At 42.8% G+C, this 72,089-nt stretch overlaps 2 protein-coding genes and 1 pseudogene across 6 annotated transcripts; 1 reads left to right on the top strand and 2 right to left on the bottom strand.

Moving 5' to 3' along the window:
- Positions 1 to 546: 546 nt before the first annotated feature.
- Positions 547 to 1,833, top strand: LOC311126848 (myoblast determination protein 1 homolog 1; the record flags this gene model as incomplete). Its single annotated transcript, XM_084200830.1, has 3 exons — positions 547 to 1,062; positions 1,217 to 1,295; positions 1,598 to 1,833. The coding sequence occupies 3 exons, from the start codon at positions 547 to 549 to the stop codon at positions 1,831 to 1,833; spliced, it is 831 nt and encodes a 276-aa protein (XP_084056956.1).
- Positions 1,834 to 3,503: 1,670 nt separating this feature from the next.
- Positions 3,504 to 24,759, bottom strand: LOC311126839 (troponin T, fast skeletal muscle isoforms-like; annotated as a pseudogene). Its single transcript has 14 exons — positions 24,582 to 24,759; positions 21,005 to 21,043; positions 20,648 to 20,661; positions 18,375 to 18,482; positions 13,709 to 13,729; positions 13,004 to 13,022; positions 12,581 to 12,620; positions 12,307 to 12,423; positions 11,760 to 11,837; positions 11,536 to 11,649; positions 10,443 to 10,555; positions 10,118 to 10,208; positions 6,728 to 6,768; positions 3,504 to 3,540 (listed from the first exon to the last, which is right to left on the bottom strand). The product of its transcript is annotated as a troponin T, fast skeletal muscle isoforms-like (transcript).
- Positions 24,760 to 33,821: 9,062 nt separating this feature from the next.
- Positions 33,822 to 71,681, bottom strand: LOC311126846 (uncharacterized protein). Of its 4 annotated transcripts, XM_084200825.1 has the most exons (13): positions 71,529 to 71,681; positions 63,584 to 63,893; positions 63,214 to 63,344; positions 61,163 to 61,373; positions 60,746 to 60,886; positions 57,128 to 57,169; positions 53,974 to 54,017; positions 50,143 to 50,224; positions 46,902 to 47,042; positions 46,382 to 46,477; positions 44,838 to 44,921; positions 44,511 to 44,616; positions 33,822 to 34,211 (listed from the first exon to the last, which is right to left on the bottom strand). In XM_084200825.1, exons 1-13 carry the CDS (start codon positions 71,663 to 71,665, stop codon positions 34,186 to 34,188), a joined length of 1,551 nt encoding a protein of 516 aa, XP_084056951.1. In that variant the 5' UTR covers positions 71,666 to 71,681; the 3' UTR covers positions 33,822 to 34,185. The 4 variants fall into 4 exon arrangements, with proteins under 4 accessions (XP_084056951.1, XP_084056953.1, XP_084056952.1 ...); XM_084200827.1 differs by lacking the exon at positions 57,128 to 57,169; XM_084200826.1 differs by lacking the exons at positions 63,214 to 63,344; positions 63,584 to 63,893; positions 71,529 to 71,681 and adding an exon at positions 61,892 to 62,497.
- Positions 71,682 to 72,089: the final 408 nt, after the last annotated feature.

Genomic DNA, 72,089 nt, shown 5'->3' with positions numbered 1-72,089 from the left:
TCACATATTAACTGTACACTATTTCACAATGATTAGGCTACGTTCGACATTTATCAACTAGGCTACTTCATCCAAAATAAAACCATGTCTATTTCATAATGTCTTGCACATAATAACTATATTCCTATCAGAAATCACAACAGAATAAAAAATATACACGTTGATTTTAAATTGTTTTTTAAAATGTTTTAACAAACCGTTTTTCTTGATCTTTCTGACAGGCATTTCCGACACTCCCTTCAGGCCTTCGCTCATTGGTAATCTCAGATAACGGTCCGGGTAAAGACACGCCCACTGGAGCATCAGGTCTCCTTATATACAAGCCAGAGCCGTGGTTATCAACAAGCCGCCAAGGGCAACCTCAGACTTCAGCTGCTGAAACGCCCTTTACATTACCCGCTGCGCATTACCGTGGAACACGCTTGTGCGGAGTGCTTGGATAAAAAAAGTGCGCACTACAAATATTAGTAAATAGAAGACAGCTTCCGTGATCTCCGTCTAATCTCTAGTGATTTTGGCAGAACAGAACAGAACAGAAGAGTTACCATGGAGTTGCCGGATATCCCTTTCCCTATCAGCTCTCCAGATGACTTCTACGACGACCCTTGCTTCAACACCAGCGACATGCAGTTCTTTGAGGACCTGGACCCGAGGCTCGTTCATCTGGGTCTCCTCAAGCCTGACGAACACCATCACAAAGAGGACGAGCACATCCGGGCACCGAGCGGGCACCACCAGGCCGGCAGGTGCCTCCTGTGGGCCTGCAAAGCCTGTAAGAGGAAGACCACCAATGCTGATCGCAGGAAAGCGGCTACCATGCGGGAAAGAAGGCGACTGAGTAAGGTGAACGACGCCTTCGAGACACTGAAGAGATGTACGTCCACTAACCCCAACCAGAGGCTGCCCAAAGTGGATATCCTGCGGAATGCCATCAGCTATATTGAATCTCTCCAAGGCCTGCTTCGTGGGGCCGGACAGGAGGACAACTATTACCCGGTGATGGATCACTATAGCGGGGACTCGGATGCATCCAGTCCCCGCTCCAACTGCTCAGACGGAATGGTAAGAAACTGAACTGTCAAGAATTACGCAAGAATTACGCACGAGTAATTAATTACTCATTAATATTTTGATCAAAATATGCGTTTGAATGTAATGTTTTGGTTGACACTTAACTGTTTTCAGTTTACTTATCGGTGTCATTGCTCTCTTTTAGATGGATTTTAATGGCCCACCTTGTCCACCAAGACGGAGAAACAAGTATGATAGCACCTACTTCAACGAAATACCAAATGGTAAGTGTTATTTCCAAGTAATCAACACTCATAAACAGCTTGACAGCTACTGATTAGGATGAACAATTTGTCATTATTCCGGAGTCTAAAATGGAAAACAACTACACGGTAAATTTGGAGTATATTTGGCCAAGTAAATAAAACCATTACATTATTAATAAACTACATTTTCGTTTTGCTATGATGTGGTCACTTTATATGACTTAATTCGATTAGATTTTATTGTCATAATGTTCAAACTAATAGTAAAACCCGACGCTTGTAATAAAAACCTCATATTAATTCTCATATTTTATTTCCAGATTCCAGAAACAAGAAAAACTCTGTTATTTCCAGTTTGGACTGCCTGTCAAGCATCGTGGAGCGCATCACCACGGATACCTCTGCCTGTCCCGCTGTTCAGGACGGTTCCGAGGGTAGCAGCCCCTGTTCTCCCGGGGATGGTTCCATAGCGAGTGAGACCGGAGCTCCCATCCCGTCCCCGATCAACTGCGTCCCCGCCTTGCGTGACCCAAACACCGTCTACCGGGTGTTGTGAAGTCGGGTCGGTGGACTGTATACAGTAATTGTACATTGCTCAAAACACAACTTTATTCCTTATGAGGAGAGAAAATGCCAAAGACTTGCCAAAGGTCGTTACAAGGCTACACACCAAAGAAGTTCCCATGCCGGCTTTGAAAGACAGTGTCCAATTTCTTAAAGAACCCTTGGTCTACATTGGATAATGTGTGTGTGTGTGTGTGAATGTGTGTGTGTGAATGTATTTATACTGTAGTAGGCCTATGCTATTCTAAGATAGTACAAGTCTGAATTCATATAAACGGGATACCATTCTATTTGTGATCAATATAATTTCATTGAGGGATTATGTGTAATATGATCATTTCCAGTTGGCAAGGCGGAAACGCCTGAGATAAATGAATCCGGAAGATGAGGACCATTTTGTATATGTGTAAATAAGAGCTGCTTTGCAAAAAAAAAAAAAAAAAAAAAAAAAAACGAACCACACACAGAAAGTGTATGTAATCATATTTAATGTTGCTCTTGGATTGACGTGTCAGACGTTTAACTTTATATTTATAATATCAAGAACGGAGTGAATCACATTTGAATAAATACATATTTATATATAGATTGCATTTTCTATCATTGATTTGCATGAACTATTTTACGAAATTACATCCCACTGTGCATGTAATATATTAGGCTTACTATTTCTAAAATCATTGATTTAACTTCATAATCATAGGCGACATCCTTTTGATACCGAAATAACAGTATTTGAACATCACATTATCAGTTATATTATCCATATTGTTCAAGAAGAAAATAACGCATTGATCAGCAGCAGGTAGCCCGGCTGTTAAGAGTGTTGGACCAGTAACTGAAAGATCGCTGGTTCAAACTCCGACATTGCAAAGAGACAAGGAGAAAAAGTCGCTCTGGATAAGAGCTTCTGATAAATTATTTAAATGTAAAATTCGTTTTTATCGAATGCATGATGAATTATTGCAGGGTTGTTACTAACATTTATTTCGTCTTTGACATGTTTCGCTGATAGGTCTATCGAATAAGCCTACTTAAAAAAGCCATTAGTATTTTTACCATGTCAGGGGTAATTACATCTAGGTTTACGCTTTTACAAATAGCCATCTAGGTTTACGCTTACAAATTCTCATAGAGAAACGATCAATAGGCAACATATAGATTTAGGATATCTGGAATTATAGAAAAATATATATTATTTCAAAATAAAATATAGAAATCATGGAAGACTTGTAAACCCACCTGAGGTAGGCTACTTCACTTCACAAGAGTAGGCCCAGCCAAACTATAACGCGCCAAGCTAAAGTAAATAAGATGTATTTTATTGTGCTGCGAACAGTTAACACACAACAGCAACAGACACACATGAAGCGTCACACTTTTTTTATTTACAAAAAAAAAAAAAGATCACGATGAGAACCTAACAGCAGTCCGGTGTGAGAGGACAGGACATGAGAAGAATGCGACTATGACAACATCATTCACATAATACGAAAGCAGACAGTAGGACATCCAGTGCAGCTTGTCGGTTCCATGCCGTTGGGTCTACCAGGGTTCTGGATGGCTGTGGCGGGCAGAGGCAGAGTCAGTTGTCCCTGCCGGTACAAGATGCGGGCAGCATGGCGGACGCACGCCGGTGCTGAGGCCTCTCCGGCGGGCAGTTTACTTTCTGCGGCGGGCTGCGGCTCCCTTCTTGCTGCTGCAATGCGCCAACAGTGCAAACACACGTCAGGGGTCCTGTTCTGTTATGTAGGTAATGCCCTCTAGTGTCAAGCATTGGCTTTAAACAGCACCCAATGCCATAGTCCCCTTGGTGAACCATTGTTAGTATTTATTATTTATTTCCATGTTTAGGCGAACATACCACGTGTAAATTAGAACATCCAGATAGACAATGGGCCAACATTAATTCTGAGGTCACATTATTACTACTGTGAGAGTAAATCATATTGAAAATAAGCCTATCATACAAGGAAAAATAAGTTATATTTGATTTGATTATTTGATCAAAATGTTGGACTACCTTTAAACTATCCTAGCTAGAGTGGCATGTTCAGTATGCTTTTGTAAAACACACTGGATGTCATGTTCAGTATGCTATCGTAAAACACATCGTAAAACACACTGGATGTCATTTTGACCAATGTTAAATTTAGTTTTAGTCACACATTTAGATTTAGTTGCCTGACCATGCTGCATTACAATGTCAAGCCATGCCATACTTACCTCTGAGTTATATCAGATGGCAAACTATAGCTATTTAATGTATCCCATTGAGACAAACGAGGTCAGAGAGAGATTAATATACAGTAATACTGTAAGTAGCCTATTTGTCATCCTTGAAGAATGAAAGTTCTCCACAAATGACTCATCCACACAGACTCAGACAGACAGACAGACAGACAGACGGCAAAGAAATTGAGGCAATAAATTAATGTGGGCTACAATGTTTAGTAGGCCAATGTTAAGTGCAATTAGTTCTCTTTTGATTCATCTTGAAGAATACTTGGGCCAATAAAAGAGCAAGTGGTGAAACTGTCAAGGCTTCACTTGTACTTCCAGTAGCTGGGTATGATGTGGTGAAAGTACTTCCTATTGACATATTATCCTGTTGATCCTCACTTCCTATTGACATATTATCCTGTTGATCCTCACTTCCTATTGACATATTATACTGTTGAGCCTCACTTCCTATTGACATATTATCCTGTTGAGCCTCACTTCCTATTGACATATTATCCTGTTGAGCCTCACTTCCTATTGACATATTATCTGTTGAGCCTCACTTCCTATTGACATATTATCCTGTTGAGCCTCACTTCCTATTGACATATTATCCTGTTGAGTCTCACTTCCTATTGACATATTATCCTGTTGATCCTCACTTCCTATTGACATATTATACTGTTGAGCCTCACTTCCTATTGACATATTATCTGTTGAGCCTCACTTCCTATTGACATATTATACTGTTGATCCTCACTTCCTATTGACATATTATCCTGTTGATCCTCACTTCCTATTGACATATTATACTGTTGAGCCTCACTTCCTATTGACATATTATCTGTTGAGCCTCACTTCCTATTGACATATTATCCTGTTGATCCTCACTTCCTATTGACATATTATACTGTTGAGCCTCACTTCCTATTGACATATTATCTGTTGAGCCTCACTTCCTATTGACATATTATCTGTTGAGCCTCACTTCCTATTGACATATTATCTGTTGAGTCTCACTTCCTATTGACATATTATCTGTTGAGCCTCACTTCCTATTGACATATTATCTGTTGAGCGTCACTTCCTATTGACATATTATACTGTTGAGCCTCACTTCCTATTGACATATTAAACTGTTGAGCCTCACTTCCTATTGACATATAATGCTGTTGAGCCTCACTTCATATTGACATATTATCTGTTGAGCCTCACTTCCTATTGACATATTATCTGTTGAGCCTCACTTCCTATTGACATATAATGCTGTTGAGCCTCACTTCCTATTGACATATTATCTGTTGAGCCTCACTTCCTATTGACATATTATCTGTTGAGCCTCACTTCCTATTGACATATTATCTGTTGAGCCTCACTTCCTATTGACATATAATGCTGTTGAGCCTCACTTCCTATTGCCATATAATGCTGTTGAGCCTCACTTCCTATTGACATATTATCTGTTGAGCCTCACTTCCTATTGACATATAATGCTGTTGAGCCTCACTTCCTATTGACATATTATCTGTTGAGCCTCACTTCCTATTGCCATATAATGCTGTTGAGCCTCACTTCCTATTGACATATTATCTGTTGAGCCTCACTTCCTATTGACATATTATCTGTTGAGCCTCACTTCCTATTGACATATAATGCTGTTGAGCCTCACTTCCTATTGACATATTATACTGTTGATCCTCACTTCCTATTGACATATTATACTGTTGAGCCTCACTTCCTATTGACATATTATACTGTTGATCCTCACTTCCTATTGACATATTATCTGTTGAGCCTCACTTCCTATTGACATATTATACTGTTGAGCCTCACTTCCTATTGACATATTATACTGTTGAGCCTCACTTCCTATTGACATATTATACTGTTGAGCCTCACTTCCTATTGACATGTAATCTGTTGAGACTCACTTCCTATTGACATATTATACTGTTGAGCCTCACTTCCTTTGCCTCTGAAGCAGCCCTTACAGTACACAGACAACAACAACGCAAAGCATGTGGACCAGAGCCATACTGTATAGAACTATGATTCTGATGTGGACCTTACAGTACTTCTCTCTGTTGCAACACATGATGATGATAATGTGATGGAACCGCCATAGGGAAACGTTGTTAAATACCTCTCCTCTGGTATGGTCGAGGTAAGTCACTCATTATTGGCTAGTATTGTAAGCAACGTCACTTCAGTGTTTTGCAATGGCCTACCTTTTTGCAAAAACAAAATGTCCGCCTTGTAAACCCTGTTCTAAGGACATTTTGTGTGCTTCTTAGTGGAACAGCCATGCCTTAGTGTTGCAGACGTGAGCCTTATGTGTTGACCAACACAACTATTTGTCAAGCTCTCTTCTAACTCAGACCAGAATTAAGATGTTATGACAATGCATTTCATTATTCGTTATATAGGAAATGCATCAGATCAGATTATCATGCTGTCTGTCTCTGAGGAGTAGTTTTGTCCCAAACGGCGCCCTATTCCCTATCGGCACCCTATTCCCTATGTAGTGCACTACTTTTGACCAGAACCCTATGGGCCCTTGTCAAAAGTAGTGCACTATATAGGGAATGGGGTGCCGTTTTGGGACGCGACCACCAATGACTGGGAGAGGAAGGAATGCTGAGGGAGTGGAAGGCAGTACTTACTGTTTCTGCAGCTCATCAATACGATTTCTGAGAGAGATGACCTGAAAACAACACACGAGCGTGTTTAAACCAATCAGAAGCAGTTACCAGGGGGGGCCGTTACATTTGACCCCTGACCTCTGGATCATTAGTGACACCTTTAAAGAGACAGCAGCAGTCCTGTTGCAACGACCTGTTGGGCTGAGGTGGGCAACCAAGAGCACTCTAACACACGTGTACCCACTACAGCACTAATGAATACTAGTGACTGGATCGGCTCAGTCAATGTCTTCACAGGTGTTGTAGTTGATCTGATGTCATTAAACCACAGGAGGCTTCTGAGGGGAGGACGACTCAAAATAATAATGGCCGGAACGGAGCGAATGGAATGGCATCAAACACATGGAAACCATGGAAACCATTTCACTCCAGCAGTTACCACGAGCCCGTCCTCCCCAATTAAGGTGCCACCAACCTCCTGTGCATTAAATATGAAGTCATACGTTGAATACAGGGGCCCTAAGGGGCAAAGTAGCTTTTAAAAAATGTAGTGACAGCCAAACTTGTAGCTTTCTTTTTGTATTGTTCCTGATCTCTTTCTGTCCATACAGGTTGTCAGCGTTGTGTGTTCTGCCTCTTGGTGCTCCAGCTCAATGGGAGTACAAGGCAAACGGGACAGTACAAGGCAAACGGGACAGTACAAGGCAAACGGGACAGTACAAGGCAAACGGGACAGTACAAGGCAAACGGGACAACACAAGGCAAACGGGACAGTACAAGGCAAACGGGACAACAGAGAACACAAGAAAGGCAGTGGAGGAGGTCAGTGGCGAGGCTGCATCTCCACACAGCCTCAGCAGGAAGCTCTTACTCTCTGTGGGACGAAGAGAGGACCGACTGGAAGAGACCCTCAGACTGACACAGCAACACCCACTTATCTTCAGGCAGCAGCAAGCCACCCTGATCTGAAGCAGAGGGGTACTACAATTTCTAAGCAGCACCTGTTTCATTGACTTCAGGTCCCAATCTGAAATGACACCCTAGTCGTATATAGGGCACCACATTTGGCCTTTTGGCTCTTGCTAAAAGCGGTGCACTGTACATTTGAAGGGAGTAAGGTGCCATTTTGGAGACACCAACTCATTCATTTTCACCTCACCCTCTGACTATTAACCTTTGACCTGTCCCCTTTCACCTGAGGGCAGACACTGCTGCCCCCCGTTGGGGTTTTGTTTTCCACTGTCCTTCTAAAGCATCCAGAGCCTGCAGACCCAGGACCTGTCTGTTGCAGACCCAGGACCTGTCTTTAGACCCTGCGCTCTTTAAGCCCTGGCTGCGGCTCTGTGGCTGCGACTGACCCAGGGCCTGTCCTTGGAGCATGTCTTTATTTACTACCCAATCGACTTAGCTCCTCCCCTCTCATACATAGTGTTGACCTGGAGGACATCAGAGCAGAAGGGGTTAAACCCCTTTGTCTCTCTATCTGGTGAATCTACCTACCACTGATGTAACTTTAAGGGCCGGTTTACCAGACACAGATTAAGCCTAGTCCTAGTCTAAAAAGCAAGATATGTTGAGAATCTCCAGTTACATGTGTCCGGGAAACTGACCCTAAATTAGCCTGATCGTCTTAGTAATAACTAGTTTTTTGCCTGAAACATGGTTTTCAACCGTCAGGTACTTCTTTACAGAATGAGAGGAAACGTTTACCCTCTGATTATAAATCAGTGGTCGATCAAAATAACTAAGAGCACAATAGCACAGATTTTTACACAAAAAGGGGCGGGAATATGCTTTGGTGAGTGCTCCTCTGTAGCTCCATTGGTAGAGCATGGCGCTTGTAACGCCAGGGTAGTGGGTTCGATCCCCGGGACCACCCATACGTAAAAATGTATGCGCACATGACTGTAAGTCGCTTTGGATAAAAGCGTCTGCTAAATGGCGTATTATTGTTATTGTTTCAAATGCTGATTGCTACTTTAATTTATATTTACTTCATGAATTGACTAAATTCAAAATTGAATTGACCCCGATCCATTTAGATTATAATTATTATAATTATTATAACAATAACCCAGCATTCTCCTGCCCAATGTTCCGGCACTGAGCAAATTTCAGGTCTGCTGAGCGCAAACCTGTGCAACTTCCAGGGCGCGTTTACTGTGAGCACTGAGGCTGTACCCGCTTTAAGTTACAATTTTAACAGTGGTCAAGTAGGCTACTGTGGCTATTTGATCATAATGTAGGCCTACCAGAGTGGCCTACCATCAAAAACAATAGAGAAAGTAGGTTCCATAACATTTTAACATGGAACTAGCTGTTCTATCATTTAACCTACAGTAGCAGCCAATGTGTGGTGTTCAACGTAGACCTACATTCCATGCAGTGGCGTGTATTCATGGACGCCAAGGGAAGCTAGGCTTCCCCCAAATTAAAAAACAAACAAACAAATGAAACATAAACTAATTTATCTTTCATCTCTCTGTGTTTCATAATTTTCCTTCAATTCGAAATGTTGAAGTTGAAATGGTGCTTGAATAGTGGAGGCAGCTCCCGTTTTCTTTGCAACTTGCGGTAACTCTCTGTGGTTCAAAATCAATAGTTTAGAGGTCCGAAAATGTCGGAAACATTACCTTGCTTGACCATGCGGTAGGTCATGTAACTGTCTGTTACTGTACATGCAATATGCGTCGTGGACTTCTGCAGGACAGAGGTTGCTATCTGGTTTTGTGATGAAACAAAGGTGTGGTTGAATTTATTCTGCCACTGTCTTCTTATTGTCTCGGCCTTTAGGCCTATATATCAGGGTCGCAAGGCACATGAACTAATAGCAAACAACGCAATTATCACAACACATACAGTACAACACATACAGTGTAGGTTGTAATAGGGCCATTCAGAAATGGTTTGTCGAGATCGGTGTGGAAGAACTTGACTGGCCCGCACAGAGCCCTGACATCAACCCCATCGAACACCTTTGGGATGAATTGGAACGCCGACTGCGAGCCAGGCCTAATCGCCCAACATCAGTGTCCGACCTCACTAATTATCTTTTGGCTGAATGGAAGCAAGTCCCCGCAGCAATGTTCCAACATCTAGTGGAAAGCCTTCCCAGAAGAGAGGAGGCTGTTATAGCAGCAAAGGGGGGACCAACTCCATATTAATGCCCATGATTTTGGAATGAGATGTTGGACGAGCAGGTGTCCACATACTTTTGGTATTGTAGTCTATGTAGCTACTACAGATTGCCCCTTTAAATTCTGTGGGGGGAAAAAAATCTAAAACATGTTGTTGTTGGACTTGATTGAAAAGTGAATTGACTCCAACCCTAATGTATAACAATGGTAATTTCGCATAGTATCTCTGTGGAAGAAGCGCATCGGATGTAAATGTAAAAATGCAAGCCCTCACCTCATACTTCTGCCTCTTGAGTTTCTCAATGTGTTCATACTTTTCAGACTCCAGTTGGTGCATCCATTCCCACAGATCCTTAGCCTTCTCCCTGCAAAGGGGCAAATGGTGAAGAGCAAAACATTAAGGAGGTTTGGTTAAAAACGGCACATTTCTGTGATATGAAAATGACAATCGGCAAATAAAGTATTCTCATAGTCGAGTGATGTCTCCAAGGAACCTCCTGGCTGCTCTACATCTATGCCAAACTGTTCAGGTTCACGCCCCCCTCCTTACTAACACAGAAACAAATATATCCACACTCCCACCGAAACGGATATCTTACTTCAGCTTGTCCTCGTTCAGATGGTCGATGTTGAGAGGCTTGCGTCTCTCCGCCAGGATCTTCTTCTTCTTCTCTCTCTCAGTCTGCTTCTTACCTCCTCTCTTAGTGTCAGCCTGGGGGGTGACAGAGCAACAGCAACAGGTTCAGAGACACAAATAGTCATTATATGAAATGTGAAAGTTGTACTGTATCAGTAGTGTTCTACATACAAAAGATAGCCTGGCTACCCATCCAGAAAGAGCCTGGCTACCCATCCAGAAAGATAGCCTGGCTACCCATCCAAAAAGATAGCCTGGCTACCCATCCAGAAAGATAGCCTGGTTACCCATCCACATCACTCAGGCCCAACTCCACCCCCACTACTACATAGGAAAGATAGCCTGGCTACCCATCTACATCACTCAGGCCCAACGCCGCCCCCACTACTACATAGGAAAGATAGCCTGGCTACCCATTCACATCACTCAGGCCCAACTCCACGCCCACTAATGTTTCTTCTCCATGATGAGTCTGGATTGGCTTTCCTCCCCGACTCTTTGAGAAAGCGAACACGTTCTGACCGTTCTGATTGGTCCCGGAAACCGATGGGTTGGGCCAGAGCCGGCCTACACGAATCATGAATCACGTAATTTTGACGTCAGCACAAACGACTTCTAGGATGGCAGGTTCAGACAGATGTATGGAGCGATCGATAGAACAACGGAATTCAATTCAGGATGAGTCGTCAGGCAATGGGAAATAGGGGGCCAACAGGAAATAGATCGCCATTTCAGATTTCGCCCAAGATCTGTGTTGAGCAAGAGGTTCAGAGCTACAGCTTGTAATAACACGATCTGTAACTTTAATCATGTGATGTCTTTCTGTCATATTTTCAAATACTGTTACGTTGTTATATGATGCGTGTCATTTCATGGAACCAACCAGGACTAAAGCAACCGCTAAAAACCTTAAAAAGTGTTTCCAGAAGAGCAGGTTGGCTGTGATGCAGATAGGTCCATGTTTTGCAAAGTAGTGTGCTCTGTATGTATGGAACAAGGTGGATTTTGAGAGGCGCTGGATCTGTGTTTAGCATAGTGTGTGGCGGTCACCTTACCTTCTGCAGTGAGCTGCTATAGCTGGAGCCCATGTTGGACAGAGCTGACTTCTTCTTAGCATCGTCATCAGCCTTCCTCTTTTGATCCATCTCCTCCTTCTTCAGCCTCTCCTCCTGTACAGGCAACCAGGACACCCACGTTTAAACCCCATGTTGGTAAAAAAACAACAACTAAATGACATGTTGAGTGTCCTGTGTTTGCTTGGGGAGTATAGGCTACAGACCTCACGTCTGGCCTGGCGTTCCTTGTCCTTCTCAGTGCGTACCCTCTGGATCTCGGCCCTCTCCGACCTACGTTTCTCCTGAGAGGGGAGGACAAACCACATACACAGGTCTGCCACCAGAAGGCATGGTTTACTGTAACCTTGTTGCTTGGGCTAAGGGATAGGTTGTTTACAGGTCTGCCACCAGAAGGCATGGTTTACTGTAACCTTGCTGCTTGGGCTAAGGGATAGGTTGTTTAGAGGTCTGCCACCAGAAAACATGGTTTACTGTATTAGTTTGGGCTCCATTCCTCAAGTCAAATATAGTTTCTACTCCTGTATTACACCTGGTTCTACCAGGTTTGGGGTCAATTCCATTTCAATTCCAGTCAATTCAGAAACCAGAAACCAAATTCCAACTCAAATTCCAAATGTTCCTCATTGAAGAGAATTGTAATTGTAATTGCAGAGTACTTCCTGAATTGTCTGCAATTTAAATGGAGTTGACCCCAACCCTGGTATTTACACCTATATTGACAGCAGTAAATGCCAGGTAATAATAGCTCACAATTCTGGACTTGAGGGCAATAAGCTCCTCCTCCTCCTTCTTCCTGTTCTCAAAGTGGACGTCGATCAGCCCCTGCAGCTCAACCAGGTCTTTGTTCTGACGCTTCTTATGGAGGTCCTGTTAGAACCACAACGTTAGAGAAAGATTATCTCCAGTTTAGTATCACTGTACCATACCTAAACTGCTGCTTTCTTGGCCAGGGATCACTTGAAAAAAAAAAGATGTTTTAGTTCAAGAAACAGAATTAAGGAGAAACGATTTAAAGTGCACTTACGTCAAAGTCCACCTTCTCGCCATCAGGGACCTTAGGGACTCTATGGAATGTCAAAAGATGCCACGTAAGTAGTGTCTAACGCTTTAGGACAACACAGCAATATTTACTGGGTTCTGGCGCTGCCACTATTGGTTATGTCCCTATAAAACATTTAGCATACAAGCTACAGGGTTACAAACACATGGACGCCAGGGTTACGGACTTCCGGGTCAATTCCATTTTCAATTCAGCCAATTCCCCAAGTAAACTGAAATTCCAAGCAATTTCAATTCGTTCAATTCCTCCTTCCCTTGCTTTTCAATTAGGACAATTGGAATTGGAATTTCAGTTTACTTCCTGAATTGACTGAATTGACCCCCGACCCTGATGGACACACATACACAGCTTGAACTGGTTGGTTTGACATGAATGTTGGATACTCACTTGAACTTGGGCTTCTCCTCTGTACAGTAAGAACATCGTAAAGGGGGAAGAATATATCACAGCGTTAGAGATATCACATACAGCAGATAGACAGTGACAAGGGATCTCAAGCAACAGCCCGAAATGGGGGGGCTCAGTTAATCAAGGGGACATATCCGTGTCGGACACACTTCGTGTTACGTCTTTGGGCTGCAGTTTCAGGCTACTTTTAACTTATAAAATAATAACACATTATTATTATTATTGTAGGAAAGTAAACCGTTTGTAGGTCTTACTTTCAAATGCACAATGTTAATTTGGTATGTGTTAGTGAAATAAAGTTGTCTAAACGTATAATAACAGACATGTACAGTATAAAAGTGATTATAAGGATAAGTAGGACAAGAGCAATATCTTACTATTTACTGTGTAGAATCTCTATGCTATTTATGAGTTCAATTATTTTCTAAAACCTAGAGAGAAAATTGCAACTAACTACTGCATTAGACTCTTTCTACAATCCAAGACTGAATTCTGTACTTGGATGATACATGTTAATTCTATTCCAAAAGTCATGTTGGTGGTAGAAATGTATATTAATAAGTCAGAAATTACAATGAATCGTCAATAAGTACCGAAACATCATTGTGATTAGATTTTCGGCTTGACCTTCACACTCAAACAGGTAGAAAAACACAAGCAAAGCAACAGAGAAGTACAAACTACCATCTTGTTCTCCCTCCTCCGCTGGTTTGGCAGAATGTCGTGCAGGAAGAGAAGCAGACAGAGCAGACATGAACGTAGGAGTCACTGCAGCGTTTCATATCCCTTCACCCCCTTTCTCACGCTGTCACAACAAGTCTGTTTACTGACACTTCTGACATAGGCCACTCAGGCTGTAGTTTCGCGTGAATAGACTATTCACGCGAGATTTGGTTCTTGGTTCCGATATTTACTCAGGCCTTGACTTTCATTAATTTGTTGGGAGTATGGCGGGGGGGAAAGATATTTTAACAGGAGAAAATATTTGGGCAGTATTTTGCTGCTGGAGCACATGGCCACATGGACAGCGTCTCTTTCTCCAGTCTTGAGAGATACCACAAACCTCCTGAACTGAGAGAGGAGACTGACACAGTGCAGTCTGTCCAATCAGAAGTACACATACAATTTAAAGAACTTTAATACACATACCTTCCTCTTCATAGGCCTCTGCATGCAGCAAGCGTCCAAAGCGAGAGCAGAATAGATATCAGGATCAGTGATATATACTGTACATAAGCTGTCGGTGCCTGCTGGGGTTGGAAAATTCTGGAAACTTCCGGAAATCTTCCAATGGGATTTCTTTAAAAAACCTGGAAACTTTGTGAAAGTTTCCAGAAGTTTGCAACCCTGGTGCCTGCTAGCACATTCACTGCACATTCAGTTTACTACGCACAGCTTTGCAGAGCATTCATTCACCCAAATTGAGGTGTTTATGGACAGTGCAATACATCATAAATTAGAGTAAATGTGGCAAGAAGTACAGTTCAAGAAAACAGGTGAATATGAATATTGATTATAATAATATATAATTGATATACAGTATAACATTAAATAACACCCCAATGTGAGAGCTAAAAAGTTCTTAACGGTCATCAACGTTCTACACAATTCCTTTATCATTCCTTTATAGTCTTGTAAAATAAGCTTTTCATACAAGATCTCAAAAGGGGCAAAGAAAGATCCTTTACATGAAGAAACGTCATCCTTCATCCACGCCATTATGGTAATGACAAGCCCAGTACAATGAGCATTATGGAGTGGGGGACTACTTCCTGAACATCATCTCTGTCATGGTGAAATGAGGATGATTTAGGAAGAGCAACAGAGCTGGATGAAAAGAAGACCTTAATCCACATAAAGTCATCAGGTTATTTTGGAGCAGGATTGAAAGATAATAATCAGGTTACTTTGGAGCAGGATTAAAATATAATAATCAGGTTACTTTGGAGCAGGATTAAAATATAATAATCAGGTTACTTTGGAGCAGGATTAAAATATAATAATCAGGTTACTTTGGAGCAGGATTAAAATATAATAATCAGGTTACTTTGGAGCAGGATTAAAATATAATAATCAGGTTACTTTGGAGCAGGATTAAATATAATAATCAGTTATAATCAGATAGCAGCTCCCAGTGAGGTGATACAGTAACTATGGAAGAGAGCAGCTCCCAGTGAGGTGATACAGTAACTATGGAAGAGAGCAGCTCCCAGTGAGGTGATACAGTAACTATGGAAGAGAGCAGCTCCCAGTGAGGTGATACAGTAACTATGGAAGAGAGCAGCTCCCAGTGAGGTGATACAGTAACTATGGAAGAGAGCAGCTCCCAGTGAGGGGATACAGTAACTATGGAAGAGAGCAGCTCCCAGTGAGGTGATACAGTAACTATGGAAGATAGCAGCTCCCAGTGAGGTGATACAGTAACTATGGAAGAGAGCAGCTCCCAGTGAGGTGATACAGTAGCTATGGAAGATAGCAGCTCCCAGTGAGGTGATACAGTAACTATGGAAGAGAGCAGCTCCCAGTGAGGTGATACAGTAACTATGGAAGATAGCAGCTCCCAGTGAGGTGATACATTAACTATGGAAGAGAGCAGCTCCCAGTGAGGTGATACAGTAACTATGGAAGACAGCAGCTCCCGGTGAGGTGATACAGTAACTATGGAAGAGAGCAGCTCCCAGTGAGGTGATACAGTAACTATGGAAGAGAGCAGCTCCCAGTGAGGGGATACAGTAACTATGGAAGATAGCAGCTCCCAGTGAGGTGATACAGTAACTATGGAAGAGAGCAGCTCCCAGTGAGGTGATACAGTAACTATGGAAGATAGCAGCTCCCAGTGAGGTGATACAGTAACTATGGAAGAGAGCAGCTCCCAGTGAGGTGATACAGTAACTATGGAAGATAGCAGCTCCCAGTGAGGTGATACAGTAACTATGGAAGATAGCAGCTCCCAGTGAGGTGATACAGTAACTATGGAAGAGAGCAGCTCCCAGTGAGGTGATACAGTAACTATGGAAGAGAGCAGCTCCCCGTGAGGTGATACAGTAACTATGGAAGAGAGCAGCTCCCAGTGAGGTGATACACTAACTATGGAAGAGAGCAGCTCCCAGTGAGGTGATACAGTAACTATGGAAGAGAGCAGCTCCCAGTGAGGTGATACACTAACTATGGAAGATAGCAGTCATTGGTTTAGCTTTAGTTACGAGCACCCTTACTAGCTTAGTAGAATATACTCATGTAGGACTATAGCATCTATTAGTCTACTAGCACAATGCATCTGCAGCATCTAACGTCACATTCCCCATTGTCCTCTAGCCCCCTACCACCGTCTAGGTACAGGTCAGATCTCCACGTGCAGAGGGGCTAGGGCCTAGGGGTGGATGTGGGATGGATCATGATCAGTGATATTAAAGAAGCATTTTGAGAGGAAGCAGCGAAAGCCACTCAGTAAGTAAGAGGGGTGCTTTGAGAAAGTACATGAACAGGTACTGTAGCTATAACTAATACACATACTAGACTATGGATATACAGTACTAATATACATACTAGACTATGGATATACAGTACTAATATACATACTAGACTATGCATATACAGTACTAATATACATACTAGACTATGCATATACAGTACTAATATACATACTAGACTATGGATATACAGTACTAATATACATACTAGACTATGGATATATAGTACTAATATACATACTACACTATGGATATACAGTACTAATATACATACTAGACTATGCATATACAGTACTAATATACATACTACACTATGGATATACAGTACTAATATACATACTAGACTATGGATATACAGTACTAATATACATACTAGACTATGGATATACAGTACTAATATACATACTAGACTATGGATATACAGTACTAATACACATACTAGACTATGCATATACAGTACTAATATACATACTAGACTATGCATATACAGTACTAATACACATACTAGACTATGGATATACAGTACTAATATACATACTAGACTATGCATATACAGTACTAATACACATACTAGACTATGGATATATAGTACTAATATACATACTAGACTATGGATATACAGTACTAATATACATACTAGACTATGCATATACAGTACTAATACACATACTAGACTATGGATATACAGTACTAATACACATACTAGACTATGGATATATAGTACTAATATACATACTAGACTATGGATATACAGTACTAATATACATACTAGACTATGGATATACAGTACTAATACACATACTAGACTATGGATATACAGTACTAATATACATACTAGACTATGCATATACAGTACTAATATACATACTACACTATGGATATACAGTACTAATATACATACTAGACTATGGATATACAGTACTAATATACATACTAGACTATGGATATACAGTACTAATATACATACTAGACTATGGATATACAGTACTAATATACATACTAGACTATGGATATACAGTACTAATATACATACTAGACTATGGATATACAGTACTAATATACATACTAGACTATGGATATACAGTACTAATATACATACTAGACTATGGATATACAGTACTAATATACATACTAGACTATGGATATACAGTACTAATATACATACTAGACTATGGATATACAGTACTAATATACATACTAGACTATGGATATACAGTACTAATATACATACTAGACTATGGATATACAGTACTTATATACATACTAGACTATGGATATACAGTACTAATATACATACTAGACTATGCATATACAGTACTAATATACATACTAGACTATGCATATACAGTACTAATATACATACTAGACTATGGATATACAGTACTTATATACATACTAGACTATGGATATACAGTACTAATATACATACTAGACTATGCATATACAGTACTAATATACATACTAGACTATGGATATACAGTACTATTACACATACTAGACTATGCATATACAGTACGTAGACCAGGGGTGTCAAACTTATTTTGCCCCGGGGGCCATGTTCAGTATCCCCCCCCCCCAGGTTCTCAAACCACTCCCATTGAATCAGCTCACAGGGGATCCGGCCCGCGGGTCGTATGTTTGACACCCCTGATGTAGACGATAGAGGTATGCTTTCTTCATAGCGGGCAGTTATGAAGAGGAAGTACCTCCAACAGCTCAACAGTTAACATTAGTGCTTTAGGGTTCGAGGTGGAGACAGTGGGGGGGGGGGTTACTATCAGGAGGGACTATATACTGTATTAGTGGGTCTCATCTACGTCTACCTGGGGACAGGTGTGGTTGCACATGGGAAGGAAGAACGAATATCCTACGCCACATACCTTCCTCCTCTACCACCTGCTCCTCCTCCTCAGGCTCAGGCTCGGGTTCTGCCTCCTCCTCTGGGGCTGCCTCTGGGGCTACCTCTACCTCTACTACCTCTTCCTGGGCTAAGGCAGAGCACGCAGCATGCAGCGAGAAACCAGGAGGAGGAAGGGGGGGGGGGTTCGGAGAGAGAGAGAGGGGTTAGAGGTTTGTTTATGGACGCGTGAAGGAGGAGAGAGAATCGGTTAGTTTATAGGACGAAATGAGATTGCTTCAGTTAAAGGAGGAGGGATGCGAGAAGAGAGGAGAGGGACAGTACTGTCCTGCTGGAGTGGGTGCAGCGAGCAGTGATGCTGAGAAGAACAGAAAGGGGGAGGAGAGAAGAGAAGAGAGGAGAGGGACAGTACTGTCCTGCTGGAGTGGGTGCAGCGAGCAGTGATGCTGAGAAGAACAGAAAGGGGGAGGAGAGAAGAGAGAAGGATGGAGAACGATGGGTAGATTGAGAAGGAGTGACATGATAGGTTATGATTGATTGATGGTTTTCTGCATACCGGAGATACCTGAGGTTGAAAACGTGTCATATGCCAAAGAATTTGGAATTCCTTATTGCCCAATCACATTTTTCCTTATTCTCTGAGTTGTTGAAAATCCCTAAAAAGCCACTAAGTAAGAACTGTCACCCTTTAAGAAGTGTTTGACAAGCAGTTTGATAAATCAAACGTGATTAAGCACAGGTAAAGCAAACCTGATAAGGATAAACGATAAGCAAGCAGGCATTTTGTGAGAAAATGCACAAACGCTTGATCAACAATGACAGACTTTATTATCTAGGGAATTCAGTTGATCAGACCGGACAAACAAAGCAAGAGGTTTTCAATTCCACGTGACCAACTGGTACACAAGGCTCACCCACACAGGGAAGGCAGTAGGGGGTGTCATTATGTGGGGCTGGATACTGGAATGTGCTTACTAAGTTATCACAGAGAAGCAGAGCGCACCACTGAATGGCTAGAAGGTATAAAAGCTTGCTTTGTTGTGTGAAAACAGATGTATATTGAGTCTGATTTCACACAAAGCTAGCTAGCTTTCCAGCTAAATTAAGATTTTATGAGCTCCACATTACAGATATTTGAGGGTAAGTAAAAGCGCGTGTTAATTACTAATAATATATTGAGTCACACAAATAATCTATTAAAAAAACTCGCAAAGCAGGCGTTGTCAAACACATTTCAGATTAATGGTAAGAGTCGACAGATTAGTAATAGTGGAAAAGGCGTAGAAACCAAATTGTCTGTTTTTTTGTTTTGTTTTTTACCTTCCTCGTCTTCAGTTTCCGCAAAAGAAGTATGATGAAACAAAAACACAAGTCATTTCTTAGTTCATAAATTGGTCCAATCCTTTATAAGAGTCTACAGCCATGTCTCAGGTCAAGTCAGAATCACGCTGATCATACATACACGCTGATCATACATACTGGACAGGACAGTATACCATAATCTAGGGCTGTATCCAGTCTAGGAGGACAGGACAGTATACCATAATCTAGGGATGTATCCAGTCTAGGAGGACAGGACAGTATACCAACATCTAGGGCTGTATCCAGTCTAGGAGGACAGGACAGTATACCAACATCTAGGGCTGTATCCAGTCTAGGAGGACAGGACAGTATACCAACATCTAGGGCTGTATCCAGTCTAGGAGGACAGGACAGTATACCAACATCTATGGCTGTATCCAGTCTAGGAGGACAGTATACCAGTTTATGATTTTAAGACAATGGCAAGAGACAATTGTCTAACATCAAAGGTAAAATACATTTGCCAGAATGAAATGCTGACCAATCGGCCTGTATTGCAGACCGCATTGCCTGAAAATATGTACTTGAAACTCAAAGCGAATCATTACATCACATTCAAAAGAACACATTTTGATAACATAGACATTATCTTTCAACGAGTCAAGCCAAACCTGTACAGAAATAGACAGACTTTAACCCTTTTTAGAAGGTTAAAAGAAAAGTACTGATATACAGAGTAAAAGTAAGGAAGAGTTCAGGCTTAACAACGGTATTATTAAATGATTATAAACTAAACATAGAGTTGAGGACAGACTGGTTGAGAATATAAATAACATGTCTGTTCTTCATGAATCCAGTTGGGGGAGACTCAGCTCTAGGAATAAAGGATGCTGCAATACAGAAGACTTCAGCTCCACCTTGTTTTAAATGTGGAGACACACGTCACTGATCATTCATGTAATAGTATATTTTAATAGTTATTGTTACACTCACCCTCGATCTGATTGCTGAAAATTAAAAACAGCACACGGTTAGCATCAATAGGCCCATTTCACTTAGTGTTATAAAGGGCCAACAACTCTCTACGGTAATTGAAATCTCCATTCCGACATCAATTATTTGAAACATTTTAAATGTTACCGCAAAATAAACCTCATGTGCCTATCCTGGTTTCACTCCAATTACAAGTATTTACCAACAAGATACTAGAGGTCAGGTAGTAAATGTCAAAGTCCCACTGATAGCACCAAAATGCAAAATATATTTATTTAGTCCCACTTGTAAATAATTCGGTAGCTGATGGGCCTGACAAGGAAATGAAATCCTGAATCATAAAATGGGAATACTTACACTTCCTCAGTGTCAGACATGGTGACAGTGGACCCACACCTGGAAGAAAGGTAGGGAAGATACTTTTACAGGTTTATATTTTGTTATTGTAGGACAGAGAGAGAGTTGTTTCAAGAGCAGCTTGTGCATTGCACATGTCATCTGGTGTTCCTGGAAGGTATGCAATATCTAAAATATTCCCTTTGGTCAAATCTGGCTACTATATTTAGGCGCATGTAGCCAATGCTACGTCATGCAACATATATGGGGTTATCAAATACTCTGTGAGCTACTTAAAAAGTGATGTAGGCTAGTGTTCATTACGGTGGCCCTAAAGGGAAATGTGATGTAGTCTAGTGTTCATTACGGGGACCCTAAGGGGAAATGTGATGTAGTCTAGTGTTCATTACGGGGACCCTAAAGGGAAATGTGATGTAGTCTAGTGTTCATTACGGTGGCACTTAGGGAAGAAGTAACTTTTTTTGTTCTTCTCACCAATGTGTCGGAGGAAACACAGTCCAGCTGGTGACCGAAGTCAGCTTGCAGGCGCCTGGCCTGCCACAAGGAGTCGCTAGAGCGCGATGAGCCAAGTAAAGCCCCCCCGGCAAAACCCTCCCCTAACCCGGACGACGCTAGGCCAATTGTGCGCCGCCTCATGGGTCTCCCGGTCACGGCCGGCTGTGACACAGCCCGGGATCGAACCCGGGGTTGTAGTGATGCCTCAAGCGCTGCGATGCAGTGCCTTAGACCCCTGCGCCACTCGGGAGGCCCCTTCCAACAACTTTTGATATTATTTGTAGGTCAAAACTTTCCAAAGGTGCACTGAAAGGACAACTTAGTATGATCTAGTACACACGACTAGCAAACATACCTCTTCCTCCGCCTTCGTATCTTTGAAGCCTATACATGGAAGAACTCTCGTTTCTAATCCTTCTGATATATATATAAAGTGTCCTAAGGGGGTTCTTTCACACCTAGTGGTCCAGCACAGCTGAAGATGTCTTTCAGGCTTAGTCCATCAGGATCGTATTACCCAGCCTCAGCTGAGACCTTCTCTGTCTACATAGCTCCCTAATCCCTCTCTCCTCTCCTCCATATCTGGGCATCATGGTCATTCATCACAACAAAGAAGGAATGAGTGATGATGGTAAAGAGAAATCTGAGGATCCTTCCTGATTTGTTAGGTTAGAAAAGACAATTCTGATGACCCTTTGTGGTCGGTTTGGTTAACTTGTGATATAAAAGACTGGTTGATGAGGATGAACATCCACAAGACAAACACTAAAACAATAGAAAAACATTTAGTTGAAAATCTATCCTTTGTTTATAAGGAACATATATTTTTTTTAAATACTGTGTGTACGTATGAGAAAATTGAGTGTGTGCGTGTGTGTGGCGTGCACGTATGTGCATGTGTATGTGTGTTCGTGCCCGTGTGTACGTGCACCCGTCTGAAGATTTCCTTGGGTTGTGTGAGAAGCCTGAGAAGGTTACAGAGTAAGGGGGATACCACAGGGGTGTCCAGTATTACCCTTTAGCATTTAGCTGTACTCCCAGCAGGCATTGTGACTGTCAACGTATTATCAGCTGTTCACCACTAAGCCGCCATTGTCATTGCTAATACTGGCACGGTGCTGCGGTACAATTAAGGGGAGCAGTTTGTAAATCCTTTGGTTGGAGAGAACAACGCCTGGGGAGTTTAGGAGATTATGGTCTGGCAACAGGACAATGAGACAATGGATGTAACCAGTGACCCATAACACTCAGTGTATAGAACACCCAGTCCAGCTGTATCTCCATAGCTGTTTTAACTGATAGAATACACTGTACTGTTCTATAGCAATGGTAACCTGTCTAAATGACTATCGCCCCTGCAACACTCACATCTGTAACCATGAAATGCTTTGAAAGGCTTTTTCATGGCTCACGTCAACATCATCATACCAGACACCCTGGACCCACTCCAATTCGCACACCGCCCCAACAGATCCACAGACGACGCAATCTCTATTGCACTCCACACTGCCCTCTCCCACCTGGACAAGAGGAACACCTAGGTGAGAATGCTGTTCATTTGACTACAGCTCAGCGTTCAACACCATAGTGCCAACAAAGCTCATCACTAAGCTAAGGACCCTGGGACTAAACACCTCCCTCTGCAACTGGATCCTGGACTTCCTGACGGGCCGCCCCCAGGTGGTAAGGGTAGGTAACAACACATCTGCCACGCTGATCCTCAACACGGGGGCCCCTCAGGGGTGCATGCTTAGTCCCCTCCTGTACTCCCTGTTCACCCACGACTGCGTGGCCAAGCACGACTCCAACACCATCATTAAGTTTGCTGACGACACAACAGTGGTTGGCCTGATCACCGACGACGATGAGACAGCCTATAGGGAGGAGGTCAGAGACCTGGCAGTGTGGTGCCAGGACAACAACCTCTCCCTCAACTTGAGCAAGACAAAGGAGCTGAGCGTGGACTACAGGGCCGAGCACGCCCCCATCTACATCTACAGGGCTGTAGTGGAGTGGGTTGAGAGCTTCAAGTTCCTCGGTGTCCACATCACTAAGGAATTATCATGGTCCACACACACTGCTAAATCGTTAGTTAAATAGATACCTGGACTATCTGCATTGAGTCTTTTGGCACTAACTCTTTTGACTAATCAGACAAGTTGCTGTTACTGTTTATTATCTATCCTGTTGCCTTGTTACTTTATCCCTGCGTATATATGTACATATCTACCTCGATTACCTCGTACCCCTGCACATGGACTCAGTACTGGTACCCCGTGTATATAGCCAAGTTATCGTTACTCGTTGTGTATTTATTCTTTGTGTTATTACTTTTCTATTATTTCTCTTTTTTTCTCTCTACATTGTAGAGCCGGTAAGTAAAGCATTTCACTGTTAGTCTACACCTGTTGTTCACGAATCAAGTGACAAATACAGTTTGATTTGATTTAGCATCCAGGGATTGTCCACCAAAGTTTTCAATTACACAAAACACACATAAAACACCTTGAAAACAAGTATTGTATTTATCTCTCTGTATCTAGAAAAGCATTGATTCAATCTATTTTCCCTTTTGGTCAATTTACCGTTGTCTAATGAAAATTGCTGTCTTAGAAACCACATACAACCAAACTCCAAACACGAGAACTTATCTATTTCAGTTTTCCAGACTGTTTACAGTGCTGCACGTAAACTTAGAGAGTAAACTTAGAGATGTTTGACATGTTTTGCAATCGTGAGACGTGTCCCACAGTCCAACATCCGGGCTCAGGTGTCCCCTGCAGTCTGGCTAGAGCAGCTTAGATTACAACCAGCAGTTCGTTTCAGTTCCATAGGTTAGCAGGCTATAGATTCTCCTATCGTAAATCTACTGTGACATTGGGAGAGACCACTTCTTCTTCCTGGACTGGTAAATCACTGTCTCTTTCTCCATCTCTGTCTGTCTCTCTGTATCAGTTACACCTACCTTCCCAACAAACCCTCTATAACAACAGGAATGTACTCTAAACACAGGAATCAATCACTCTTAAAAGGGGAAATGTTGTGTTCCTCCAACCATTGTCTATCTTTCTTGATTTCTTACCTCAGAAGAGTTGAAAGAAGTGAGACTCCCTGGCGATGGGGAGACAGGCTGTAAGGGTTCTGAAAACTCTTCTCAGTGAATAAGTCCTTGTGTTATAGTGATATTTGATCTTCTGAAGCTGCCCATTGGCTGGGGTCTGACAGTGTGAGGTAGGGGAGCTGAGGGGGGCCTGCGGCATCTTAACCCCCGGCCCCTCAATAAGGAGATGAATGAAGGATTGGGGGGGGGGGGGGGGGGGGTTGGATAAGAGAAGGAGTGGGGTTCTGGTTCTGGAAAGGAGCAGCTGAGATGTGCCTGGTGCTATATTTGTCGTGAGCAGAAGCAGAACTGATCTGAGCGGGGATAGGGTGTGTACAAGTAATGACGATCCTATTGAGCATAACCTGCTGGAGTTTGGAGGGTTACACGTCAGCGGCTTGGAATGTGGACAATGTCCCCTGTGTGTTCTACCAGCAGGAATACAGCTCACACTCAGTCAGTCAGTCAGTCAGTCCGTCAGTCAGTCCGTCAGTCCGTCAGTCCGTCAGTCGTTACTGAGTCCAGGGCATGGGATGACAGAGGAGAGGTCGGTGTACTTTACAGACTACAAACCAGTCAGTTATAATGTTACATCTTCTAGTATTTTGATCCAGTTATTGGATATAACGTACCTGTACTCTTCTATGTACTTTATTTCTTTCAGACGTAATAGTGTCAGGTATTGGATGTTTTGGGAGGCATTTTGATGTTTCTTTAGCCAAGTAAATGTGATGAAATTATGTGTGCTTTGACAACTTTATTCATTTCTGTGTAACTTATCTTGTGAAATGTTGTAATATTTATACTGTATCTACATGCATGCTACATTTTTTTGCATATATTTTCGTATTCATTTGTACCGGTATGTTGGCAACCCGATTTGCATATGTATACATATTCATGTCATATAATTTACATATTCATGTCATATCGTTTACATATTCATGTTTATGTGATGTGTTTTCATATTCATTTGTATTTGCTTACCTGTTTACATGACAAGGTACCTGCATAGTACTCCACCATGCTGCTGCACCATTTCACAAGGTTTGTCACGGTCTCTGAGAGAAGAGGACACACCCACTGACCTAACATATCGAACTCCGTCCTTCCTCTCTACTCTCTACACAACACTTGGAATGGCTCCACGTTCAGGTGGCTCACATGTTGGTTGGACCAGAGGTGGTGTCTGTCTGTGAGCAGACTCATGTCTGCCTCTAGGGGTAGTTGTGTAGCTGCGGCAGAGCAGGAGTAGGAAAAGGAAGAGGAAGAGGAAGAGGAAGAGGAACAGGAACAGGAGCAGGAGCAGGAGCAGGAGCAGGAGCAGGAGCAGGAGTAGGAACAGGAACAGGAGCAGGAGCAGGAAGGGGAAGAGGAACAGGAACAGGAAGAGGAACAGGAACAGGAACAGGAGCAGGAACAGGAACAGGAGCAGGAACAGGAGCAGGAACAGGAGCAGGAACAGGAGCAGGAACAGGAGCAGGAGCAGGAGCAGCCCAGATCAGGTTATACTCAGAGTAGATCAGCAGGTTCTTTCTGCAGGGCTTGGCATGGTAATATATCTCAGGTGGTTGTGGAAACCCCCTGACTTCCTGGGTACAGATAGCTCTGTGGTGGTGGAAACCCCCTGCCTGCCTCGGTACAGATAGCTCTGTGGTTGTGGAAACCCCCCTGCCTGCCTCGGTACAGATAGCTCTGTGGTGGTGGAAACCCCCTGCCTGCCTCGGTACAGATAGCTCTGTGGTGGTGGAAACCCCCTGCCTGCCTCGGTACAGATAGCTCTGTGGTTGTGGAAACCCCCCTGCCTGCCTCGGTACAGATAGCTCTGTGGTTGTGGAACCCCCCTGCCTGCCTCGGTACAGATAGCTCTGTGGTGGTGGAAACCCCCTGCCTGCCTCGGTACAGATAGCTCTGTGGTGGTGGAAACCCCCTGCCTGCCTCGGTACAGATAGCTCTGTGGTTGTGGAAACCCCCCTGCCTGCCTCGGTACAGATAGCTCTGTGGTGGTGGAAACCCCCTGCCTGCCTCGGTACAAATAGCTCTGTGGTTGTGGAAACCCCCCTGCCTGCCTCGGTACAGATAGCTCTGTGGTGGTGGAAACCCCCCCTGCCTGCCTCGGTACAGATAGCTCTGTAGCTGTCATGGCCCTGCCACGGTGCTGCGCTGGCTGCAGTTCTGCTGTCACAGTGGAACATTCATTGGGTGCATCAGGGTTTTATTTTTGGAGTGGTTGCCGGCGGGAGATCGCTGCCCCGCTTTGCTAGACAGGGTGTAGCTCATTCAGTCCAAGATGACACTGCCCCAGTGAGGTTACGCTCGAGTCTGGGATTATAGCAGCCAAGGCCAACGAGAGAGTTTGCCCCCAACTAGAAATCCCTAAGGTAAACACAACGTTATTCAGTGTCTGTCGGTCTGATTGGTTAGATCATGTTACTGTCCTGTTATGTGTTGATTTGCGTGGACATGGGGTGAGACAGGGAGCAGGCCCACTACATCTGTTGGGGACTTGCCTTGGAGATTTGCTCCCCGGAAATGCACAATAACCTCTTAAAAAGCCATGGATTTGTCCAACTAAACAATGTCCCTGTGGATGAAAGGTTTGCGTTTATAGACATGCACTTAACATGTTGCACGTTTTACATCGGTAATGAATGGGTGAATGAAATCTGCATAGGAACACAATCTCTGTTGAAAATGTGCTTCTGCAGAAGGAAAGACAGATTGTAATGAATGTTGTGATATTTTGATATGTTTTTCTGTGTATAGTGACAGTATATGCCTGTAAAAGTGAATTATTATTTGTTTGACAATGTAACAAGCCAAAAGTCGCAAACTGCTACATTAACCTTGCGGTAAGTTTGACTAAATCAAATTTTTTTTGACAAAAAACGTGATTATGGTCATGGACATACCGACATAAGACGTCTTTGTTTACGATCGTCAGTGTCATTGTTTATGTCTGTTCTTACTTGTGTTTTTATTAATTTTCACTGCTCTAAAGTAAATGAGCTTAACTTGAGGTCAGAGTACAGCGCAAAGCTAATCTTACACTTTCCTCTTTTGAACCTGTGAGTTGGAGGCCTCCCAGTCTAACTCCAGGCTTTAAATGGGTGACTTCTTCTCATGTATCGAGCTCTGGGTTCAGCGTCTGGGGCTGTAGGGGCTGTAGAAATCAAATGGGCTTCATTTGGTAGAGACGTTCAAATTGAAGTTCTGAGAGCGTTAAACACAATTTTCCATGTAAATTTTTTTTCTCCAGAGAACCTTGGTTTGAACCACATTTTTTGTTAGTTCAAACCTAATATAAGGTCAGGGAAATCATCTCCACAGATGAGAAGGTATTCCACCCCAAAATATGAATACCGGTAGGGTCTGTGGTCACGTTTGGTATATCACGTTGTCATGGGGAGAATCTCTATTGTATACTCCTCGTGTCCTCTCTCCTCGCCTCCTTCTCAAAACCCATTGGAGGAGAAGGGCAGAGGGGAGGAACCTCTGGCTTTTTCATCCAATGGATTTTGAGAACTAGTTGAGGGGTATACAATAGAGCATGCAATTGAGATCTTCCCATGGTGTGGCCTGGCTGTGGCCTACAGAAGCTGTGTCCTAGTAACGGGCGCGTTCCAGGTCAGCTTTATTGCAGTCGTGCTACGCATCTCAGAAGACTGACATATCATATTCATTTGGTTCCCCGGGCCGTTTAACAATGTCTCCAGGCATTGTGAGATCTTATCATCTGCACAGTGTGACTGAAAAAAAAAAGACGACCTGAAACGCACCCATTGGTTTCCAGAGCACAGTGGGATTGATTCACTGCCTGTAGGACCAGCTAACCGCAGAGAGCAGGTGGCTGGTGTCTCACGATACCTTCCCACTCTCTTACCTCAGACTAAAATTAGGCCCTGGACCTATTCCCAGTGTCCCAAAGAGGCAGCCGGACCTACATTAGAGCAGGGGTGTTTAGGAAACGAAACCCTTCCTTTTCCGCTGTATCAAGCATAACGTGGTACTGTATCTTACGGAACATGCCTGTTGCAAATGGAGGGCATGCTTTATTTCAGAATAGATATACTAACTATTTATTTTATGAGCATGGCCTTATTTCTATTACAGCACATTGGATGACTGTCATTCATATTCCATTCACCAAGCTCAATGTAACATCGATCGTAGGCTGATACATAACACTCGAGTTGCCCTACACTCTTAGAAAAAAGGGTTCCAAAAGGGTTTTTCGGCTGTCCCCTTAGGATAAGTATTTTTGGTTCCAGGTAGAACCCTTTTTGGTTCCATGTAGAACCCTCTGTGGAAAGGGTTCTACATGGAACCCAAAAGGGTTCTATCTGGAATCAAAAGGGTTCTACCTGGAACCAAAAAGGGTTCTTCAAAGGGTTCTCCTATGGGGACAGCCGAATAACCCCTTTTGGTTCTAGATAGCGCCTTCCATTCTAAGAGTGTATACCCATCATGAGGTTGCCTACAAATGAACGTTTATAACGTAGGTGCACAGGTTGAGAGACAAATTGGAGTACTCAAGGTGAGAGACAGCGACACATTCAATACCGCCTTGCACACTCTTTCCTGCATCAACCTTTCCCGCACACTCTTTCCTGCATCAAGCTTTCCTGCACACTCTTTCCTGCATCAAGCTTTCCTGCACACTCTTTCCTGCATCAAGCTTAAACGGAACATTTTGCAAATAAAAATGAGTTTCTATTAGACAAATTCAGGTAAGTCCCTCCCAGTTTCATTCTGTTTGCTTCTGTAAAAAAAATGAGAAAGAAACAGAATCGGCAGAATGAATACACCCCTGATCACACGCAAACACAGTTCACTTTCATAGCAGCCACATACAGCATCATTACTTTGCTCGGTGTATAATTCCTTCTCACATCTACGTGCTCTCCTCGTCTCACCTTTTCCCTTCGCTTGTGGACTTCAGTGCACAACACAACAGCTGTCTGTGACCAGGCGCAAACACCTCTCCAAGCCAAACCTTCATACCGCTAACAGCCTACATCATTGTCACTATAGTAACGTTATAGTCAACAAACTAGGACTAACGTGTTAGTAACCCCACAATCCAATCCATGTGTACAATCACACATTACAGTGTACACAACAAGCAGTTTAGAAGCTGAAAGCTTACCTTGAGTTGCAGTGTTGGATAGCCTTAGCCAGCTAGCTAACATACAGCGCATTCAGAAAGTATTCGTACCCCTTGACGTATTCCACATTTTGTTGTGTTACAGCCTGAATTCCAAATTGATTCAAAATATATTTTTCTCACCTATCGACACACAATACCCCATAATGACAAAGTGAAAACATGTTTTTAGATTTTTTTTGGTATTAATAATTAAATACAGCAATATCTCATTTACATAAGAATTCACACCCCTGAGTCAATACTTTGTAGAAGCACCTTTGGCGGCGAATACAGCTTCGAGTCGTCTTGGGTATGCTCTCAGAGTCTTTCACGTGCCTTTTTGCATACTCCAGGCGTGCTGTGCCTTTTTCTCTGAAGTGGCTTTTGTCTGACCACTCTCCCATAAAGCCCAGATTGGTGAAGTGCTGTAGAGACTGTTGTCCTTCTGGCAGGTTCTCCCATCTCAGCCAAGGAACTCTGTAGTTCTGTCAGAGTGGTCATTGGGTTCTTGGTCACCTCCCTGACCAAGGTCCTTCTTGCCAATTTGGTCGGAGAGCCAGCTCTAGGCAGTCTGGGTAGTTCCATATTTTTTCAATTTCCCAACGATGGAGACCACTGTGCTCTTGGAAACTTTCAACACTCTAGAAACACTCTTCCCCAGATATACAGTACCAGTCAAAGTTTGGACACACCTACTCATTCAAGGGGTTTTCTTTATATTTACTATTTTCTACATTATAGAATAATAGTGAAGACATCACAACTATGAAATAACACATATGGAATCATGTAGTACCCAAAAAAGTGTTAAACAAATCAAAATATATTTATATTTGAGATTCTTCAAATAGCCACTCTTTGCTTTGATGACAGCTTTGCACACTCTTGGCATTCTCTCATCCAGCTTCACCTGGAATGCTTTTTCAACAGTCTTGAAGAAGTTCCCACATATGCTGAGCACTTGTTGGCTGCTTTTCCTTCACTCTGCGGTCCGACTCATCCCAAACCATCTCAATTGGGTTGAGGTCGGGGGATTGTGGAGGCCAGGTCATCTGATGCAGCAATCTATCACTCTCCTTCTTGGTAAAATAGCCCTTACACAGCCTGGAAGTGTGTTGGGTCATTGTCCTGTTGAAAAACAAATCATAGTCCCACTAAGCCGAAACCAGATGGGATGTCCAGATCACTGTCTCCAGACCAAATGACACATTTAAACTCCAGACCAAATGACACATTTCCACTGGTCTAATGTTCATTGCTCGTGTTTCTTGGCCCAAGCAGGTCTCTTCTTCTTATTGGTGTCCTTTAGTAGTGGTTTCTTTGCAGCAATCCGACTATGAAGGCCTGATTCACACAGTCCCCTCTGAACAGTTGATGTTGAGATGTGTCTGTGACTTGAACTCAGTGAAGCATTTTTTTGGGCTGCAATTTCTGAGGCTGGTAACTCTAATGAACGTATCCTCTGCAGCAGAGGTAACTCTGGGTCTTCAATTCCTGTGGCGGTCCTCATGAGAGCCAGTTTCATCATAGCGCTTGATGGTTTTTGCGACTGCACTTGAAGAAACTTTAAAAGTTCAGTATTTTGTTGTTTCTCTTTGCTTATTTGAGCTGTTCTTGCCATAATTTGGACTTGGTCTATTACCAAATAGGGCTATCTTCCATATACCCCCCCCCCCACACACACACACACACTTTGTCACAACACAACTGATTGGCTCAAATGCATTAAGAAGGAAATAAATTCCACAAATTAACTTTTAAGAAGGCACACCTGTTAATTGAAATGTGATCCAGGTGACTACCTCTTGAAGCTGGTTGAGAGAATGCCAAGAGTGTGCAAACCTGTCATCAAGGCAAAGGGTGGCTATTTGAAGAATCTCAAATAGAAAATGTATTTTGATTTTGTTTAACACTTTTCCGGTTACTACATCATTCCATATGTGTTATTTCATAGATTTGATGTCTTCACTATTATTATTCAATGTAAGAAAATAGTAAAAATTTAGAAAAACCCTTGAATGAGTAGGTGTGTCCAAACTTTTGACTGATAGTGTACGCCTCATCACAATTGTATCTCTGAGATCTACAGACAGTTTCTTGGACTTCAGTTTCTGCTCTGACATGCCCTGTCAACGGTGGTACCTTATAAAGACAAGTGTGTTTCTAAATCATGTCCAAACTATTTCATTTAACCTGAGCTCAATTTGGCATGTCGTAGCAAAGGGGTGTGAATACTTATGTAAATGAGATATTTCTGTATTTCATTTCCAATAAAATTTGCTAAAATTTATAAAAACATGTTTTCACTTTGTCATTATTGGGGTATTCTGTGTAGGTGGGTGAGAGAAAAAATTTTTTTTTAATCAATTATGAATTCAGGCTGTAATACTACATGAAGTGGAATAAGGCAAGGGGAATGTAGGATACTTTTTTTTAAACCATTTTTTTCTTCTGAAATTCACTGAGTAGGATGGTCCTCCCCTTCCTCCTCTGAAGAGCCTCCACTGCAGGACACTGGTTGCACAGATATTTGATGGGGCAGGTGCTCAAAGTGAATTCACAGTTATTTGTTTAACATAGGCCTTTATTTTCTGCAAAAAAAAAAATGACTAAGCAAGCTAGAACCACAAATGAAAGGGAGCTACTTCTTTGCTACAACCACTCCTGGGGTGGGTAGGCTATATCAGCTGATCATCTCTAATGTAGGCTAGATGAATCAGCTAGTTAGCTATATCAGCTGATCATCTCTAATGTAGGCTAGAGGAATCAGCTAGTTAGCTATATCAGCTGATCATCTCTAATGTAGGCTAGATGAATCAGCTAGTTAGCTATATCAGCACCACTAGGACTCTATCTGTGCCCGTGCCTGATCCAGATTAGCATGGTTGATCCAGATTAGCGTGGTTGATCCAGATTAGCGTGGTTGATCCAGATTAGTGTGGTTGATCCAGATTAGAGTGGTTGATCCAGATTAGCGTGGTTGATCCAGATCAGTGTGCCTGATCCAGATTAGCATGGTCGATCCAGATTAGTGTGGTTGATCCAGATTAGCGTGGTTGATCCAGATTAGCGTGCCTGATCCAGATTAGCATGGTTGATCCAGATTAGTGTGGTTGATCCAGATTAGCATGGTTGATCCAGATTAGTGTGGTTGATCTGGATTAGAGTGGTTGATCCAGATTAGCGTGGTTGATCCAGATCAGTGTGCCTGATCCAGATTAGCATGGTTGATCCAGATTAATGTGGTTGATCCAGATTAGCATGGTTGATCCAGATTATTGCGGTTGATCCGGATTAGAGTGGTTGATCCAGATTAGTGTGGTTGATCCAGATTAGTGTGGTTGATCCAAATTAGTGTGCCTGATCCAGATTAGCGTGGTTGATCCAGATTAGTGTGGTTGATCCGGATTAGAGTGATTGATCCAGATTAGCGTGTTTGATCCAGATTAGTGTGCCTGATCCAGTGTGAAGAGTACAATCACCATCAATTGTTGTTCCCAAACTGATTGAACCACCAAAACCTTGATTTTAAAATGAAGATTGGATTGCGTTATGATTTCCGTTATGTAATATGATTATTTTCAACCAGTATGAACCGCATAAACAAGCCATATTGGGTAACAATATTCTCTTGGAACACCTGCCAAGGTTTCTTCCTAAATATATAAACTTTCTATGGAGACATGTTTATACTTGCCTCATGTATTATGATCCTTTTAAAGTAGAGACAAAGGGACGTTATTGTCGATTTCAACTATTGAGGTTTTATAAAGCTACCCAGTACCTCCAGGATACCCGAAGCCCTTTAAGATTGTATTTTAAAAACCTGTTAACGAGCCGGTTGTCATGGGATGCCATATCGCTCTAAAGCAGTTTTCACAGAGCTATTAGCAGGGGTTAAATAAAGAGCAGGACAGCTGTGAGGGGGGCTGGCCCACATTACTGAAACACCATGCACAGACCACAGGATCAGTACACACCATGACATCACCTACTATTGGAGACAACATAGAGATTGATAGAACCACAGAAATGTACTGTAAATACTGTTAATACGGTATATCAGACAATCGTACATTTACCTCATTAGTTTACTTTATTTCATTTTTTTTGTTTAAAGTGAACAAATAGTAAATGAAAGCACATTATTCACAAAAAAAGACATAATGGATAAGATTGAAGAGTACAAACGTTAATATTTTTTGCGTAATTTGATATTTCTGACCGTTTGTGAATAGTTTTATACCAGGTTGGCAATGTGTTGCTATGGAGAAAATCAACTGGTACACATAACATACTGCATAGGCTTCAGAAATGTTGATCTAAATGTTGCTTTAGGAGGAATATGTCGGCTAATGGTTGAATGCAAAAGAATGAATGAATGATAAATATGATGTGAAGTGATCATCGCAGTAATCCCAATCCAAAGTGTGTTCTTCACAATTCCCCAAGGCAATGTCCGACTGAAAAACAAACGGAAAGAGAAGAGGGACGTCAATGATTCATTTGTATTCATTACAGTTACACACTAGAACTAGAACAGTTTTTCTCAAATGTTTTCAGTTTTGTAATGCATTTAGTCTTAATGGAGGCTCACAAAAATAGAGATGTGGGTTAAAATTTGAATAGATTTATGTCAAATATAATATAATTTTGCAATTCAATTCTTGACGCTTGATGTTTTGTCTTTGTTTTGTCTTTTCAGGGGTTGAAATGAAACGCTGATGGCAGTCAGTTACTGCAATGGACTCCAGCCGGACCTCCCCGACCCCTCCCAGCCTCCCCCTCCCCTGCTGCCCAAACCAGACAAGGCCAATGCCCGGCTGCAGAAACTCATCAAGAAGAGTGCCAAGAAGAAGGCCCGACCCTCTCAGACCCCCATCCCCTTCCGTTCCTGTCTGTCCCCCGTACATGAAGCCTCGGACCTCGAACACAGCGACACCCACTCGACTCCGCCACGGTCACCGGACTGCGTTTCCCCCATTAGGCCTCTGTATGATCAACACCCCCCCTCTACATTCTCGTTCCCCCCCAGTCGTCCATATGGTAGCAGTCCTTACGGCCAGACAGGGGTCTTCCCCCCAAAGGACTACACAGCTCCCATCCTGACATCAGAGGACCTGGTGGCACCCCTCTATGAGTGCTCCTCCTTTATGTTTGACGATGATGACAGAGAAAGCACAACGCCACCCTCACCTCCGCCACCCTCACCTCCGCCACCCCCACCTCCGCCACCCCCACCTCCGCCACCCCCACCCGTACCTGAGTTCTCACAAGGCCCAGAAGCTCACCAGTATGACTTGTATTCATCTGTAGCACTGAATTCGTATGGGTCGGTGGCCATGGTTACTGTAGCTCCAGACCCAGTCCCCAGTGTCCCACAATCAGCTCCCCCAGCTCCCGGTCCCACTAAGATATCAACCCATATTATACAATCAGCTCCCCCAGCTCCAGGTCCCGCTAAGATATCAACCCATATTATACAATCAGCTCCCCAAGCTCCCAGTCCCACTAAGATATCAACCCATATTATACAATCAGCTCCCCAAGCTCCCGGTCCCGCTAAGATATCAACCCATATTATACAATCAGCTCCCCAAGCTCCCGGTCCCACTAAGATATCAACCCATATTATACAATCAGCTCCCCAAGCTCCCGGTCCCGCTAAGATATCAACCCATATTATACAATCAGCTCCCCAAGCTCCCGGTCCCACTAAAATATCAACTCATGTTATGACTCTTTCCCCACCATCACCTAGTGGTCTGAGCCTTGGTCCGGGTCCGGCTCCGTTACTGGCTCAGGTCCAAGTTCCGCTCCCACCTCCTGCTCCAGTACCGGTGTCAGCTCCAACCCTTCAGACACAACCTCTTACCCCCACTCAGAAGGTGACGACACCCAGTAAGCCAAAGGATGAGGCTCCGAAGCACACGCCAGCTTTGGTCACTAATAACCTTGGCACTGAAGATCACATTATGAGCAATGTGGCTTCTGAGACGGTCAGCACGCAAATAACTCAAGCTGATTCCAGCAAAGTCAAACAGTCTGACGTCGTCCAACAAACTAGGTTTTACACTTCCAAGGCAACATTTTACGAAATCTCCAAGCCTGCACTTCCAGACATAACAGGAGTAAATATATTGTATCAAGGAGCATCGTTATCCACTATACACAGGGACAAATCACCAATGACTTGTCACCAAAGTGAGCCGGCAATCCCATATAAAGTTGCGGTGGCAAAGACCCCTTCTGGAAGACCGAAAACACCCTCACACCACCCTTCAAGGGGAAGACTGACACCTGTTTTCGAGATATCGAAAGCCAATCCACTCTTGTTCGCTGCAAGTCCAGTCTTCTTCTCCTCTGGGGATGTGCATGCCTCGGTCGTAACCACGGAGACAGAGAAATCCAAGTCACCAATGACTGTTACCAGTACTCCCTCAGCAGCAACCAAACAACTAAAACCAATTGGATCTCCCTCAGCTAGAGATACATTCCCCACTACCATAGGAGGTTCTATGGCTAATTTATCTTCTGTGTTCAGCTCCTCTCAGGATGTACATGTCTCAGTCATAAACACACAGAGATTCAAGTCACCAATTACTATTACCAGTACAGCCCAAACACCCTCAGCAATACCTGTTAACAGTAGAGTCAAATCTCCCCCAGCAATACATATAACCAGTACAGCCCAAACACCCTCAGCAATACCTGTTAACAGTAGAGTCAAATCTCCCCCGGCAATACATATAACCAGTACAGCCCAAACACCCTCAATAACACCTGTTAACAGTAGAGTCAAATCTCCCCCAGCAATACCTGTTACCACTACAAGCAATACTCCCTCAGCCGCAGCAGAACCACCGAAACCAATAGGATCTAACTCAGACAAACATTTACAAGGTCTGACCAGTGTTGATAGAAGTACAACTCAAACGAATGGAATAACAACCAACATGGAAGGGTCTATGGCTGAGATGTCTTCTGCATTCAGCTCCTATCAAGATGTACATGCCTTGGTTATAAACAAAGAGACACACAGACACAAGGAGATACAAGATACAGCTACTACGCTAGGATCTGTGACTAATATATCTCGTGCCTTCAGCTCCTACCGAGATGTACATGGCTCAGTCGTAAACACACAGAGACACAAGTCACCCATGCCTGTTACGAGTAGAGTTAAATCTCCCCCGCCGATGACTGTTACCAGTGCAGCCCAAACTCCCCTAGCAATTCCTGTTGCCAGCAGAGTCAAATCTCCCCCATCGATGCCAGTTAACAGTAGAGCTAAATCTCCCCCATCAATGCCAGTTAACAGTAGAGCTAAATCTCCCCCATCAATGCCAGTTAACAGTAGAGCTAAATCTCCCCCATCAATGCCAGTTAACAGTAGAGCTAAATCTCCCCCATCAATGCCAGTTAACAGTAGAGCTAAATCTCCCCCATCAATGCCAGTTAACAGTAGAGATAAATCTCCCCCATCAATGCCAGTTAACAGTAGAGTCAAATCTCCCCCATCAATGCCAGTTAACAGTAGAGCTAAATCTCCCCCATCAATGCCAGTTAACAGTAGAGCTAAATCTCCCCCATCAATGCCAGTTAACAGTAGAGCTAAATTTACCCCAGCAATGCCACTTACCAGTAGAGTCAAATCTCCCCAATCAATGCCTGTTACTAGTGCAGCCAAAACTCGCTCAACAGCCACTGAACCACCAGAATCAGCTGGATCACCAAATGGACCCACTGTGCCAATGATCTCAGCACAACCACCTCCAAACGGACAAACTGCACCGATGATTTCAGCACCACAAGCACCTGCAAACACTGTGCGAACGCCAATGATTTCATCACCTCAATCTCCATTGGCCCTTAGATACCCAGACTCTCCTATAATTGGCTTACGTAAAGTTCTAGCACCATTGATAGAGCATCAAAGGACCCCTACATCCCAAAAACCTAAAGCCCTGTCGACATATTACGGACTGACTCCGGCTGAGTATGTTGCCTATGGTGGGATCCGGACATACTATGGTTCTTCTGGACCTAAAGTTAATGAATCAACACCATCACCATCCACTGCACAGACTAATGGATTACCAAATGGGCCTCGTCCTCCTTTTATCTCTAAGCCTGAAACATCCCTCACAGAATCAAACACTCCCAACAGTGAACAACAAAAACATACCTTGCCAGGGAAGCATTCTACTGTTCCAGCACCTTCACCTGCAACTGGCTGTTCTCAGACACCAACAGATAAGGTAGCCATATCTAAACCCAATACATCAGAAGTTAATACATCTGAAGCACCTGCTAATGCAATACAAACTGATATAACACCTACTGTGGACATAACAAAACCTGAACATCCATTGGCCTTGGGACAGCTAACTCTTCCCCCAGCCACCAGTGAAGACCCCACACCAAAGGCCTCTCATTCTGAGGCTCCAAGACCAGCATCTGAAGCAGGTGTGGTACACACAACCAGACCAGCTCCATTTCAAATAGAGGCTCAGCTAAATGAAACTCCTTCATTCCCGATATGTAGGAATGTTGTGTCAAAGTCCCCGTTTCCTTTCAGCATTCCAAATGCTGAAGTTTCACAAAATCCAACTGTAGCAAATATTCCCCAGCACAGTGGAAAGTCAGAGGCAGATTCCACAGTCATGCGTCTTCCTGTCAAGGCTAATATTAGCACAGACACTAAACTGCCCAGCAAAACTGTCACAGGAGCCCAAGTCCCCAACAACCCTGACATAGGAAGCCAACTCCCCAGCCAACCTGTCACAGGAGCCCAAGTCCCCAACAACCCTGACATAGGAAGCCAACTGCCCAGCCAACCTACTGCAGCAGCTATACGACCAGGCAAGCCTACCATAGACACCAAACTACCTAGCAAGCCTGGTGTGCCAACCATAGGAACTCAACTCCCTCATACACCTACCATTGAAAGACCTACCATTGAAACAGGAACCCAAGTCCCCACCAAACCTACTGTAGAAAACCAACAATCAAGCACACCTACCATTGGAACTAAACTTCCTAGCCCACCTACCAAAATAGAACAACTTCCCAGCCCACCTATCATAGTAGCCCAACTCCCTAGTGCACCTAGCATAGTAACCCAACTCCCTAGTGCACCTAGCATAGTAACCCAACTCCCTAGCGCACCTAGCATAGTAACCCAACTCCCTAGTGCACCTAGCATAGTAACCCAACTCCCTAGCGCACCTAGCATAGTAACCCAACTCCCTAGTGCACCTAGCATAGTAACCCAACTCCCTAGCGCACCTAGCATAGTAACCCAACTCCCTAGCACACCTAGCATTGTAGCCCAACTCCCTAGCGCACCTAGCATTGTAGCCCAACTCCCTAGCGCAGCTAGTATTGTAGCCCAACTCCCTAGCGCACCTAGCATAGTAACCCAACTCCCTAGCACACCTAGCATAGTATCCCAACTCCCCAACACACCTACCATTGAAACTAAATTCCCTAGCACGCCTACAATAGCAACCCAAATCCCCAACAAGCCTTCAATAGAACCTGTACTACCTGGCAAGTCTACCCCAGAAAATATTCTGCACAGTGTCATGCAGTACTATGCAAACCATACCATGAAGCATTTTGTAGAAACCAACTCCCACAAAGCGACTGAACGCAGACAATCTACAAAGCCTACCATTGATGAAAAACCTTCCACCAAGTCCACCACTGAAACAAGATTCTCAGCCAGCTCTACGAACGAAGGTAAACCGTTTACAAACCCTACTGTAGCAAATGGGGCTTCGCTGAAACCGTCCCCAGAGCCTACACGTACTAACACACCTATCATACGTGCACAACCTTCGACAGAAATGAGATCCACATTAAGCCCTACTTTACAAGCTAAGCATTTTACAAAGCCTGTTTACGACACTAGTTCCTCCCCAAAACCGGTCACACTTACTAACAGGCCTGCTATAGTTATACAACCTCCCACACCTCCCATAATAGAGGCCAGACCTCCCTCGACTCCTGCTTTAGAAACTAAACCCTCTATGAAGCCTGTCATAGAAGCTAGCGCCTCCCCAAAACCTGTATCAGAGCTTCCTAACAAACCCACCGTAAAGGTCCTACCTTCTACACCGTCACGTAGACATAACAGACCATGGTCAACAGCACCTACGGAACCTAAAGCTGTTACAGAACCTGGCCTCGCAACTAATAAGCCTACCGTAAATGTACAGCCTTCGACGACAACCACCACAGAAACTAGACCCTGCTTCAGCCCTACTGTTGAAGCAAAACCCTTTACACAGCATAATATGGCAACTAGAGTCTTTGCTAAGTCATCCCCAGAGCCTAACCCGGCTAACAAGCCTACCGTTAATATACAAACTTCCCCAAAGCCTATAGAAAGAGAACCCGCCTTAAGCCCTTTTATCGAAGCTAAACCCTTTACACAGAATAATACGGAAACTAGAGACTTCACAAAACCTGCACAAGAACCTAAACCAGCTAACATGCCTACCATTAATGTACAACCTTCCACAAATCCTACTACAGAAAGTAGATCCGGCTTCAGCCCTACTGTTGAAGCTGGACCTTCTGCAAAGCTTATGGCGTCAAGAAACTGCTTTAGTCCCACTAGACCGTGGTTAAACCCTTCTACTGAAGCTAAACCCTTGACGAAGCCTGGCGTTGAAGCTTTTGCCTCCCTAAAACTGTCACCAGAGCCTAAATCGACTAACACCACTGCCACAAATAAACAGGCTTCCACAAAGCCTGCCATAGAACGTATGTCGTCCCCAAACCCTGCCGTAGACACTGTGATAGAACGACCTGCCGTTACCAAAGTGATTGACTCTTCCACTCCTGCCTCTCTGCCTCAGGCCTCAGCCTCTGTAAAAGCCCCGTCCACAAACAGAGGAACGTCATCGCCATCTCAGCCAAAGACTGGACAGAGAGACAAGGAGTCGCGGCCAAAGATTGGACAGACAGAAATGGAATCGCGGCCAAAGATTCAACAGAAAGACATAACCCCATCTCAGCCAAAGAATGGACAGATAGAAACAGAATCTCAGACAAAGAATGGACAGACACAGAGAGACACAATGGAAGTTGTGGAAGCCAATGCATCAGGTGCACAAGGGAAAGCAGCCACACCTCAAGAGACACCCTCTACGAAGCCTACGACATCAACTGCATCTTCGACTGTTGACAATGTAGACAAGGTAGACAAGCCCCGGGCTCCAACCGCTAAACCTAGCCCTGCTAAGGCTGCACTGAATGCAATGAAACCTAAAAGTCTGAAGGCCAAGTTCAGTGGCTGGTCGCGCCTCAAAAAACACATGGTCGTTGAGCCAGAGGAGCCTCAGTTCCCAGAGCCTGAATCTGGCAGTAAGGATGGCGCCAATGACAGTAAGCACACTGACCAGGCCAAATGCAGTCAAGCTTCTTCAGCAGAGGTCAAAGACCACTCTAGGAAGGGCAAGGAAGTGCTGAAGGAGTCGGAGGCGCCCAGAGCAATGAAGATGTGGGACGCCATGCTCTTCCAGATGTTCTCCACCAAGGAAGCAATCATGCAGCAGATCAAAGCTAGCAAAGCTCCTGATTCTTCCGACAAGAAGAAAGACCGGAGAGACCAGAACGATGAGACACGAAACGACAATCAACAGAAAGAAAATGCGATGGAGGTTGTCCCCTCTTTTGCCAAACGCCTGCCGCTCATCCTCTACAGTCCGCGGTTCGATGCCAGAAAGATAAAAGAGGCTGCAGAGAAGCCGCTGGTGAAGATGTCAGCTGTGTTCCAGAGGGGGCTGATGAACCGCAAAAATCAGAACGGCGAAGGGAAGGACTTTAATAAAACTGCCAGGGGATTCGGTTCCTCAAGAACAACTGATGTCTGACTTTGAACTCACACCATGATATTGATGCTCAATCTTCTCATTAAGTAATAATAAACCTCAGTAGATTAATTTCAGTTATTGTGTACCTAGAGGTTTGTATGTTAAATAAGCTTCCGATCAAGGGCTGCAGTGCAGTAGGCCATGCCAGGATATTTATTTCAATATGGTGTTTAAACTACGATTTTTAACTATAAATCATGAGCTCATAAGACAATGATGTTGGATGCATGCAGATGGTTTTTGTTACATCTTTCTTGCTCCATAGAAATATTTTGTATTTTTTTAAGCATTGCTAGTGTCTTAGTCTTAGAGTGTTCACCCTGGGTGAGGTTAGGGGTAGAGTGTCTGATGTCAGTGTGTAATAAATAGGGCTTGTACATTCCTGGATTGATGGGACGGAAGGGCATTGGATGACAGCGCAGTGCATGCTGTGAGAGAGGTGGAGCCTAGCTAGAGGTGGAGCCTAGCTAGAGGTGGAGCCTAGTTAGAGGTGGAGCCTAGCTAGAGGTGGAGCCTAGCTAGAGGTGGAGCCTAGCTAATAGAGTAATATACACCAGACTAGAGGGAGAACTCTAACTTTGAACTTAACACCATAAACTGTGACTGCATGAGCCGTTTTTAAAGTCAATGGAAAAGAGATGACGTTTTCCCTCTAGTGTTTATAACTCTATAGTGGAGCTATGGAAGGGGCACAGCTGCAGAAGATGGATCTGACATACAGGGAGTCTGAGAAGGTGTGGCTTAAATAGAAGGCAGAAGAAGGATATGTAGGCCCTACTGGAAATGACAACACATAAAAGTTGGTTTGAAATTAATTTTCAGTTTGCAGGTTCATTGAAAATATATTGAAATAGCAAATGGAAGGTATTAATATTGTGTAAAAGGGGATGGAGTTTTAGATACGTTGGAGCAGTAGACAAGGAAGACAGACACGAGATGGACATGGATCCTTACGGGACATGATGACAGGATATGGATCGCTTCATGATGAAGTCTTCAATGGTGCAGAACGGATAAGAATGAAGGGATGTAAGATAAAGGTGCCTCAGGCAATAAACTACAGGAAGGGTCTTTGTGATACAGGAAGACAGGCAATAAACTACAGGAAGGGTCTTCATGATACAGGAAGACAGGCAATAAACTACAGGAAGGGTCTTCATGATACAGGAAGACAGGCAATAAACTACAGGAAGGGTCTTCATGATACAGGAAGACAGGCAATAAACTACAGGAAGGGTCTTCATGATACAGGAAGACAGGCAATAAACTACAGGAAGGGTCTTCATGATACAGGAAGACAGGCAATAAACTACAGGAACGGTCTTCATGATACAGGAAGACAGGCAATAAACTACAGGAAGGGTCTTTGTGATACAGGAAGACAGGCAATAAACTACAGGAAGGGTCTTCATGATACAGGAAGACAGGCAATAAACTACAGGAAGGGTCTTCATGATACAGGAAGACAGGCAATAAACTACAGGAAGGGTCTTTGTGATACAGGAAGACAGGCAATAAACTACAGGAAGGGTCTTCATGATACAGGAAGACAGGCAATAAACTACAGGAAGGGTCTTTGTGATACAGGAAGACAGGCAGGAATCAGAAGGGACATGTTTTATGATCAATTGAATAAGTGACACCGAAAGTGAATTCGTTATTGATAAAGACGCAGTTGGTGTTTTCAAATAAGCTTTTGATAATTTTGTTGATGGAATAGATCGAATGAGCATGATTTTTTAAAGCCTTAAAAGGTTTATTCTTCTGTAAGGAACTTTTGAGAATTGTGGCATAAATTTAGGAATTAAGATTTTTTTATTTAACATATCTATTTTTGTTGTAGCTATCTGATGCTTCTCAGGTCTTTGTTTAATTAAATTAAATGTTTCTTGATAAATAACAGGGGTGTATCCCCATGAGCCAACCATAACCATACTGCTGCTTTAGACTTGTTCATATAGAATGAAGAATTTGGCGTGCTCGACTCAAAAGTTTGCAGTAATAGAAATTATTGCGGTGCCGGGTTCAAAAGGCATATACTGAAGAAGGGAAAACCTGTATTGATTGTATATACGGGACATTATTTTGTATAGACGTGTCCAGTATAGAATGCTGTTGTCTATCGTGTGATTAACTAAATGATTGCTTATTATCTACATTGAAGTAAATGCTAAGCTGTTGTATCATTCTCCTATTGTTTTTATTTACTAATGTACCATTATTGATATGGTTTGTGACACACGAGTTCCTAGTTGATCGAGAGATGACCGATGGTCTAAGATCTAGTACTGGTAGTTGAAGATCTAGTACTGGTAGTCTAAGATCTAGTACTGGTAGTCTAAGATCTAGTACTGGTAGTCTAAGATCTAGTACCGGTAGTCTAAGATCTAGTACTGGTAGTCTAAGATCTAGTACTGGTAGTCTAAGATCTAGTACCGGTAGTCTAAGATCTAGTACTGTCCTATGGTAGAAGAGAATCCCACTCACTTGGTTGTATGCCACGGCGTGACTGCTAAGGAACTAGTAAATACCATTGCATTGCAACTAACAGACAGACATTACTGTGATACATGACTAACAGACCTCTCTCTCTCCTGGACAGACATTACTGTGATACATGACTAACAGATCTCTCTCTCTCCTGGACAGACATTACTGTGATACATGACTAACAGACCTCTCTCTCTCCTGGACAGACATTACTGTGATACATGACTAACAGACCTCTCTCTCTCCTGGACAGACATTACTGTGATACATGACTAACAGATGAATGGGATTGTTTTTACACAAAGCCCACAACAACAACACATCCACAGCTGACATTTGTGTTTTATCTTAATAAAGTAAATATGGGATGAGGCTGAGTCTTACTTGATTTCCTGTTTGTGTGGTCGTTGTTCTCATCATCACCGACGGCAACCTTCTCATACTTGCCGTGAGCCATCATCACAAATTTGTACTTTTTACCAAAGGCTCCCTATGAAAATGGTATTATATTTTCAGTTTGTACAAATGCCAGCATTTATAACTTACATTTATACTTTTAAGTACCAATTATATTCAAAAGTTACGTACAGTGTGCTGACAGCTACTTGTTTTGAATATAATCCACCGACTGAATAACAGACCTCATATACAGATATATGATATAGTCAAATGAATGAAGGGATTGGTTCATTAGATTTAAGCCTACACTACCTTCCCAACTCTCCCAGATGGCGAAGAGTCTCCTAGATTCTCCCAGAGGTTCTTCTTGCTCAGAACATCACCAGCATTCACCTCCTGGCAAGAGCAAACACACATGAATCATTAGAGAAGAAACACACAGTACACAACATCAGCACATGAATCACTAGAGAAGAAACACACAGTACACAACATCAGCACATTAATCACTAGAGAAGAAACACACAGTACACAACATCAGCACGTTTATACCCTTCTGTCACACTTGTGCTTTATGATGGCAATAATAAAGATATATAGTCAAAAAATATGAACACGAATAGATAGCGGAATAAATCTTTTTCAAGCTACCACAGATAATATTGTGTCATGAAAGTAGATACAGATGCTACTGTACCAATCAGGAGAGAGAGGAGGGGTTTGATTATTACTGTTATACTAACATCCTCCACAAGGGGGCAGCGTTCCATAGAAACATTAGAATCACCAGACAGGATATATATGACAAGACCTGTCTGACTTGACTTTGATAAAGTAGGCCCACATATGAGACTGACATTAAAGCCATAGGGTTGTAATATATTCACATATATGTTAAATATAACTGATGATAAAGCCATGGGATTGTAATATATTCACATATATGTTAGATATAACTGATGAGAAAGCCATAGGGTTGTAATATATTCACATATATGTTAGATATGACTGACATTAAAGCCATAGGATTGTAATATATTCACATATATGTTAAATATGACTGATGAGAAAGCCATAGGGTTGTAATATATTCACATATATGTTAGATATGACTGACGATAAAGCCATAGGTTTGTAATATATTCACATATATGTTAGATATGACTGACGATAAAGCCATAGGATTGTAATATATTCACATATATGTTAGATATAAAGGAAAGGTTAAGGTCCATTTCCATAGAGAAAGGAAAGAGGGGAAACAGAGAACAGTTACCTTGAAGAAGAGACAGATTAGAATGTACCAGAGATGTAGGAAGAGAGCTGAAAGGAAAACTGAGAAGGAGAAGAGGAGACAGATTAGAATGTACCAGAGATGTAGGAAGAGATCTGAAAGGAAAACTGAGAAGGAGAAGAGGGGATGGTGCAGGAGTAGAATCGTCAAGCTTAACAAATCAGTGAGCTGAGTTAAGTTTCACTTCAAGTACATGAATATGATAGATCAGTAGAGTAACAAGTAGTTGTCCCAGAGGACTAGTGGGTGTGCAGGCTTTTACTCCAACCCTGCTCTAACACACCAGATCCAGAAAATAAGCTTCCAATCAGAACCCTGACTAGCTGAATCAGGAGTGTTAGAGCAGGGTTGGAGCAAAAGCCTGCATACCCCTTAGCCATCAGGAGGATGGTTGGCCACTCCTGACGTAGATCCAATAGTTGATTCATTCAAAGTTTGGATAGATATTTAGTGTGAGTCGTAACTGAGTAGTAACTGTGGTCGACTTGTCGTATTGACGTAACTAAGTCATCATGAGTAGCTCTGAGAGAATTGGGAGAGACAGGTGTCTGTTGTTACTCACTGCTGGCTTGGAGAGGCTTTTGCTGCTTCCATCTGGGTTTCCTTTCACCCATTGGTGGATGAGGTCGGCCACGCCCACATTCAGACCCTCTGTATCCTGAGAAACACAGATGATGAATCATGATGAAGTCGTGCATTCACATAACAAATGGCACCCTATTCCCTATTCCAAAAGGTGCGCAACATTTTCCATTAAGTCATTGATTTATGGACTACAAATCTGGCAGCTTTACAGAAATGTTGAGCATTGCACATTTTCCCTGTCAAATAAACCTATTAAAGTAAGGTATAAACAATACCTCTGTGTTATGATTAATTTGATGATTGAGTTCACTAAAACGGAGGAGAGGCCCACCAATGCCTTCATACCTTGAATAGTACTCCCTAAGTGGTCAAAAGTCTGTCACCAATGAGAGCATATTGCAGTATGCAGAGTCTCTCTATTTATCATCAACTGAATATGTTTGGATATCCAGCCCCTGCTCAAAGACAATGGATGTCCGTATGTAATCTTTCCCTACCTTGGAAGGTGTCTCCCTGGGGGTCTGGCTCCAAGCTTCCCTGGCCTCAAACAGGTTCTTCTTGGAGGCCACAGGCTCAGTGGGGCTGGGCAGGTCCAACAGAACCTGCTGCTTGGCCGCCTGGGCTTCCTTAGAGGACGTCTGGAAAGATGAGACGTGACAGTTAACTTCCTTTTACTGTCCGGGACTGTATTGCTTACACTGTGTTGTTAAACAGGGTTGAAGCAAAAGCCTGCATAGACAGATTCTCTCTGTTCGGGGGGAGGCTTGGCCACTCCTGCGTTATGGTTTAAGTTAATCTGAATAAAGGAGTATCTTTAAATGTTATCAGTCATACAGGGGATGAAAGCTCAGTGGATGTAAAATAGCAGTATATTAGTATAGTACAGTACAGTGTTAACCAACTCCGGGAACAATAGTACAGTATAGTATAGTACAGTATAGTACAGTATAGTATAGTATAGTATAGTATAGTATATTATAGTATAGTACAGTATAGTATAGTACAGTATAGTACAGTATAGTACAGTACAGTACAGTATAGTACAGTATAGTACAGTGTATTATAGTATAGTACAGTACAGTATAGTATAGTATAGTATAGTACAGTATAGTACAGTATAGTACAGTACAGTACAGTACAGTACAGTATAGTACAGTATAGTATAGTACAGTATAGTACAGTATAGTACAGTATAGTATAGTACAGTATAGTACAGTATAGTACAGTATAGTACAGTATAGTACACTACAGTATAGTACAGTATAGTACAGTATAGTGTTAACCAACTCCGGGAACAATAGTACAGTATAGTATAGTACAGTATAGTACAGTATAGTACAGTATAGTACAGTATAGTATAGTACAGTATAGTATAGTATAGTATAGTACAGTATAGTACAGTATATTACAGTATAGTATAGTACAGTATAGTATAGTACAGTATAGTATAGTACAGTACAGTATAGTATAGTATGGTATAGTATAGTACATTATAGTACAGTATAGTACAGTATAGTATAGTGCAGTATAGTATAGTATAGTACAGTACAGTACATTATAGTATAGTATAGTATAGTATAGTATAGTATAGTATAGTATAGTATAGTATAGTATATTATAGTATAGTATAGTATAGTATAGTATAGTACAGTACAGTATAGTACAGTACAGTATAGTATAGTATAGTATAGTATAGTACAGTATAGTACAGTATAGTACAGTATAGTACAGTATAGTATAGTACAGTATAGTACAGTATAGTACAGTACAGTACAGTACAGTACAGTATAGTATAGTATAGTATAGTATAGTATAGTATAGTACAGTACAGTATAGTACAGTACAGTATAGTACAGTATAGTACAGTATAGTATAGTATAGTATAGTATAGTACAGTACAGTACAGTATAGTACAGTATAGTATAGTATAGTACAGTATAGTATAGTATAGTATAGTATAGTACAGTACAGTACAGTATAGTATAGTACAGTACAGTACAGTACAGTACAGTATAGTATAGTACAGTATAGTACAGTATAGTATAGTACAGTATACTACAGTATAGTATAGTATAGTACAGTATAGTATAGTACAGTATAGTACAGTGTAGTACAGTGTAGTACAGTGTAGTACAGTGTAGTACAGTATAGTATAGTATAGTATAGTACAGTACAGTACAGTATAGTATAGTACAGTATAGTATCGTATCGTATCGTATAGTGTAGTATATTACAGTACTGTGATTCTGGCGCCGACGAAGATGGCGGCCTCGCGACTAGCTCTTAGGAAACTTTGCAGTATTTTGTTTTTTTATTTATTATTTTATGCATTATTAGCGCAGAAAGTGTTTTGTATCATCAACGGTGACTGAGTTTATCAGGAAGTGAATAGGTGATGTTGTGCCCACTGTGACTATTAAAACCTACCCTAACCCAGTGTTGCCAACTTAGCGACTAGCGACAAATCTAGCGACTTTTTCTGGTGTTATTGGAGACTTTTGGAGACTCTGATGTGAAAGCACGTATCATTCTTACTCTTCTCAACGAGCAGCGGGTGCTGCCGTGGGGCCCCACCCCCATCCCAAAGCACTCACAGGAAGCCCAGTCCTCGCGCAGCAGTCCCTCCCAGCTACAGGAGATGTTCACCCCTCTGTGTCCAGACTGCAAATGAATCGCGCATGCAGGAAGCCGCCGCTGGCTGATCCCGCCGCTGGCTGATCCCGCCCTGGCTGATCCCGCCGCTGGCTGATCCCGCCCTGGCTGATCCCGCCCTGGCTTACATTCAGGGCGGGATGAAAAAAATTAAACTAGAATCGACAGAAGAACGTTCATTTGTAGTTCTAAACATATTTAGGGTGTTTTTTACTCCCTTTTTGTCTCTCCTACAGCTTTATTCCTCTCTCCTACAGCGTTATTCCTCTCTCCTACAGCGTTATTCCTCTTTCCTACAGCGTTATTCCTCTCTCCTACAGCGTTATTCCTCTCTCCTACAGCGTTATTCCTCTCTCCTACAGCGTTATTCCTCTCTCCTACAGCGTTATTCCTCTCTCCTACAGCGTCCATCACAATTACATGCACACTGACAATTATGCAAATTAGGTGATGATGTCATTTAGCGACTTCTAGCGACTTTTAGGACAGCCAATAGCTACTCTCCTTACTGAGGAGTTGACAACACTGGCCTAACCAGAAACCGTGGATAGATGGCAGCATTCGTGCCAATCTGAAAGCGCGAACCACCGCATTCAACCATGGCAAGGTGACTGGGAATATGGCAGAATACAAACAGTGTAGTACACATCACCGACAAACTGAAATGGTCCACCAACGCAGACAGTGTGGTGAAGAAGGCACAACAGAGCCTCTTCAACCTCAGGAAATTCGGCTTGGCACCTAAAACCATCACAAACTTTTACAGATGCACAATTGAGAGCATCCTGTCGGGCTGTATCACCACATGGTATGGCAACTGCACCGCCCGTAACTGCAGGGCTATCCAGAGGGTGGTGCGGTATGCCGAACGCATTATCGGGGGCAAACTACCCACCCTCCAAGACACATACAGCACCCGATGTCACAGGAAGGCCAAAAAGATCATCAAGGACATCAACCACCCGAGCCACTGCCTGTTCACCCCGCTATCATCCAGAAGGCGAGGTCGAGGTCAGTGCAGGTAAGGCAGAGTAAAGCATAGTAGAGCATAGAAAGTATAGTAAGGTATAGTAAAGTATAGTATACCTCAATGGCATGAGTGTACTGTTCCAGTCTGTTGTCGATCCTGGAGATAGGGATGGGAGCCTGGGTCTTCTTGATGCTGTTACTGTTTTAAAACAAGACATATCCTTCCATGAACATCACTCTTTCATAATACTCTGAGGTAGGGTTAGGGTTAGGGTTGATAGTACCCTGAGGTAGGGTTAGGGTTAGGGTTGATAGTACCCTGAGGTAGGGTTAGGGTTGATAGTACCCTGAGGTAGGGTTAGGGTTGATAGGACTCTGAGGTAGGGTTAGGGTTAGGGTTGATAGTACCCTGAGGTAGGGTTAGGGTTGATAGTACCCTGAGGTAGGGTTAGGGTTGATAGTACCCTGAGGTAGGGTTAGGGTTGATAGTACCCTGAGGTAGGGTTAGGGTTGATAGTACCCTGAGGTAGGGTTAGGGTTAGGGTTGATAGTACCCTGAGGTAGGGTTAGGGTTGATAGGACTCTGAGGTAGGGTTAGGGTTGATAGTACCCTGAGGTAGGGTTAGGGTTGATAGTACCCTGAGGTAGGGTTGATAGTACCCTGAGGTAGGGTTAGGGTTGATAGGACTCTGAGGTAGGGTTAGGGTTGATAGTACCCTGAGGTAGGGTTAGAGTTGATAGTACCCTGAGGTAGGGTTAGGGTTGATAGTACCCTGAGGTAGGGTTAGGGTTGATAGGACTCTGAGGTAGGGTTAGGGTTGATAGGACTCTGAGGTAGGGTTAGGGTTGATAGTACCCTGAGGTAGGGTTAGAGTTGATAGTACCCTGAGGTAGGGTTAGGGTTGATAGTACCCTGAGGTAGGGTTGATAGTACCCTGAGGTAGGGTTAGGGTTAGGGTTGATTGTACCCTGAGGTAGGGTTGATAGTACCCTGAGGTAGGGTTAGGGTTAGGGTTGATAGTACCCTGAGGTAGGGTTAGGGTTGATAGTACCCTGAGGTAGGGTTAGGGTTAAGGTTGATAGTACCCTGAGGTAGGGTTAGGGTTGATAGGAATCTGAGGTAGGGTTGATAGTACCCTGAGGTAGGGTTAGGGTTGATAGTACCCTGAGGTAGGGTTAGGGTTAGGGTTGATAGTACCCTGAGGTAGGGTTAGGGTTAGGGTTGATAGGACTCTGAGGTAGGGTTAGGGTTAGGGTTGATTGTACCCTGAGGTAGGGTTAGGGTTGATAGTACCCTGAGGTAGGGTTAGGGTTGATAGTACCCTGAGGTAGGGTTAGGGTTAAGGTTGATAGTACCCTGAGGTAGGGTTAGGGTTAAGGTTGATAGTACCCTGAGGTAGGGTTAGGGTTGATAGTACCCTGAGGTAGGGTTAGGGTTGATAGTACCCTGAGGTAGGGTTAGGGTTGATAGTACCCTGAGGTAGGGTTAGAGTTGCATATTCTGTCACCGCATATTCTAAACACTCCTTTGGTGGCTATTTTGGGTGTGGCTACATGTTCTAAATATAAAGTAACGTTACAGCTGCGTGATATAAAGGCGTAGTAGACTTATATTCCCAATACCCTTCTTCCAAGTCAACCGAAAACGTTTCAACACTTGTCTGACCCCAGGCCTCCTGCATGCCACAAGCATCACGCTTGCTTCACGCAAGTGTGGTTTAACCCAACCAGCTCCATTACATTGGCTATAGCAAAGGAGCTCACTGCCCAGCCAGAAGAGCAGGCGGTCTCTAGTCTCAACAGGAGCTCACTGATACTTTGCTTTCTGTGTATTTCATCTTAAAAGGTTCTCTCTCTCTCTCTCTCTCTCTCTCTCTCTCTCTCTCTCTCTCTCTCTCTCTCTCTCTCTCTCTCTCTCTCTCTCTCTCTCTCTCTCTCTCTCTCTCTCTCTCTCTCTCTCGTTTTCGATGTGATGTAATTGTATCTCTGTGAATACTGACACACACACACACACACACACACACACACACACACACACACACACACACACACACACACAACCTTCTCGACTTTCTTAACGTACTGAAACACACATCTGTGTGCAGCAATACTGTCTGTTGCTATAACTCTGCTATGAGGGTGTGTGTGTGTCTAAACTGAACATCTTCTCATCTCATGTCATCTCTTCTCATTGTCAAGTTTATTTTCACAAGGAAATGTCTAACGGACTAGACCACCTATCAACACAGACTATATCAGGAAATGTCTAACGGACTAGACCACATATCAACACAGACTATATCAGGAAATGTCTAACGGACTAGACCACCTATCAACACAGACTATATCAGGAAATGTCCAACGGACTAGACCACCTATCAACACAGACTATATCAGGAAATGTGTAACGGACTAGACCACCTATCAACACAGACTATATTAGAGAGCTCCTCTAAACAGTGATGTCTTCCATCTGCTTTAACATAATATTTTGGCCTGATAAATGTGACACTGGAAACAACCCGTTATTAGCAGTGTCTTCTGCCAACAGAGACAGTGACAGATGGTTTGTGTGGAGGGTGTTTGGGTTACCATTAGTTCCGATGATGTCATTAACTCTCTGAGGATGAGTTCCATCATGTTCACATTTTATGAAAAAGTATCTTATCCTCACGCAATGTTTTCTCTTACAAGGGGGGGGGTGTGTGTGCGTGCGTGCATGTTTATGTGTGTGTGTGTCCTCTGGAGGATGGGAAACAGAGGCAATAAAACACCAGCTCACCTGATGATGTCATTTCTTAAGGACCTCAGACTCCTAGCTAATGCTATCTCTCACCATTCTCTGTCTTAACGCCCTCAGACTCTATCCCAACTGTTTATATTGTATTTTTTTGCTGATGGTTCCCATGAATCCGTTTTTTATATCCCACAGCGGGACAGCAGGGTAGAGGTGTGGCCAGTTAGCATCAGTAATGAACAGCTGCAGACAGAAAGGAGCCTGGTGGCTGCTACATGAGCGTACTATCTCTAGCGCACCATGAGGCGAGTACTTGTCGCACCAGCAGCCTAGGATGCTGTACGAGTGTTAGCATGTATATTTCTCACCACACGGCTGCTATAGGAACAGATATCTAATGTTTCTCACCACACGGCTGCTATAGGATCAGACATCTAATATATCTCAGCGGGAGGCTGCTATAGCATCAGATATCTAATGTATCTCAGCGCGAGGCTGCTATAGGATCAGATATCTAATATATCTCAGCGGGAGGCTGCTATAGGATCAGATATCTAATGTATCTCAGCGCGAGGCTGCTATAGGATCAGATATCTAATGTATCTCAGCGCGAGGCTGCTATAGGATCAGATATCTAATGTATCTCAGCGCGAGGCTGCTATAGGATCAGATATTGAATGTATCTCAGCGCGAGGCTGCTATAGGATCAGATATTGAATGTATCTCAGCGCGAGGCTGCTATAGGATCAGATATTGAATGTATCTCAGCGCGAGGCTGCTATAGGATCAGATATTGAATGTATCTCAGCGCGAGGCTGCTATAGGATCAGATATCTAATCTATCTCAGCGCGAGGCTGCTATAGGATCAGATATCTAATCTATCTCAGCGCGAGGCTCCTCTGGAAGCATATAGCCTGTCTATCTCAGCAGCAGCCACCTGAGAAAACACATCTGGTCTGACTGAGTACATAGTGTGTAAATCATCACTGACAAAGAGGGGATCCAATAAAGAGACAGAGAGAGAGACAGAGCGTACCACCTGCCAAATCCCTGCTTTTCTATTTCGCTATCAGGGTTCTTTCCGCCATAGTAAGTACTTCATTGGTTTAATTAGACCACAGTTTGTCTACTTTACGTTTCATTTTAGTATGTGTGCTCATGATGACAGTCAACCGTGTCAACTGTTTTCACTTGAGATATTTTCACTCACCTTTTCTGCAGGGAGCGGTTCAGAGACTCAGTCCTCTCGTTGATCTGAGGAGGGGAACAAGGACACTGGGTTTGTATTGTGAGATAATATAGCTGAAGCTACCTAGCATAACAGCTAACAACTTCAATCTACAGTGGCCCTACATTATCCATCTACAGTAGTCCTACATTATCAATCTACAATAGTTCTACATTATCCACCTACAGTAGTCCTACATTATCAATCTACAGTGGCCCTACATTATCCATCTACAGTAGTCCTACATGATCAATATACAAAGTCTTACATTATCGATCTACAGTGGCCCTACATTATCAATATACAGTAGTCCTACATTATCGATCTACAGTAGTCATACATTATCAATATACAGTAGTCCTACATTATCAATGTATTGATAATGGTCCTACATTATCGATCTACAGTAGTCCTACATTATCAATATACAGTAGTCCTACATTGTCAATCTACAGTGGTCCTACCTTATCCACCTACAGTAGCCCTACATTATCAATATATAGTAGTCATACATGATCAATATACAAAGTCATACATTATCGATCTACAGTGGCCCTACATTATCAATATACAGTAGTCCTACATTATCGATCTACAGTAGTCCTACATTATCAATCTACAGTGGTCCTACAATATCAATCTAAAGTAGTCCTACATGATACATCTACGGTAGCCCTACAATTCCGTTTGTGGTTTATACTGTAATGACCTGTTAAAGGTGTATGATACTGTCATGACCTGTTAAAGGTGTATGATACTGTAATGACCTGTTAAAGGTGTATGATACTGTAATGACCTGTTAAAGGTGTATGATACTGTAATGACCTGTTAAAGGTGTATAATACTGTAATGACCTGTTAAAGGTGTATGATACTGTAATGACCTGTTAAAGGTGTATGATACTGTAATGACCTGTTAAAGGTGTATAATACTGTAATGACCTGTTAAAGGTGTATGATACTGTAATGACCTGTTAAAGGTGTATGATACTGTAATGACCTGTTAAAGGTGTATGATACTGTAATGACCTGTTAAAGGTGTATGATACTGTCATGACCTGTTAAAGGTGTATGATACTGTAACTACCTGTTAAAGGTGTATGATACTATAATGACCTGTTAAAGGTGTATGATACTGTAATGACCTGTTAAAGGTGTATGATGCTGTCATGACCTGTTAAAGGTGTATGATACTGTAATGACCTGTTAAAGGTGTATGATACTGTAACTACCTGTTAAAGGTGCATGATACTGTAATGACCTGTTAAAGGTGTATGATACTGTAATGACCTGTTAAAGGTGTATGATACTGTCATGACCTGTTAAAGGTGTATGATACTGTCATGACCTGTTAAAGGTGTATGATACTGTAATGACCTGTTAAAGGTGTATGATACTGTCATGACCTGTTAAAGGTGTATGATACTGTCATGACCTGTTAAAGGTGTATGATACTGTAATGACCTGTTAAAGGTGTATGATACTGTAATGACCTGTTAAAGGTGTATGATACTGTAACTACCTGTTAAAGGTGTATGATACTGTAATGACCTGTTAAAGGTGTATGATACTGTAATGACCTGTTAAAGGTGTATGATACTGTAACTACCTGTTAAAGGTGTATGATACTGTAATGACCTGTTAAAGGTGTATGATACTGTAATGACCTGTTAAAGGTGTATGATACTGTAATGACCTGTTAAAGGTGTATGATACTGTCATGACCTGTTAAAGGTGTATGATACTGTAACTACCTGTTAAAGGTGTATGATACTATAATGACCTGTTAAAGGTGTATGATACTGTAATGACCTGTTAAAGGTGTATGATGCTGTCATGACCTGTTAAAGGTGTATGATACTGTAATGACCTGTTAAAGGTGTATGATACTGTAATGACCTGTTAAAGGTGTATGATACTGTAATGACCTGTTAAAGGTGTATGATACTGTAATGACCTGTTAAAGGTGTATGATACTGTAATGACCTGTTAAAGGTGCATGATACTGTAACTACCTGTTAAAGGTGTATGATACTGTAATGACATGTTAAAGGTGTATGATACTGTAATGACCTGTTAAAGGTGTATGATACTGTAATGACCTGTTAAAGGTGTATGATACTGTAATGACCTGTTAAAGGTGTATGATACTGTAATGACCTGTTAAAGGTGTATGATACTGTCATGACCTGTTAAAGGTGTATGATACTGTAATGACCTGTTAAAGGTGTATGATACTGTAATGACCTGTTAAAGGTGTATGATACTGTAACTACCTGTTAAAGGTGTATGATACTGTCATGACCTGTTAAAGGTGTATGATACTGTAATGACCTGTTAAAGGTGTATGATACTGTAATGACCTGTTAAAGGTGTATGTAGGTGGCACACATGCATACAGTAAGTTGTAAGGAACAAGCTTCCTGTTAAAGTTGTCAACATAATCCCCATCAGCATGGCTCATAGTATGGAGTCTTTACTGTTGATGATGTAACAAGGCCTCAGAAGGTGTTTGGAGGGAAGGTGAAACAGGATAGCCTGCTACCGGATCTGTTTGGGTTGTCTTGACAACTCATATGGTCATTGTTGCATGACAATGACCATATTTGGCAAGACAGCAATAAAACCGATCTGGGACCAGGCTAGAAACAAGAGCTGAGTTTGTATGAAGCACAGAGCGACATTAAAAAGACAGACAGCTGACAGGAGGTGTCACGTTATGACCACACAGAACACAACAGAACGGAACCTTTGTGTTTCACAGTTAACCCCATGGTGACCTTTAACCTGGAACGACCCCTGCGTGGGGTCGATGTTCCAGAACCTTTAATCCAGATCAAATGATCATCCTGTGTTGTGTTATGTTATGTTCCCCCTTCAGATTAGGAACCACCTCACTTTTCAAAATAGAACCAGATCTCCATGATGCTGCATCATATACAACAACAAATATCATGATGATCATTCCTTGACATTTATTAGAAATATTGCCTTTCGGTTTTGTTACAAAAGCAAACAGGGAACAGAATCGAAAGGGGGGGGACAGAATCTAAGACAACACAGGATCATTTTGATCTGGATGAAATGTTCTGAAGCACTTTTGGTCTCTGGAACCTTGGTCTCAAACTGAACCTCACCGTGCAGGTATTCTCAGCCGTCATCCTGTTCTCCTTGTCATTCTGTAAGGACACACATCACAGGGAAGCACATTGATGGCAGGAAATACACAAGCCAATACCACTGCTGCAGGCAATGTCTTTAGATGGCTTTTACGCCGCTAACAATGGTCAATAAACATGATCATGATAATCAATAAGGTTATTCATCAGACAGATACATACAGCAAGAGGAACGCGTTTGGACGGTCGAAACTGTCCATTTTCCCAATAGTTTGTCAAATGTTTGTGTTTTGTCCAATTGATTTTAGAGGAAAATATATTTGTTTGTTACTTGTAATAGGAGTATTACTAGTGCTTTACTGGTTAAACAGAAGCATAGAAAAACATTTGACTGAGGGAGTCATTTCATTGGTTATGACTCAACAGTTGGCACATTAGCAAGGTTGCTGTTGAGCAATGCACGTGTGTGGTAAGTGTCGTTTAGCTGTGAGACAGAACGAAAGTTGGGTGCTTTCCCATAAAATACATGAATTAACCCCATGATGATCCACGAAGTGTTGGAGTGTTTAAGGAAAGCTAGATAACCACATGCAGCTACACACATAGCACAACACAAAATCTATGTACCAAATGGCACCCTATTCTGGCACCCTATTGGACCCTGGTCTAAAGTAGTGCACTACAAAGGGAATAGGGTGCCATTTGGGACGCAACTCTAAGGCTCTGTTCTAATATCCACGGTAACATACTTCTTAGAATAAAGCAGTGTATTGGGGAGTGTGGATTCTAAGAGGTGTGCCGGTGTGTACATTAGAACACAGCCTAAAAACTGTCTAGATGCTGTCAACACAGAAAGTGTGATTTCTTCACACTTAAAAAAACAGCGAGGTGAGGAAACATAGAATGTGTCAACATGGCATGCAAGAGGTGGAGAGGGGGTGTAATGGTGTGATGGTGTGAGGGTGTGATGGTGTGATGGTGTGATGGTAGAATGGTGTGAGTGTGTGATGGTGTGATGGTGTGAGTGTGTGATGGTGTGAGTGTGTGATGGTGTGAGGGTGTGATGGTGTAATGGTGTTGAGGATGTGATGGTGTAATGGTGTTGAGGATGTGATGGTGTGCTGGTGTGAGTGTGTGATGGTGTGAGTGTGTGATGGTGTGAGGGTGTGATGGTGAGATGGTGAGTGCGTGATGGTGTGAGTGTGTGATGGTGTAATGGTGTTGAGGATGTGATGGTGTGCTGGTGTGAGTGTGTGATGGTGTGAGTGTGTGATGGTGTGAGGGTGTGATGGTGAGATGGTGAGTGCGTGATGGTGTGAGTGTGTAATGGTGTAATGGTGTTGAGGATGTGATGGTGTGCTGGTGTGATGGTATGATGACACCAATTGAGCAAAGTTAGATAGAGAAATGGTCCTGTAGTCAACATTGTCTTTTGTGTTCTACGATAAGATTGAGGGTTGAGAAGACAAACTGTTTTATTCATCAAAAGAGTTGATTCTGAAAGTATTTCATATTTAGCAGTTAGCAAAAGGTGTCTTCAGACTACAAGGTTTATTTCAAATCTGTCATGGTTCATTTTGTCTGAGGAGTGTTAACAACACGTTCTAAAAACAACTTAAACCAAGACAAAATAGAACCCAAAGGAAGCCAGTGTGAATAGTCATACTGATATCAGGCTCTGAGTAGAACCACAGACCATACAGGACTCTCACTTCACATCACAGGAGCCAACACAGTTACAAACCGCCAACACCCTGCACTTACAGAACTTACTGGGTAAAACAGAAGGAGGAGTTTCTGCTTGAACGTCACGAAGCATAGAACCAGAACACAGCGACAGACACTCTACATCAAGAACAGTGACCCTGTATGAGTCGGCATGTCAGAGTGAATAGAAAGGCGGCTGTTATGCTGTGAAATATAGCCTAGAATGTTTTTTTTTAGGGGCTATGTACACAGTGCATTCGGAAAGTTTTCAGACCCCTTGACTTTTTCCACATTTTGTTACGTTACAGCCTTATTCTAAAAATTGATGAAATAAAACGTTTTTCTCATCAATCTACACACAACACCCAATAATGACAAAGTGAAAACAGGTTTCTAGAAATGTTTGCACATTTATAAAAATAAAAAAAAACAGAAATACCTTATTTACGTAAGTATTCAGACCCTTTGCTATGAGACTCGAAATTTAGCTCAGGTGCATCCTGTTTCCATTGATCATCCTTGAGATGTTTCTACAACTTGATTGGAGTCCACCTGTGTTAAATTCAATTGATTGGACATGATTTGGAAAGGCACACAAGTTTATATAAAGTCCCACAGTTGACAGTGCATGGCAGAGCAAAAACCAAGCCATGAGGTCGAAGGAATTGTCCGTAGAGCACTGAGAAAGGATTGTGTCGAGGCACAGATCTGGGGAAAGGTACCATCATTCTTAAATGGAAGAAGTTTGGAACCACCAAGACTCTTCCTAGAGCTGGCCACCTGGCCAAACTGAGCAATCGGGGAAGAAGGGCCTTGGTCAGGGAGGTGACCAAGAACCCAATGGTCACTCTGACAAAGCTCCACAGTTCCTCTGTGGAGATAAGAGAACCTTCCAGAAGGACAACCATCTCTGCAGCACTCCACCAATCAGGCCTTTATGGTAGAGTGGCCAGACGGAAGCCACTCCTCAGTAAAAGGCACATGACAGCCCACTTGGAGTTTGCCAAAAGGCACCTAACAAGACTCTCTGGTCTGATGAAACCAAGATTGAACTCTTTGGCCTGAATGCCAAGTTTCACGTCTGGAGGAAACCTGGCACCATCCCTATGGTGAAGCATGATGGTGGGAGCATCATGCTGTGGGGATGTTTTTCAGTGGCAGGGACTGGAAGACTAGTCAGGATCGAAGCAAAGATGAACGGAGAAAAGTAGAGAGATCCTTGGTGAAAACCTGCTCCAGAGCGCTCAGGACCTCAGAATGAGGTGAAGGTTCACCTTCCAACAGGACAATGACCTTAAACACACAGCCAAGACAACGCAGGAGTGGCTTCGGGACAAGTCTCTGAATGTCCTTGAGTGGCCCAGCCAGAGCCCAGACTTGAACCCAATCGAACATCTCTGGAGAGACCTGAAAATAGGTGTGCAGCGACACTCCTCATCCAACCTGACAGAGCTTGAGAGGATCTGCAGAGAAGAATGGGAGAAACTCCCCAAATACAGGTGTGCCAAGCTTGTAGCGTCATACCCAAGAAGACTCGATGCTGTAATCTCTGCCAAAGGTGCTGCAACAAAGTGCTGAGTAAAGGGTCTGAATACTTCTGTAAATGTGATTTTTCAGTTGTTGTTTTTTTATGCATTTGCAAACATCTCTAAAAACCTGTTTTCGCCGTCTTATTATGGAGTATTGTGTGTAGATTGATGAGGAAAATGTTTTATTTAATCAATTTTACAATAAGGCTGTAATGTAACAAAAATGTGGAAAAGGTCAAAGGGGTCTGAATACTTTCCGAATGCACTGTATAAGGATAAATCCATTGAACCCTTTTTTGGTTCTAATAAAAAGCATGTGATAGTGGGCATGTGATTAGGTGATAGGGGAACGAGAAGGTGATGTGTATGGTGGTAAATGATATGGGGACATCGGCTGTACCTTGAAGGTGGGGCTCATGGGACTGAAGGGGCTGAAGGACTCGTCTCCCTCAATGCTGGAGATACTGAGGTTCTTCATCCTCCTCTCTGTGGCCGACACCCTCCTCCTCTCCATCCCCTCTTTCACCCTCTTCCTCTCCTCCTGCACATTACGACAACACACGCATACATACATGATGCTGAACAGACCTCTGTTGTGCATGTTGTACATTATGATGCATTATGCAGAGCTCACAAGGGTGTTATAAATGTGCTTACAATGCATTATGAAGAGGGTATTCATAGGAAGTGTTACCAACATGCACACACATGCATATACATACACAGATACTGTACATACCAGTCTCAGAGTAGGAGTGTTGATCAAGGATCTGACTGGTAGCCCCTGTTAATTCGTTATAATGGACCCAGGTCTCACCTCCTCTTCCTCTCTCTGGTGCTGCTCCTCTTCCTCCCTGGCCCTGTGTCTCTCCTCTCTCCTGCCGTTCAACTCCTCCATCTCCTCCTTGTCCTCCCGCTGTTCCAGGGTGCCCTCTCCCTGGCCTGCCGTCTTCTCTGTCTCCGGCAGCCCCTCGGGAACCTCTCCATCCACCTCCTCCTGTCTCTGCCCTCCCAAGCTGCCACTGCAACTGGAGGAGAGGAGAGGAGAGGAGAGGAGAGGAGAGGAGAGGAGAGGAGAGGAGAGGAGAGGAGAGGAGAGGAGAGGAGAGGAGAGGAGAGGAGAGGAGAGGAGAGGAGAGGAGAGAGAGAAGAGAAGAGAAGAGAAGAGAAGAGAAGAGAAGAGAAGAGAAGAGAAGAGAAGAGAAGAGAAGAGAAGAGAAGAGAAGAGAAGAGAAGAGAAGAGAAGAGAAGAGAAGAGAAGAGAAGAGAAGAGAAGAGAAGAGAAGAGAAGAGAAGAGAAGAGAAGAGAGGAGAGGAGAGGAGAGGAGAGGAGAGGAGAGGAGAGGAGAGGAGAGGAGAGGAGAGAGTTAGAGGAACAGTTAGAGGAAGCTACTCCATCTCTCACCATGATCAAACTGCATTACAAATGTAACACCTTCTAATATCTCCACTGCTGTAGATAAAAGTAAGATAAACCACTTTGGACAGTTCTTAACTTATCAATCAACAAGATTCCCTCAATTTGTTTTGAAATGTTTGTGTTTACCTGTCTTCTTCAGTGACAAATAAGGAAGAAGTATGTGTCTCATCCATGTCTTTCGGTGTGTCATCCATCTCTTTCTGTGTCTCATCCATGTCTTTCTGTGTCTCAGCCATGTCTTTCGGTGTGTCATCCATCTCTTTCTGTGTCTCAGCCATGACTATCTGTGTCTCATCCATGTCTTTCGGTGTGTCATCCATCTCTTTCTGTGTCTCAGCCATGACTATCTGTGTCTCAGCCATGTCTTTCGGTGTGTCATCCATCTCTTTCTGTGTCTCATCCATGTCTTTCTGTATCTCAGCCATGTCTTTCGGTGTGTCATCCATCTCTTTCTGTGTCTCAGCCATGACTATCTGTGTCTCATCCATGTCTTTCGGTGTGTCATCCATCTCTTTCTGTGTCTCAGCCATGACTATCTGTGTCTCATCCATGACTATCTGTGTCTCAGCCATGTCTTTCGGTGTGTCATCCATCTCTTTCTGTGTCTCAGCCATGACTATCTGTGTCTCATCCATGACTATCTGTGTCTCATCCATGACTATCTGTGTCTCATCCATGACTATCTGTGTCTCAGCCATCTCTATCTGTGTCTCTAACTGTGTCTCAACACCGTATGGTAGAACACTCTAAAGGCTTGGTTAACTTAAGGAAGGATGTTGAGCTAGCCAATACAGGAAGTGATGAGAGTCACTGATCTTGTCATGCCTCTTTTTCAGCTCAGTATGAAGTAGGAACTGAGAGATGCTTTACAGAAGTGATTGTTCTCTCTCTAAAAGTAATCCCCATACAGATGTAGTATCTTCATTTGATCACCCTTTTGCAGGAGAACTTTCCTGCAATGCAGGCAAATTAAAACTTGGAGTGTATTTGAGAGGTTTAAAAAGGCTTCTGAAGTTTGTAATTTCCACTTTGAAATTTCAGACTTGATTTTGCCTTACGAAAAAATGGAACAACCCCAAACAAAAATGTCCATTAATAATAATAATCCACATAATAATTCAAATGTCCTGTTGCTGCAGGATTATTTTCCTGCTGCAGCAAACTGGCTCAGATTAAAGATCCTCCATCTGTAGCATGACGCTAAAACTGAAACTAAGGAAACTATAACAAATGAAGCTCAGACAGCTTCAGTCTTTGTGTAGAGTTCTCCTCCTCTTTAAATTGAATGTGTAGGTTACAGTAGTGAGATCTGGCCTCAGTCTGAATGTGTATCCAAAATGGCATGCTAATCCCTACATAATGCATTACTTTTGCCCAGATGAGATTCTATATAGGGATTAAGGTGGCAGCATTTTGGACACACGTGTAGACTATTTTAGGTTTGTTACCTTGGGGACAGTTTTCCTGCAACCAGGTATGATGTCACTTCCGCTCCAGCTGCTTCCCCGTTACTGTTGACGTGTCTCATGACTTTAGAGGTGTAGGAGATCTTCAACTCAGATTTCTTCTTTTCCACTACCTAAAACAACAAATAGTAGCTAAAGGAACAACACTTTATGGTTCAATTTTAGTTTTTTGCTTTTAACCCAAGTAAGTTAGAAAAAGGTCAATGGCATCAACTCATCTAAAGTTCGGTCAAGTTTTATCGTCACAGCCCAAACAACAGCTTCCCCTCTTTGCCCTGCCCTGAATAAAGACTACACTGTGACTTGAGTGATGATTGGATACAGCATTGCATTTACACAATCGTAACCCGACCTTGTTGTCTGTTGCTCTTCTTGAAGCATCTCGTGTCTTGTTGCTGGCTCTTCGTTCCCACTCCTCCTCCTCCTCCTCCTCCTCGGGCCCAGGCCCAGGACGTGTCTTCAGGCAGGGCCTGGTTGTGGAGGTTCCGTTTAGCAGCTGGGACTGCTGCTGGGGCTGGGGCTGAGGCTGATGGTCCTCCCAGGACTCCTGTTCCTCCAGGTGGCGCTGTCTGCGTTTTTCCAACCTCTGGGTCCAGTCACTGAAGCCCTCGTCCTCCTCCAGAGTCAACTGGCAGCCACTAGCCTTCAGCTCACTCTCACACCTGAGACAGGTAGAACTGTTAATAACAAGTCAAACCTAAAAGGTGGCACGGTGATTCATAACTGTTCACAGCTGTTGAACAGATATCGATCTTGCACAATTGTCAATATAAATGTTGTGCTGTATTCAATATTTCCTTCAAGAGTCACTACACCTAAGGACAGGGTTAGCCAGACCAAAGATTGCCAGGTCTCCCTTGAAAAAGACAGTCAAATCATAGATCCTCAAACAATTAAACCAAATGGCTGCACAATGCAAAACCAGCTAATTCAGCAAAATTCCTAACTGTTCTTTTTTTTTGGGGGGGGGGGGGGGGGGGGGTGGAAACCCGTTGCCTAGATCCATCGGAGTAACCCAACTCAAAGTATATCAGTGTTCAATACTTAAAGCAATAAAGTGACATCAGCACCCATATGGTTATCTTTTGAAGTAGTAAATACTTAACTGTTTTGTGTTTTGTTCACTCTTTCACATTAAATTGCATTATGTATTCTGAACTATAATGATTGAAGTTACTTGAACGTGAATATTTGTTGTAGTGAATATAAAAATGCAGGTTCCCTTCTACTTAAATGATTAACCTTCATTGCTCATTTTTGTCAAGTTTAAATAGTAAGTAGTTCTGATTAGTAATTTTCAGTGGTCGTGTCTTAATGTTTAATATTGTTTTATGCTTTTGATGATTTGTCATTTGAACCCACCTTAGCAGTCATTGTTGAACACAGTGGTAATTCCTCTAACAGTAACTGGTGGGAGCGCTGTAACCAGTCATTGTTGAACACAGTGGTAATTAATCTAACAGTAACTAGAGGTGGAGCTGTAACCAGTCATTGTTGAACACAGTGGTAATTCCTCTAATAGTAACTGGTGGTGGAGCTGTAACCAGTCATTGTTGAACACAGTGGTAATTCCTCTAACAGTAACTGGTGGGAGCGCTGTAACCAGTCATTGTTGAACACAGTGGTAATTCCTCTAATAGTAACTGGTGGTGGAGCTGTAACCAGTCATTGTTGAACACAGTGGTAATTCCTCTAATAGTAACTGGTGGTGGAGCTGTAACCAGTCATTGTTGAACACAGTGGTAATTCCTCTAATAGTAACTGGTGGGAGCGCTGTAACCAGTCATTGTTGAACACAGTGGTAATTCCTCTAACAGTAACTAGAGGTGGAGCTGTAACCAGTCATTGTTGAACACAGTGGTAATTCCTCTAACAGTAACTGGTGGGAGCGCTGTAACCAGTCATTGTTGAACACAGTGGTAATTCCTCTAACAGTAACTGGTGGGAGCGCTGTAACCAGTCATTGTTGAACACAGTGGTAATTCCTCTAACAGTAACTGGTGGGAGCGCTGTAACCAGTCATTGTTGAACACAGTGGTAATTAATCTAACAGTAACTAGAGGTGGAGCTGTAACCAGTCATTGTTGAACACAGTGGTAATTCCTCTAATAGTAACTGGTGGTAGAGCTGTAACCAGTCATTGTTGAACACAGTGGTAATTCCTCTAATAGTAACTGGAGGTGGAGCTGTAACCAGTCATTGTTGAACACAGTGGTAATTCCTCTAACAGTAACTGGTGGGAGCGCTGTAACCAGTCATTGTTGAACACAGTGGTAATTCCTCTAACAGTAACTGGTGGGAGCGCTGTAACCAGTCATTGTTGAACACAGTGGTAATTAATCTAACAGTAACTAGAGGTGGAGCTGTAACCAGTCATTGTTGAACACAGTGGTAATTCCTCTAATAGTAACTGGTGGGAGCGCTGTAAGCAGTACAGGGTGCTGCATTAGCCTCTGTCATTAAGAGTGGTGTACGTGACCTTGTTGATGGTGGGAATGGATTGTCTTATTATTGAATTGCCTCTGATCTGGAGGACTCACTAAACACGTGTTGCAGTGTGCCCCTGGCTATACGTAAATAAGAATAAAAAAAGACAATTGTGCCGTCTGGTTTGCTTAATATAAGCAATTTGAAATGATTTATACTTGTACTTTTACTTTTGATACTTAAGTATATTTGAGCAATTACACTTACTTCTGATACTTAAGTATATTTAAAACCAAATACTTTTAGACTTTTACTCAAGTAGTATTTTACTGGGTGACTTTCACTTTTAATTGAGTTATTTTCTATAAAGTATCTTTACTTTTACTCAAGTATTACAATTGAGTACTTTTTCCACCACTGCCCACAATCCTCTAAAAACTAAAAGTATTGCTAACTTGTAATTCTATATCAGCACAACACAGATAGATCAAGTGTTTTTTTACTCAAATATCAATGTGTCTGACTACTGCTTTATTATTAAGTAGAGACAGAACAGACTCAAGTAAGAACAACTTATTTAATAAATGTTAGATTGACTTTAAAATATTAATTAATCATAACTTGTAAAATCTCAATAACTTTAGATCAGCAGAAATAAAGTTATATTTAGTCTATAACCTAATATTTGTTAAAGGTACTCCAAAACATTAAGTGGTAAGAAATGTTATTGCCATCCGAGTTAGTACCACTTTTATGATTTGAGTTCTACTGACCGTTGGAGATGTTTGAGTAGCCACTACTCTGTTTCATGAATGAGTTAGGCAGTTACTTTTACAGAGCAGATGAACTTCTTAAACAACTGATTTTAGAAGTATTCTATTTTCTTCATACTGGGTTCCATTGGATATCCAGCTGGAAGCCAACAGTTGAAGTATTATATTTTCTTCATACTGGGTTCCATTGGATATCCAGCTGGAAGCCAACAGTTGAAGTATTATATTTTCTTCATACTGGGTTCCATTGGATATCCAGCTGGAAGCCAACAGTTGAAGTATTATATTTTCTTCATACTGGGTTCCATTGGATATCCAGCTGGAAGCCAGTAGTATTCTATTTTCTTCATACTGGGTTCCATTGGATATCCAGCTGTATGCCTCAACCCCAAGGGCACCAAAACACCAGGTGGCTAAAAGGTGTTAGCTGCTAACCACTGTGAAAACAATGAAGTTACTTCTGTATATTGTTAGCAGTCAGCACAATGTTGAAACAATGGGGTGTTAACAGCAGCCTGGCAGGGGAAAATACAGGGGTCTCAGGTACTGTAGAGAGGTCAGGAGACAGACAGAGGGGTCTCAGGGACTGTAGAGAGGTCAGGGGACAGACAGACAGAGGGGTCTCAGGTACTGTAGAGAGGTCAGGGGACAGACAGACAGACAGAGGGATCTCAGGTACTGTAGAGAGGTCAGGGGACAGACAGAGGGATCTCAGGTACTGTAGAGAGGTCAGGGGACAGACAGACAGAGGGGTCTCAGGTACTGTAGAGAGGTCAGGAGACAGACAGACAGACAGACAGAGGGGTCTCAGGTACTGTAGAGAGGTCAGGGGACAGACAGACAGACAGAGGGGTCTCAGGTACTGTAGAGAGGTCAGGAGACAGACAGGGTCTCAGGTACTGTAGAGAGGTCAGGAGACAGACAGACAGACAGAGGGGTCTCAGGTACTGTAGAGAGGTCAGGGGACAGACAGACAGACAGAGGGGTCTCAGGTACTGTAGAGAGGTCAGGGGACAGACAGACAGAGGGGTCTCAGGTACTGTAGAGAGGTCAGGGGACAGACAGACAGACAGAGGGATCTCAGGTACTGTAGAGAGGTCAGGGGACAGACAGACAGACAGAGGGATCTCAGGTACTGTAGAGAGGTCAGGAGACAGACAGACAGACAGAGGGGTCTCAGGTACTGTAGAGAGGTCAGGGGACAGACAGACAGACAGAGGGATCTCAGGTACTGTAGAGAGGTCAGGGGACAGACAGAGGGATCTCAGGTACTGTAGAGAGGTCAGGGGACAGACAGAGGGATCTCAGGTACTGTAGAGAGGTCAGGGGACAGACAGAGGGATCTCAGGTACTGTAGAGAGGTCAGGGGACAGACAGAGGGATCTCAGGTACTGTAGAGAGGTCAGGGGACAGACAGAGGGATCTCAGGTACTGTAGAGAGGTCAGGAGACAGACAGACAGACAGACAGAGGGGTCTCAGGTACTGTAGAGAGGTCAGGGGACAGACAGACAGACAGACAGAGGGGTCTCAGGTACTGTAGAGAGGTCAGGAGACAGACAGGGTCTCAGGTACTGTAGAGAGGTCAGGAGACAGACAGAGGTCACAGGAAGTGAGTTTTTACAGCCAAACACCTGCAGCTGCCCAATGTGTGTGTGTGTGTGTGTGTGTGTGTGTGTGTGTGTGTGTGTGTGTGTGTGTGTGTGTGTGTGTGTGTGTGTGTGTGTGTGTGTGTGTGTGTGTGTGCATAACAGACAGGCAGGGGCAATACCAGGGATTTAGCCCAGCAGATGACAGGTGTTAGCCAGATCTCAGGGCCTTTGGCTCGGCGTCATGGGAACGGGACACACACGTACGGTGGCCATGGAAACATAAACAAACTGACCGACGAATGCTACTGCTGCATCCTGTTTCCTCTGAGCGAGATATTGGCTGTGCCCCAAATGGCACACTATTCCCTATGTAGTGCACTACTTTTCACCAGAGCCCTATCTAGTAGTGCACTACACAGGGGATAGGGTTCCAATTGGGACGCAGCCATGCTCTCTTCCTGTAGCCTTCTGTTGGTTCTCCATTTCTCATTGTTGCAACATGGCAAAAAAACAGTTTAGGTTGATTTATTAATGTGCCACATAAAAATAGAATAATAATATTAACAAGTAGCATAATAACATAATAACATTAAAAAGTAGCATAATAACATAATAACATTAACAAGTAGCATAATAACATAATAACATAATAACATTAACAAGTAGCATAATAACATAATAACATTAACAAGTAGCATAATAACATAATAACATAGGAACATTAACAAGTAGCATAATAACATAATAACATTAACAAGTAGCATAATAACATAATAACATAGGAACATTAACAAGTAGCATAATAACATAATAACATTAACAAGTAGCATAATAACATAATAACATATGAACATTAACAAGTAGCATAATAACATAATAACATTAACAAGTAGCATAATAACATAATAACATATGAACATTAACAAGTAGCATAATAACACAATAACATTAACAAGTAGCATAATAACACAATAACATATGAACATTAATAAGTAGGATAATAACACAATAACATTAACAAGTAGCATAATAACACAATAACATACGAACATTAACAAGTAGCATTATAACACAATAACATTAACAAGTACAATAATAACATTAACAAGTAGCATTATAAAACAATAACATTAACAAGTAGCATAATAACATTAACAAGTAGAATAATAACACAATAACATTAACAAGTAGCATAATAAGATAATAACATAGGAACATTAACAAGTAGCATAATAATATAATAACATTAACAAGTAGCATAATAACATAATAACATAGGAACATTAACAAGTAGCATAATAACATAATAACATTAACAAGTAGCATAATAACATAATAACATATGAACATTAACAAGTAGAATAATAACACAATAACATTAACAAGTAGCATAATAACACAATAACATATGAACATTAACAAGTAGCATTATAACACAATAACATTAACAAGTAGCATAATAACATTAACAAGTAGCATTATAAAACAATAACATTAACAAGTAGCATAATAACATTAACAAGTAGCATAATAACACAATAACATTAACAAGTAGCATAATAAGATAATAGCATGAACAATTATCATAATAACATAACATTAACTAGTAAAATAATAACATAGTCCCATTAACAAGTAGCGTAATAACATAGCAGTGATACCTACACACGGGCCCCGTGTAGCTCAGTTGGTAGAGCATGGCGCTTGTAGCGCCAGGGTTGTGGGTTCGATTCCCACGGGGGGCCAGTATGAAAATGTATGCACTCACTAACTGTAAGTCGCTCTGGATAAGAGCGTCTGCTAAATGACTAAAATGTAAATGTAACACCACTCACTAGACAAAGCCAAAGCAGGCTACACTCTTAGAAAAAAAGTTGCTATCTAGAACCTAAAACGGTTATTCGGCTGTCCCCATAGGAGAACCCTTGGAAGAACCATTTTTAGTTCCAGGTAGAACCCTTTTGGTTCCAGGTAGAACCTTTTTGGTTCCAGGTAGAACACTTTTGGATTCCATGTAAAAAAAACTTTTCACAGACGTTTCTAAATGGAACCAAAAAGGGTTCTACCTCGAACAAAAAAAATGGTTCTCCTCTGGGGACAGCCGACGAACCCATGGTTCTCCTCTGGGGACAGCCGACGAACCCATCTGGAACCTTCTTTCTAAGAGCGTAGCGTTATTAGATCTCTGGTCAAAATAAAAATACATCCAGTGCTTTTCTACTCGATGAAGGACCGTTTATTTCCTGTTGTAGCATTTGTCATCGACTAAACCACAAACACCTGCACGTGTTTCAGCAACTTGCCTAAAACGAACCGTTTAGATTTCCTAGCAACTACTCATAAGGTTTGAGTAACCAAGGGACACAAGAAGTAATAACCTTACCTACCACAGATCTTTAAGATGCAACCATTGGTTCAATTCCATAGGCCTGTGTTGTGGAGGAACAAGGCTCACACACACGCACGCACGCACACTCACACACACACACACACACACACACACACACACACACACACACACACACGAACACACACACACACGAACACACACACACACACACACACACACACACACACACACACACACACATACACACACACACACACACACACACACACACCCTATAAGGCCTAACAGTAGATAAGCAATGTTAACTCATTTTGTGATCAGCTCAATACCTTCCCCTGGGTAGGACTCAGTGGCTGACAGGGCATCTAAAAGCAACAGCACAGCAGACTGCATCCCAGATGGCACCCTATTCCCCATAGGGCTCTGGTCAAAAGTAGTGCACTACGTAGGGAATAGGGTGCCATTTGGGACACAGCCCAGGTTCATATAAGCCCTGATAGGATACATGAAAACACTTCATTAGAGAACGCTAGCTAATGTTGTCTTGTTTCCCTACAGTCCAATCAGCACCATTGAGACATCAGTCAGACTACCTACAGTGAGCGGTTCACATCATCCGTTTCAAACATGACTTGAGCTACTCCGCTGCAACAGATGACAACAAGACTGGCGTGTAATGGCTCATCTCCCACCCTAACGCAGTGTACGATAACCAGAGCAGCATGTTCCACTGCCATCTCCCACCCTAACGCAGTGTACGATAACCAGAGCAGCATGTTCCACTGCCATCTCCCACCCTAACGCAGTGTACGATAACCAGAGCAGCATGTTCCACTGCCATCTCCCACCCTAACGCAGTGTACGACAACCAGAGCAGCATGTTCCACTGCCATCTCCCACCCTAACGCAGTGTACGACAACCAGAGCAGCATGTTCCACTGCCATCTCCCACCCTAACGCAGTGTACGACAACCAGAGCAGCATGTTCCACTGCCATCTCCCACCCTAACGCAGTGTACGACAACCAGAGCAGCATGTTCCACTGCCATCTCCCACCCTAACGCAGTGTACGATAACCAGAGCAGCATGTTCCACTGCAGGATTTTACAGCATGAAAGTGTTTGGCTGTTTGCCTTCCGTTCAGCTCTGTGACTTACATTGGATACGGCTCCAGGGGCCCGTTGTCCAGCGTGGGGCTGGCGGGGCTGGCTTGGCCAGTGTGGTGCCCGTGGCCTCCCTGTCTCTCCCTGGCTCTCCGTCGCCGCTCCCGCTCTATCTCCTCAGCGTCCTCCATACTGCGCTGGGCCGTCACCCTGGAACAGAGAGGCCGTGAAAGAGAATTAAAAATACAAAAAATGAAGTCATATTTTTTTGTGTGCGGACCTATTATTATTTTTCGGCCTATGGACAGAGTGAGAAACACACACGAAGCCCTTCAAACACGTTCACTACCCAGATACTGGTGAGGTAGAACGACGCACTTGAGAAACACGCTAACTGAACGGAAAGTTGACAGCTATCGAAGCCAGGTTGTCTGCGTGCCACAAAACTGTGTTAGCCCACTGAACTAAAGGCTAATAATTCACTCTGACAACTAACACAAGTCTTCAGGTCTCAGGCAAGGTTTCTTACCGTTGGAGCGCGTCTGGTACACATATTGTGTAGTCAGGTGAAAGAAACTCTGGTGAAATTGTATCTTCCTCCTACAGGTCTGTTAG

This window comes from Coregonus lavaretus (genome assembly GCF_964263955.1).
Source record: "Coregonus lavaretus genome assembly, contig: HAP1_SCAFFOLD_376, whole genome shotgun sequence".
NCBI classification, from domain to species: Eukaryota; Metazoa; Chordata; class Actinopteri; order Salmoniformes; family Salmonidae; genus Coregonus; species Coregonus lavaretus.
Note: the sequence above shows the minus strand (reverse complement) of the source record. Positions and strands in the feature narration are given on the sequence as shown.

What these genes read in the sequence shown, in the direction of transcription:
- LOC311126846 (XM_084200825.1), bottom strand. Translation starts at nt 71,665, where the DNA reads ATGGAGGACGCTGAGGAGATAGAGCGGGAGCGGCGACGGAGAGCCAGG. An exon ending in GCAGGAAAACTGTCCCCAAG is followed by an intron (nt 61,374 to 63,213) that starts GTAACAAACCTA and finishes CCTCTCCTCCAG; the next exon opens with TTGCAGTGGCAGCTTGGGAG. An exon ending in CCACACAAACAGGAAATCAA is followed by an intron (nt 34,212 to 44,510) that starts GTAAGACTCAGC and finishes TTTGTTTTTCAG; the next exon opens with TCGGACATTGCCTTGGGGAA.